The sequence below is a fragment of the Coregonus clupeaformis genome, unplaced genomic scaffold (assembly GCF_020615455.1).
Source record: "Coregonus clupeaformis isolate EN_2021a unplaced genomic scaffold, ASM2061545v1 scaf0119, whole genome shotgun sequence".
NCBI classification, from domain to species: domain Eukaryota; kingdom Metazoa; phylum Chordata; class Actinopteri; order Salmoniformes; family Salmonidae; genus Coregonus; species Coregonus clupeaformis.
In genome coordinates, this window is record NW_025533574.1 from 165,098 (window position 1) to 230,953 (window position 65,856).

General features: G+C 45.5%; 1 protein-coding gene across 2 annotated transcripts; it reads right to left on the reverse strand.

Moving 5' to 3' along the window:
• Window positions 1-13,450: 13,450 nt before the first annotated feature.
• LOC121570370 (interferon-induced protein 44-like) lies at window positions 13,451-55,775 on the reverse strand. Of its 2 annotated transcripts, XM_041881829.1 has the most exons (9): window positions 55,058-55,126; window positions 49,766-49,796; window positions 36,511-36,628; window positions 35,629-35,662; window positions 33,912-34,113; window positions 15,329-15,481; window positions 15,001-15,172; window positions 14,565-14,665; window positions 13,451-14,103 (listed from the first exon to the last, which is right to left on the reverse strand). In XM_041881829.1, exons 3-9 carry the CDS (start codon window positions 36,596-36,598, stop codon window positions 13,933-13,935), a joined length of 921 nt encoding a protein of 306 aa, XP_041737763.1. In that variant the 5' UTR covers window positions 36,599-36,628; window positions 49,766-49,796; window positions 55,058-55,126; the 3' UTR covers window positions 13,451-13,932. The 2 variants fall into 2 exon arrangements, with proteins under 2 accessions (XP_041737763.1, XP_041737764.1); XM_041881830.2 differs by lacking the exons at window positions 49,766-49,796; window positions 55,058-55,126 and adding an exon at window positions 55,682-55,775 and having other exon boundaries at window positions 36,511-36,631.
• Window positions 55,776-65,856: the final 10,081 nt, after the last annotated feature.

The window sequence follows — 65,856 nt, forward strand, 5'->3', positions numbered from 1 at the left end:
ATGAACACTGACTGTTCTATCAATCTAAGCAACCCATAACCATAATTGGACTATAATTAGAAAATCTAGATTTTACTGAGTAATGCAAAATCTATGCTTAATTGGAATGACAAGTAAATCCTCCGTTATTCCAATTCTAAATGGTCTGTATTTCAAGTATCTTGCACATACCACATTTATCACAAAATAGCTTTGAAGGACACATATCTCACACGCTCAACGTAAACAACTTAGCAGTCAACGAGTCAAACCCACATTCATTGATTTGGAAACAGATCTAACGACTTATATTTTCCCCCTAATATACTAAAATTCCTTGACTATATCACCTCTGCTTCTGGAATGATAGATAGCTATTATAATGGTTAACCTTTTCTACCACACGCTCTATGTACTGTCTCCCACCCCCCACGTACAGTGGGGAGAATAAGTATTTGATACACTGCCGATTTTGCAGGTTTTCCTACTTACAAAGCATGTAGAGGTCTGTAATTTTTATCATAGGTACACTTCAACTGTGAGAGACGGAATCTAAAACAAAAATCCAGAAAATCACATTGTATGATTTTTAAGTAATTAATTTGCATTTTATTGGATGACATAAGTATTTGTTACATCAGAAAAGCAGAACGTAATATTTGGTACAGAAACCTTTGTTTGCAATTACAGAGATCATACGTTTCCTCTAGGTCTTGACCAGGTTTGCACACACTGCAGCAGGGATTTTGGCCCACTCCTCCATACAGACCTTCTCCAGATCCTTCAGGTTTCGGGGTTGTCGCTGGGCAATACGGACTTTCAGCTCCCTCCATTTTCTATTGGGTTCAGGTCTGGAGACTGGCTAGGCCACTCCAGTACCTTGAGATGCTTCTTACGGACCCACTCCTTAGTTGCCCTGGCTGTGTGTTTCGGGTCGTTGTCATGCTGGAAGACCCAGCCACGACCCATCTTCAATGCTCTTACTGAGGGAAGGAGGTTGTTGGCCAAGATCTCGCGATACAATGCCCCATCCATCCTCCCCTCAATACGGTGCAGTCGTCCTGTCTCCTTTGCAGAAAAGCATCCCCAAAGAATGATGTTTCTACCTCCTTGCTTCACGGTTGGGATGGTGTTCTTGGGGTTGTACTCATCCTTCTTCTTCCTCCAAACACGGCGAGTGGAGTTTAGACCAAAAAGCTCAATTTTTGTCTCATCAGACCACATGACCTTCTCCCATTCCTCCTCTGGATCATCCAGATGGTCATTGGCAAACTTCAGATGGGCCTGGACATGCGCTGGCTTGAGCAGGGGGACCTTGCGTGCGCTGCAGGATTTTAATCCATGACGGCGTAGTGTGTTACTAATGGTTTTCTTTGAGACTGTGGTCCCAGCTCTCTTCAGGTCATTGACCAGGTCCTGCCGTGTAGTTCTGGGCTGATCCCTCACCTTCCTCATGATCATTGATGCCCCACGAGGTGAGATCTTGCTTGGAGCCCCAGACCGAGGGTGATTGACCGTCATCTTGAACTTCTTCCATTTTTGAATAATTGCGCCAACAGTTGTTGCCTTCTCACCAAGCTGCTTGCCTATTGTCCTGTAGCCCATCCCAGCCTTGTGCAGGTCTACAATTTTATCCCTGATGTCCTTACACAGCTCTCTGGTCTTGGCCATTGTGGAGAGGTTGGAGTCTGTTTGATTGAGTGTGTTCCTCCAACAGGATTTGTCATACCCCTCAGAGAAATGACACACACACACACACACACACACACACCTTCTGATTTCCTCTTAAATCAGGGCACACACACTCCTTCTGATTTCCTTTTAATCAAGGCACACACACTCCTTCTGATTTCCTTTTAATCAGGGCACACACACTCCTTCTGATTTCCTTTTAAACCAGGACACACACCTTGTCTACTAGCCTGCTTGTCTTATTTACACTTATCTATTGTCACGCCCTGGCTCTGGCGACACTTGTATGTTGAGCCAGGGTGTGAGTTTCCTTGTTTCTAGTTGGTGTATTTCTATGTTGACCAGAGTGGTTCTCAATCAGAGGCAACTAGTGTCAGCTGTTGCTGGTTGTCTCTGATTGGGAACCATATTTATTCAGTCTGTTTGCCACAGTGGTTTGTGGGATCTTGTTCCAGTGTGGTTTGTGTTAGACCGTGGACGTCACGTTATCGTTTTGTTTGTGTAATCACTAATAAAAGAGTATGCTCGCCTTCAACGCTGCGCCTTGGTCCTCCTCTGTTCCCGACGATCGTGACATCTATAATCACATTACATGCATGCTTATTTCTCATTCCAACCCAAAACTCTGTACTTATGCTAAATTTGGTCCTTATTCTGGAGAGAACCCTTCCGTACCACATCCTCAGATTCAGCTTGATCGAAACACACAGCTCAAGTAAGAACATCGCTTACCTTTGTTTGAACAGTGGCCACTGATTGTGTGATTCGTCAAAACCTCCTCCGATGGCAAAGCACTCAAAGATCTCTATAACCAATCACGTCGGGGTCACCAATTATGTTGTGGAAAATAACCACTATACTTTATTACAAATAAGGTCTTACAGAGTTTTTGTTGCATCAAGAAATGACTATTAAAGTTTTCAACAAAGCCGATACCAGTCATCTTATATAGTCCTCTTCAGTTTTCCCGCTCTTTTATTGCTCCGCCCACTTCCTTTGTCTCTGAGAGCAGCTAAACTCAACTTTCATTAAGTTCAGAGTACTACAATCAATCAATCCTTATCTTGCAAAAACACTCATGTTTAGTTTAAACTCTGTTCAACCCTGGCTCTTTTCACTGTGTTTGAAGACAAAAACAAACAGCCCAATTCAGTTAGCCACAAAGAATGTTAACTATATGTTCATGATTAACTCAATTTTATCTGATAATCCATTAAAAATACACATCAGCGGCCAAAGGAGGTGTTGGCTTTGGGGATGACCAGTGAGATATACCTGCTGGAGCGCATACTACGGGTGGGTGTTGCTATGGTGACCAATGAGCTAAAATAAGGCAGGGATTTGCCTAGCAGTGATTTATAGATGACCTGGAGCCAGTGGGTTTGGCGACGAATATGTAGTGAGGGCCAGCCAACGAGAGCGTACAGGTTACAATGGTGGGTAGTATATGGGGCTATGGTGACAAAACGGATGGCACTGTGATAGACTGCATCCTTGTATGGCATTGAAGCTCGTTTGGAGGTTTGTTAACACAGTGTCCAATGAAGGGCCAGATGAATACAAAATGGTATCGTCTGCGTAGAGGTGGATCTGGGGGGGGGGGGGGCAGCCATAGCAAAATGCTTATTGACATTCTCGATTATCGTAGATTTATCGGTGGTGACAGTGTTTCCTAGCCTCAGTGCATTGGGCAGCTGGGAGGAGGTGCTCTTATTCTCCATGGACTTTACAATGTCCCAAAACTTTTTGGAGTTAGTGCTACAGAATGCAAATTTCTGTTTGAAAAAGCTAGCCTTTGCTTTCCTAACTGATTGTGTATATTGGTTCCTGACTTCCCTGAAAAGCTGCATATCGCGGGGGCTGTTTGATGCTAATGCAGTACGCCACAGGATGGAATTTTTGATTGGGGCATGCTTATTTAAGATGGAGAGGAAAGCACTTTTAAAGAACAACCAGGCATCCTCTACTGACGGAATGAGGTCAATATCCATCCAGGATACCCGGGCCAGGTCAATTAGAAAGGTCTGCTCCCTGAAGTGTTTTAGGGAGCGTTTGACAGTGATGAGGGGTGGTCGTTTGACCGCGGACCCATTACGGACGCAGTCAATGAAGCAGTGATCGCTGAGATCCTGGTTGAAGACAGCGGAGGTGTATTTAGAGGGTAAATTAGTCAGGATGATATCTATGAGGGTGCCCTTGTTTACAGATTTAGGGTTGTACCTGGTAGGTTCCTTGATAATTTGTGTGAGATTGAGGGCATCTAGTTTAGATTGTAGGATGGCCGGGGTGTTAAGCATATTCCAGTTTAGGTCACCAAGCAGTACGAACTTTGAGGACAGATGGGGGGCAATAAATTCACATATGGTGTCCAGGGCACAGCTGGGGGCTGAGGGGGGTCTGTAGCAAGCAGCAACAGTGATATACTTATTTCTTGAAAGGTGGCTTTATAGAAGTAGAAGCTCAAACTGTTTGGGCACAGACCAGGATAGTATGATAGAGCTCTGCAGGCTATCTCTACAGTAGATTGCAACTCCGCCCCCTTTGGCAGTTCTATCTAGACGGAAAATTTTGTAGTTGACTAAAAGACCCTCTGAATCTCTGAATCTGAATAGACCACACAGATGGGAATGTCAACATTTAATTCCTAGGAATAACCAATCAAATTCAGATCAAACGGACATCAATTGAGCACAGCACACAGACCTTGTTTGCACTCAACATTAAATCTGAACAGAGGTGCATTTTGGTATGTTGATCTTCCCTTTTGTCGTTTTCACCAGGTACTCATATGACTGGTAGGCATTCACTAGGTCTATGAAAGCCTGGACAATGTTTTCTTTAGGCTAGGAAAGGCCATTCTCACTGTCTTATTTAACTGCTCTATGCATGTGCCTCCTGACAGTTCACTGTTGTTGACTATTTTCTCAATTGCATTAAAGCCAATAATGGGATGAGATAGATGTCTGCCCTTCATCATGAGCACTGGGGTGATTAGTTATTTAATGTCAGTTGCCTCTTGAGGTCAGCTTGAAAGTCACTTCTATCCAACCTATATACAGTGGGGAAAAAGTATTTAGTCAGCCACCAATTGTGCAAGTTCTCCCACTTAAAAAGATGAGAGAGTCCTGTAATTTTCATCATAGGTACACGTCAACTATGACAGACAAAATGAGGAAAACATTTCCAGAAAATCACATTGCGCCCCTGGTCTGGTCTGGACCTCGGCACGCTGCTTCCCCTCTAATTCCTCCCACTATACTCCAAGCCCTGTCTGGACCCTGGTGTGGGAGACCCCGAACCTGGAGAGGGGCTGACGTCTGGGTCTGGACTGGAGCCGCTGACCGGAGCTGGACCGGGCACCGGTGGAGCGGACTGCTCAGGCTCCGGACTGGAGCCGCTGACCGGATCTGGACTGGACCCCGGTGGAGTGGACTAATCTGGCTCCGGAGTGGAGCCGCTGACCGGAGCTGGATCAGGCACCGGTGGAGCGGACATCTCTGGCTCCGGAGTGGAGCCGCTGACCGGAGCTGGACTGGACCCCGGTGGAGTGGACTGCTCTGGCTCCGGAGTGGAGCAGCTGACCGGAGCTGGATCAGGCACCGGTGGAGCGGACTCCTCTGGCTCCGGACTGGAGCAGCTTACCGGAGCTGGATCAGGCACTGGTGGAGCGGACTACTCTGGCTCCGGACTGGAGCTGCTGACTGGTGCCGGACCAGGCACCGGTGGAACGGGCACGGGTCGTGCCGGACTGGACACACTCACCACTGGTCTGGTGCGAGGGACAGGAACAGGCCGGACCGGGCTGGCGACGCGCACCACTGGCTTGGTGCGAGGGATAGGAACAGGCCGGACCGGGCTGGCAACGCGCACCACTGGCTTGGTGCGAGGAGCAGGAACGGGCCGGACCGGACTGCGAAGGCGGACTGGAGGTCTGGAGCGGAGAGCTGGCACAACCCGTCCTGGCTGGCTACCCACTTTCGCACTACACGTGCGGGGCGCTGGCACAGGACGCACTGGGCTGTGCACGCGTACTGGCGATACAGTACGTAGAACCGGCGCAGGATATGCGGGACCGAGGAGGCGTACTGGAGACCAGGGGCGTTGAGCCGGCACACCCCGTCCTGGCTGGATGCCCATCTTCGCACGGCACGTGCGTTGGGCTAGCACAGGACGTACAGGGCTGTGCCGGCACACTGGCGACACAGTACGTAGCTCCGCAAAACACGGAGCCTGCCCAGTCACACGCCTCCTCGCGTGAGTACGGGGAGTTGGCTCTGCTCTAACACTAGGCTCCGCCAACCACCCTTTTAGCCCCCCCCAAAAAAAAAAATTGGAGCTGTCTCTCGGGCTTCTTCCTCGGCCGGCGCCTTCTGCGTTGCCGCTGCTCCTCTCTATACCGCACCTCCACTGTCTCCTCCCAAGGACGGCGATCCATCCCGGCCTGAATCTCCTCCCATGTCCAGGAACCCTTTCCTTCCAGGATCTCCTCCCATGTCCAGGCTGTCTGCTCCTGGACACGCTGCTTGGTCCTCGTTTGGTGGGATCTTCTGTCACGATCGTTGATGAACGGGTCAGACCAAGGCGCAGTGTAATATGCATACATGTTTATTTGAACCGAATAACCAACGACAAAACAACAAACGAAACGTGAAGTCCAAGGTACACAAACAACATACCTAACACGGAACAAGATCCCACAACTCAATAGTGCCCATAGGCTGCCTAAGTATGGTCCCCAATCAGAGACAACGAGCGACAGCTGCCTCTGATTGGGAACCACACCGGCCAACATAGAAATACACACACTAGAATATAAAAATAGAACTACACAACATAGAATATACACACCCTGACTCCATAAATAGGAGTCCCCAGAGTCAGGGCGTGACAAATTTGTATTTTAAGAACAATGTCTAAAGGATTTCACCCCAAATACAGTATAAATGTGTGAACGGTGTTAGAGTTATAATGTAGTGTCAACCCACTAACAGAGGGGGGGAAGTTAGAAACTGTTGAGAAAGCATTCCAGGGTGAAGGGGACTAAGAAACGGTTTAAAGGTGGGCGGAGCAAAGTGCCTTTGTGTGTCAAGGGATATAAAAGCTGTATGTATGTTTTTTGGCGCCAGAGCTCTCCATGATTAAAACATACAGATCATTCTTGTTGGTTGCGACACCTTCGTTTAATTAATGATTAAACCAGAGCCTTACACCCTCTGGGAATTATTCAAAGCATTACGTTTGATTAATTAGAGATAGAAATTCTCGTGACAAATGGTCCTTCGAGCCGGATCTCAAAATACGTCTTTATCGTTCTGAGGACACCGAAAAACGTGCACGGGCGGATGATAGCATCCGTATAGAATAGACCTGGCCTTCGACGTTAAGGTTATAAACAGGCCGGTAATGAATCTTATGAATGATAAAGACGTTAACAAGATTTGAAAAAGCATTTAAATCCGAACTGCAAGGAGGAGGTCAGTAATTTTTATTCATGGATTTTGGTGAAATTATTTGAACTTGTATGAGAATATGAATTATTGTAAAGGGCAGAGAATAGTTACCAAAATCTCATAAGAGAATTATAAAGGAAGGAAGGAGGGTCCGAAAATGACTCTAGGTAAATGGCCATTACCAAAATAAACTAGTTAATATTGAGATTGTACGAGATACAGTCTTTACAATATAAACAGGAAGGGAGATAATTATCAGCGTGTGAGATAGATACATTTAACAAGTCAAGAGTCATAAACAACTGGGGATTTGCTCTAACTCTGTCTATTTCATGAAACTGGAGCAGTTACGACCTCTAGGTTACAGATAGTGTCAGCAAAAAATCTTATAAGGTTGTATACGTGTGAGACCTAATGATCCATCGAAATACGTGATAATTGTTTCAAGGAAGGGACTAAAATAGGTAGTGTGAGGAAAAAAATGGTTGTCCCATCCCTTTCATGAAACTGGGGTTTTAAAAAACTCTGGGTTACGGGTTGGATAATTTAAATGGTTAATTACAAAACAGATCATAAACATTGGCTCAAGAGTCGCACCAGATAATAAGTCCCAAGGAAAATAATTCTGGATTGAATTATTACTAAACGGGGGGATTTCTTATTTTTCTACCATGGGAAATAAATATTCTAAAGAGGTTCGAGAATTAACGGGGGATGAAAGATATATGTTAGGAAGGGATCGAATAAATATGTTTTATGGATCCATTTTGGAGAAGAGGTATGGATTTATTGGGCATCTCGATGTGGAGAAATTAGAGGCTAAACTGTGGAACGGATTTGAAGAAACAGCGAGGGGAGGGGCTAGACACAGCGAGAGTATGGCTTTTGGAGAGTCAGGAAAGACTAGAGAATTTTGCTAGAGAGTGTAAGGCCCCGTGTAAATACTGTAACAAAACAGGTCATAACCATCGCGACTGCAGAAATAAAGGAAAGGGCAGTGTCCGGGAAATGACAGTCTATTTTTTGGTTCTAGGGTAACATTTTTGAAGAAGTGATTTGTGTCGATTAAGAATTGGCTAAAAACACCACAAAGCGATTATTTGAGAGGTACCTATACATTTCTAACAATATATAGGTATGAACTTTCTCACCCAAACGTAGACATACGTCATGGGTGAGAAAGTAGAGAATATTTACATTTGGTTTGTTGATGTTGAATGGAAGATTTGTAGCGTGGTTGGGGTTAAATAGAAATACTCACTTATTCAATAGGGAATGGGTGTAGGGAGAGAGAGTTTTTGTGTTGCTGAATGAGGTGAGAGCTAGTGCGGTTTTCATTTGGTGACGTCACTTGCTCTATGAACTGGAAGTAGTTGCTTTGAAATAATCGTTGTGACTGGCGATGTATGTAGAGGGTCCCGGGTTCGAACCCAGGTAGGGACAGTGGCTAAAGCTTTCGCATTGGGGCTATGGACCTAGATTACTACGTGTATTAAAAGTTGAATTAGATAGCTTTACAAGTACGAATTACATTATTTCCTAAGAAGGAAGATGATTAGGGCAGGTCCCCACGCCTCCCCCGTTGTGTAGGAAGGAGCAAGGGGAGGGGGGGAAGGGGTGAGAGACAGTACATAGTTTAAATGATAGGAATATAATTAAATGTATGCTTATCAACGATAGCAAGTATTTGTTTTATTAATTAGGGCCTAATTAGAGAGAACAGTTAAAGAAATTGAATAGCGAACTGAAATGGCGATAGAGCTGTGAAAATTATTTAAGTTGAGGACAAAGGAAAATAATTTATGGTTCTAGTTCCCGGGTAAAAGGGTTGTACTTGCTTGACTAGATCGAGCAGAAGTTTTAATAGTTGAATGAAAAGCATTTATTTGACGAAGTCTAATGATTATTACTTTATTGTATAGGTTGGGTAACACCAGTGGTGTATGAAAATAAGTGGTGAATTCTAAAACGATAATTTGGTTTCGTTACGTGAACAATGGGATATCGTTTTTACTATTAGGATGATGGATTGAATAAACATTGGTTATAAGTATGAAGTTATTAAACAATAGGTTTATATTTTAAAAACATAAATGCAACAGGTTGCGATGATTAAATTAATAGAAAGGTGTTATAGGTTTATATTAGAAGGTGTAGTGAACTTAATGAAACGTGGTATTATATAGTGTCTTCCAGGATTGATGGAAGTCTCCTATAGCATTATGTTAAGGGGATGCCTGGGATAAAATATAATGTCTTACACGGAGTATGTGATTGTATTGGCTAATGAATGAAAAATGACATTTACAGGGGCGAAAGGAACAATAGAAGGGGAGACAGATTTTCCTAGGGGGTTGATAAAATAATTGATAATGGATCATTTGAGATGAGATCACATGGAGCAGATTTAGGGGTTCAATAATCATTGTGAGATTAGTTATGAGAATTAGATTGATACAAACGATTATTGATGAGTTAGGACTGGGGATATCTGTATCATGTTTTGTGTGTACTTACCATCTTTAGATTACTGATGGTAATTGAAGGTTGACAAAATGTATAACCAGGAGAAAGAGATTAGCTTATCTCATTGGAATGTTATCTTTGATTGTTGTTTTTCAATTGGGTTTTCAAATAAAAAACATCACACCTAGTATGATGTTTATAAAGGGTTGTTATGTTGAATTTAGGGGATTTTCAACAGTTCATAGGTGGTGTTTACTATGCTGTGGGATGGAACGGTTTGTTGGGTGATTTCAATGGCCTCTGGGCTCTGTTTTGACTTTCTGGTGTTGATTGGTCATCCACACTGGTGGTTCTGGGGGCATGAGATGAGGACTTTGGGATGGTTTATTTAATCAAATTGGGGGTAATTTATAGTGCTGTGAAAAGTGTGAAGAAGATTATAATTAGGTAATAATAGGATTTGAAACATTAAATTAACAGAAGAGGGAGAGAGCTTTCCCTGAATGAGGGATACCTGTTGCTAGTCAATTGTACTAATCTTGGATTACTTTTACGGGATAGAAGTAAGTTGAGATATTATCAAATATTGTCATTTACATTTCATTTTTATTATGCTTTAATAAACAACAAGTTGGTATTTGAAACTAAATTAATGCAATGAGCTGCAGTAATCAGAGGAAGGCACAATCTAATGCGAAACAGCTATTGCCTAGATCATTGATTTAGTAATAAGATCAGGAAGATAGTAATAATAGGAAGCTGGATAGGATAATTTAAGATAGGGACTAGCTGTCCAGAAATAGAGGAAGAATGATGAGCTTTTTGGGAATGATAGACTACTGTAAAGCTTGGGTACTCCATTATGTACTGCATACTGGTAAATTAAGTGATCTTATCTATGGGAAGGCAATGGCAGCCCATGGTAAAATCATTTGGAACTCTGAGGAGGAAGAACAATTTATGAAGAGAAAAAAGTTGCTCACTTCCCAAACAGTCTTAGCTTTTCCTACACATAACAGGGATTTTACCCAAATGGTAGAGAGTAAAGAGGGATATATGACATTGGTTGTGATTTAAAGATGGTGATGAGGGAGTTTTTTTTAGTGGGCTATTAGATATAACTGGGTTAATCACGAACATAGAGTTTTTTAAATTCTTTGTTGCTAGGCAGAAGACGTAGGTGACCTAGGGTCGAAGTGCTTGCTCTTACTTCAATCCATGGCTGTCTTTTGTCTCTCTTCAAACATTGTGAAGGGAGCGGCACCAGGGTTGAGCAGAGTTCAGGCTAAAACCTGTCTCTCCTTTGCTATCTTCTTGATTGATTACAGCATGAAGGGGGGTTTGTGTTAGGTTTGAAAGATTTAAGTATGGACCTGTCATGTCCAACCATCAGTCTTCAGGTCAAGCCCGGGAGAGCCGGGGTAGAACAGAGTTTGAACTAAACATGAGTGTTTTTACAAGATAAGGGATTGATTGATTAGATTACTATTGATTCTGAACTGAATGAAAGTCGAATTTAGCCGCCATAAAAGACAAAGGAAGTGGGAGGAGCAATAAAGAAGCAAGGGACAGTCTCAAAAATAAATAAGGGATGGCAATTGGATGATAAATTACCAATATTACCTAAGTGATTGTTTAGGTAGGTGGTAATATTGACACATGAGCGGAACCATGTGTCAAGAGGGGGGAAGAGGCTAGTGGTAGGATTAAATAATATACGAAGGAGAGGACAAAAAACTTTTAAAAAAAATTATGTGAGCGGTATGTCAGAGGTTTTGTGCCCCACAGGTGAACTAAAGGAGAAGGTGACCCACTCTATCTAACCAGGTGACTGGTGAGCATCCAGTCCCTAAAGAAGAAAGACTGGAAGCAGGCCTGTTGGGAAGGGCCCTATCAGGTTATATTGGTCACTGCCTTTGCCATTAGAATAGCAGAAAGAGCAACCTGGGTCCACGTTATCCACTGCAAAAAGGTAAGAACACATACAAGCACCGCTGAACACACGCAGAGTTAGAGAGAAGAACTTGACCAATAGGGTCTGGGGATCACCTCTGTTAACGAAGATCTCCTACCCCGACCTATCATCACTGTAGTGTGTTCTCAGGGTGTGAGTATGGGGTGATACCAAGCAGAAAGACTGAGGACAGGAGAGGGTTGGCGGTTTTTGGGAAGAGGAATAACTTGAGCTGCATCATAGTCTCGGCGATGGTCTTGATATGTCAAGATCCACCACCAATTACGCTATGCCCTTACCATTGTTAAGAAGTAAAAGAGAAGAGAAGCGACCCGACATACTGACCGTCAAGGACGAGTGGCCTACAAAATGGGAGTCAGAGAAGGGCAGACTGTAGGATTCAAAATAAAGGTTAGGGACGTAGCCAACGGGTGGGGTACAGGTCAATAAGCAACTTGGGATTAAGGAATCCCATTATATTCGTGTTCGGCCCCCACGGCGGATTGTTCCTAGACTCAAGTGTTTAAACACACTTGGGGATGGGGATATGAGACTGAGGGGGACTGAACATCCAGATGGGGGGTAAAGAGAAACAAAGACATCACCAATTATCAATTGGAGATAGTAGTAATGTGACTGACTTAAGTTCGGAAGCACAGGAGAGAATTCTAAACCTTACAGCCCCTGTAACCGATGTGTGGTGGGCGTGTGCCAGTAAAGGCAGTATAAGGCAGAGAATACCAAAAGGGTGGCTAGATACGTGCGCCCTGGTTCTACTGATTCAGCTAGTTAGAATTAGTCACCAGGAACCAAGGAAAGGGTTAAACAGACGTAGGAGGAGTTTTAACAAGGAGAATAGCCCTATTTAGATGGATGCGATTGGGATACCAAGGGGGGTATCGGATGGATAACAAGCTATGAAAGAATTAGGGGAAGGGTTTACTACCACGTTCTTTTGGTGGGTGACAATAAACAAAATTGTGGATTGGATTAATTATATCTATTACGACCAACAACGATTTATTGGCTAGACTAGGGATGCAGTAAAAGGGATCTCTGAACAATTATCCACCATCCCACTCATGATTTAGTAAAAGAGGTTGGCTCTAGATCAGGCAGAAAGGGCCGGTGTCTATAGAATGATAAGCCATTGTTGCACATTTATCCCTAACAACACCACACTGGATGGGACAGTCACCAGATCTCTTGCAGAATTAACTGCACTAAGTGAAGAATGAACTGAGAACTCAGAAGTTAGTACATCGTGGATTGGGTGGTTTGATGAAATGTTTGGTAAATGGAAAACCATAGCAGCCACCATCTTAGGGGCGGTCAGTGTTTGTATGGGTATTCTTGCATTATGTGGTTGTTGTCTTGTTCCCTGTGTCCGAGGATTGGTGAGTAAGGCGTTGGTGAAATGCAGTATCTCAACAATGATGAGAGATGGACCGACTCCGGACTCTGACCAGGGGAATGTGAAAAACGATCCTCCAGGCTTGGTGGATGACGAGGATTTTGACCCTGAAAGACCGCAATTGGATGAAATGTTTATTAGTTCTGACGTAATCTCTGAGATTAATCATGCTTGTAAATACATTTATCCTGAATGTGAAAACATTTAGTCAAAGGGGTGGATTGATAGATTAATTTGTATTTTAAGAATAATGACTAAAAGATTTCACCCCAAATACAGTATAAATGTGTGAATGGTGTTAGAGTTATAATGTAGTGTCAACCCACTAACAGAGGGGGGAAGTTAGAAACTGTTGAGAAAGCATTCCAGGGTGAAGGGGACTAAGAAATGGTTTAAAGGTGGGCGGAGCAAAGTGCCTTTGTGTGTCAAGGGATATAAAACCTGTATGTATGTTTTTTGGCGCCAGAGCTCTCCATGATTAAAACATACAGATCATTCTTGTTGGTTGCGACACCTTCGTTTAATTAATGATTAAACCAGAGCCTTACACCCTCTGGGAGTTATTCAAAGCATTAAGTTTGATTAATTAGAGATAGAAATTCTCGTGACAAATGGTCCTTGATTCAAATGATTCGGCTTCAAGTCACCTGTAATAAGTATTTTCACAAAACAAACATGGCATGCGCCTTTAGGAATTTCTAGGTATAACCAATCAAACTCAGATCAAACAGACATCAATAGAGAACACAGATCGTATTATCAACATTTAGATAAATTAATAGCATATTGCTTACTGGTACACATGATGATGCTGTATTATTATTTTGTTATTATTAAGGCGCATTTCATTCTATCACACTATATCAATGGGCAGCTGTTTCTGCCATTTTCAACTATGGCTGAGACCACAATACATGTTATACTATGTCGGGCATGCTGCACACAGATGGTGTCGATAGCTTAGGCACAAGTTTTGTTTAAGATTGTTCCATCTCCTTTAGGAAATCGTCTCCAAAGTTGACCATCTGCTTCAGTGCTCTCAATAGCATCACATCCATCTCGTTGTCCAAGTCGATTTCCTCATGGTAGTTCCTCACAGGAAGGATGCAGTTCACTGGGACACCCAGCCTTATACTGCATTTCTCCATCTTCAACAAAAACATAAAATTAGTTTAATATACACATACACACGTGCCTTCCAAAAGTATTGGGACTGTGTTGTCAATGTTTGGATAGTGATGTAATTGTTTTTGTTGTTGCTAGAATCTATTGTCACTTGAATTTGAGATCAAATAATGAATATGAGTCATGTACATTTCAGCTCACCATACAATGTGAGTTAAAGGGGAAGTTCAGTATTTTACAACATAAGGTAGATGGTTCCTCAACCTTAGTAGTTTATGGGCAAGGAGAAACTGTAATCCATTGGTTTTCTTTAAACAGCCACTACAAGCTTCAGTTAACTCATACCACCGCTAGCTAAAAATCAATTGGAGTGGTAGGGGCATGCAGGTGCCTGTTACAAAAGTTGTAAAAGTTGTAAAATACAGAACTTTCCCTTTAACTTTGGGAGTATTATGACCCTATTAAGTTCAAGAAAGTGTCTCACCTTCTCCTTGATATACTTGCTTAGATACATATTTCTCAAGTTGTCTTTCACCAATGGACAAGCCATATCAGCCCTGGTGAGGATGACCATTTGGGGAATTCCTGAAAAAGAGTCTCTAATAAGTATTTGCCTATGTGTACTGTGACTGACCCATTGCTTCTAGACCATTGGGGTGTGTGTGAGTGTGTGTGTCTCAGGGGGTTGGGTTGTGAGCACAAAGGACAATAAAGTATTGTAATGAAACAGGCAAGGAGTGCGGCTGAAACCTTAAACCTTCTGGCCCGAAGCCCAGCGTGCCATCGACTCTGCCACAAAAGCGTGCTCAAGTAGCAGAGTCGATATCTGTGTTTATAATCCAGGGTCGCTACAGTATATATTTTATCTTAAATATCGGTGACTACAGTAATAGTGCTCAATAATGTATTTCTCCACTTACCCAATTCACTGGCCTTTACTCTAATGGCCCTCATCTTCTTGATGACATCATCATCCATGAGCGCAATCTTATCTGCTGGAATCAGACTGACCAGGCAGTGGGCTCTGTCACTTGGACTGGGAGATTTATTGTAGCCCAAATCGCCTTCGGTCAGTGGATGAATCGGATTGAACTAGACAGAATTAGACAAAGTACAAGAACAAGACATCATTGTGAGTTCATATTGAGTTCCAGCATGTAAACAATGGCAGGAATTTAATAATTCCCTCACAAAATCTCTTTCACATACTAATGAGCATGCAGTGCTGTTGTGTTGGAGATATTTTACCTTGTGACCCTCTTTTACATGTCCTGTCAGTGCTTTGATGAGGTCATCTTCATTCACTCCTTTGCCACTCTGTTTCTCAAAACCCATGACATCATTGAAGACAAACGGGTAATAGATTCCAGTTTTTCGATTCTCAATTTTGTGTGTTTTGTACTGAAATGCGAGAGAAAAGTGCATGAATATTTTTGTCAGTGCTTTTCAATGAGGAAATTAATTAATTGGAATTGGAATTCGGTTTACTTTCTGAATTGACTGGAATTTAAATGGAATTGACCCCAACCCTGCAACCAATATCATAATCTCTCTTCAAGAAAAACAAAATATTCATTTTAAAGTGGAACTGACAGCATTTTAGCAACATGAAATCATAGTAACATCTGTTCATATAAACCAACAGGGAGAATATGACGCCTATTTTAACATTTTATGACATAGATGCACATAGATGTGGTCCTTTTCACGTTTTCATAAATTCTTACAATGTTTGGGAATGACGTATAGTAAGGCATTTGTGAAAATTCTTTAGCAATATAGAGTGGGAAAGCGGCCGTGTGTTTGGACAATTAATAGTCACTGAAGTAAATAAAACCTAATAAAAACATCTGTCTTGTCCAGGACCGAACTCTACACAGACCGGTGCACCATAGCCAGTCAGAGCTACAGTAGGTCTACTGTATATGCACATAAGCCATTTGCCATCATGTGTAAGTGTGACTATAAATCATTTGAAAACATTCACCAAAAGCCACAAAATACACCTGAATAGATTTCTGCAAATATGTAAATACCAAATCAAATCAAAATTACATTTTATTGGTCACATACACATATTTAGCAGATTTTATTGTGGGTGTAGCGAAATGCTTGTGTTTCTAGCTCCAACAGTGCAGTAATATCTAACAATACACAACAATACACACAAAACAACAAATCTAAAAGTAAAATAATGGAATTAAGAAATACATAAATATTAGGACAAGCAATGTCGGAGTGGCATTGACTAAAATACAGTAGAATAGAATACATATGAGATGAGTAAAGCAAAAATATGTAAACATTATTAAAGTGACTAGTGTTCCATTATTGAAGTGGCCAGTGATTCCAAGTCTATGTATATAGGCCAGCAGCCTCTAAGGTGCAGGGTTGCGTAACCGGGTGGAAGCCACCTAGTGATGGCTATTTAACAGTCTGATGGCCTTGAGATAAAAGCTGTTTTCAGCTTTGATGCACCTGCATTGACCTCGCCTTCTGGATGATAGCGGGGTGAACAGGCCGTGGCTCGGGTGGTTGTTGTCCTTGATGATCTTTTTGGCCTTCCTGTAACATCGGGTGCTGTAGGTGTCCTGGAGGGCAGATAGTTTGGCAGACCGCACCACCCTCTGGAGTGCCCTGCGGTTGCGGGCGGTGCAGTTGCTGTACCAGGCGGTAATACAGCCAGACAGGATGCTCTCAATTGTGCATCTGTAAAAGTTTGTGGGTTTTAGGTGCCAGGCCAAATTTCTTCAGCTTTCTGAGGTTGAAAAGGCGCTGTTGCGCCTTCTTCACCACACTGTCTGTGTTGGTGGACCATTTCAGATTGTCAGTTACGTGTACGCCGAGGAACTTGAAGCTTTCCATCTTCTCCACTGCTGTCCCGTCGATGTGGATAGGGGTGTTCTCCCTCTGCTGTTTCCTGAAGTCCACGATCAGCTCCTTTGTCTTGTTGACGTTGAGTGAGAGGTTATTTTCCTGGCACCACTCTCCCAGGGTCCTCACCTCCTCCCTGTAGGCTATCTCGTCATTGTTGGTATTCAGGCCTCCTACTGTTGTGTTGTCTGCGAACTTGATGACTGAGTTGGAGGTGTGCTTGGCCACGCAGTCATGGGTGAACAGGGATTATAGGAGGGGGCTGAGCATGCATCTTTGTGGGGCTCCTGTGTTGAGGATCAGCGACGTGGAGGTGTTGTTTCCTACATTTACCACCTGGGGCCCGTCAGGAAGTCCAGGACCCAGTTGCACAGGTTTGGGTTCAGACCCAGGGCCCCGAGCTTAATGATGAGCTTGGAGGGTACTATGGTGTTGAATGCTGAGCTATAGTCAATGAACATTATCCTGACATAGGTATTCCTCTTGTCCAGATGGGATAGGGCAGTGTGCAGTGTGATGGCGATGTCGATTGCATCGTCTGTGGATCTATTGGGGCGGTAAGCAAATTGAAGTGGGTCTAGTGTGTCAGGTAAGGTAGAAGTGATATGATCCTTAACTAGCCTCTCAAAGCACTTCATGATGACAGAAGTGAGTGCTACGGGGTGATAGTCATTTAGTTCAGTTACCTTTGCTTTCTTGGGTACAGGAACAATGGTGTACATCTTGAAGCAAATGGGGACAGCAGACTGGGATAGGGAGAGATTGTATATGTCCATAAACACTCTGCGCATGCTCTGAGGACACGGGTAGGGATGCCGTCTAGGCCGGCAGCCTTGCGAGGATTAACACACTTACATTTCTTACTCACGTCAGCCACGGAGAAGGAGAGCCCACAGTCCTTGGTAGCGGGCTGCGTCGGTGGCTCTGTGTTATCCTCAAAGCGGGCGAAGAAGGTGTTTAGCTTGTCCGGAAACAAAACGTCGGTGTCCGCGATGTGGCTGGTTTTCCTTTTGTAATCCGTGATTGTCTGTAGACCCTGCCACATACGTCTCGTGTCTGAGCCGTTGAATTGCGACTCTACTTTGTCTCTGTACTAACGTTTTGCCTGTTTGATTGCCTTACGGAGGGAATAACTACATTGTTTGTATTCAGCCATATTCCCAGTCACCTTGCTATGGTTAAATGCGGTGGTTCGCACTTTCAGTTTTGAGCGAATGCTGCCATCTATCCACGGTTTCTGGTTTGGGTAGGTTTTAATAGTCACAGTGGATACAACATCTCCTATACACTTCCTGATGAACTCAGTCACCGTATCCGTGTATTCGTCTATGTTATTCTCAGAGGCTACCCGGAACATATCCCAGTCTGCGTGATGAAAACAATCTTGAAGCATGGATTCCGATTGGTCAGACCAGCATTGAATAGACCTTAGCACGGGTACTTCCTGTTTGAGTTTCTGCCTATAAGAAGGGAGGAGCAAAATGGTGTCGTGATCAGATTTGCTGAAGGGAGGGCGGGGGAGGCTCTTGTAGGCATTTCGAAAAGTTGAGTAGCAGTGGTCCAATGTTTTCTCAGAGCGAGTACTACAGTCAATGTGTTGGTAGAACTTCGGTAGCGTTTTCCATAAATGTATGTTATCACAATCACACCATGAGTAGTTTATTTATTTATTTTTTGTCATTTAGCAGACGCTCTTATCCAGAGCGACTACAGTTAGTGAGTGCATACATTTGTTTTCTTTTTTGAATAAAAAAAAAAACGTTTCATACTTTCTTCTTACCGGAGAGTTCTTTATTCCTGTCTGCGCGATGTACTGAGAACCCAGCTGGCTGTATGGAATGTGACAGTATATCCCGAGAGAGCCATGTTTCCGTGAGATGTCTCTCTGGAAGGAGATCCTCGCCCTGAGCTTGTCTACTTTATTATCCAGAGGCTAAACATTAGCGAGTAATATACTCGGAAGCAGTGGATGGTGTGCGCGCCTCCTGAGTCGGACTAGAAGTCCACTCCGAATACCTCTTCTCCGCCGGCTGTGTTTTGGATCAGCTTCTGGAATCAGTTCAATTGCCCTGGGGGCTACGAACAAAGGATCCAATTCGGGAAAGTCGTATTCCTGGTAGTAATGCTGGTGAGTTACCGCCGCTCTGATATCCCAAAGTTATTTCCGGCTGTATGTAATAACGCAAAACAATTTCTAGGCTAATAATGTAAGAAATAACACACAAAAAAACAAAATGCTGCAAAGTTGCTTAGGAGCTAGAAGCAGAGCTACCATATCTGTCGGCACCATCTTACGTCTTACATCTTACCACAGGAATCCTCTTACATTTGGGAGTAGATAAACCCTCTCAAACTTTTTCAGCTTGTAGTACGCCGTCAAAATGGTACTGATAAACAATGGGGAATAGTAGCCTGCTCACCCCTCTGCAGCTTGCCTGCCAATGCATGCTTGTCCCAACCCAAATTTTGATACCTGAATGGAAACTTTCTTGCCTGCCCTCCCAATTGATCGATGCCAAATACATTTGATTGACAACTAAGTGATATGCTAACTGTGGATAACAGTTTTTCAAGTCTGTCACGGATTCCGCCGAGGCTGCTCCTCCTCGTTGCTCGGGCAGGCTTCGGCGTTCGTCGTCCCCGGAGTACTAGCTACTGCCGATCGATGTTTTCGGTGTTTGTCTTGTGTTGTCTAGTTTGTACACCTGTTGCTTATTTTGTGTTGATTGTGTAACATATAAGTTCCCTTGTTTTACGTTTGGCCTTTGTGTGTTATTGTCATTTTGTATTGTTGATGTTCGGCATATCTAGTTCGCCTTTTACGCAAAGAGTGTGTTACTCCTCCAGTATTGTGGATACCTTTTGTTTGTGCGTGTTAACTTTAAGTAAAGTAGTCATCCTGTTTCTCTGTGTCCTGCGCCTGACTTCACTGCCACGTACACATCACCCCTTCTGACAGAATCACACACCACCATGGAGTCAGCAGGACCAGCGGTTGTAACAGAGTCTCTGGAGGATCGTGTCAGCAGCCAGGACGCCATGATCCGTAGACTTGGCACCGCCATGCAGGATGTGATGGACACTCTGAGCCAATGGGAAAGAGGAGGCTTGCCCACACCTCCTCCTACAATACCACCACCATCGGCCAGACCCATCGTTCCATCTCCGGAGTCCAGTGGGATTATGCTCTCGCTCCTGAGGGCATATGATGGCACCGCAGCCGGGTGTCAGGGTTTCCTACTGCAAGTAGAACTCTACCTGGCAACCATTCACCCGGCGCCCTCGGGATACGAGAGCGTTTCCGCCCTCATCTCCTGTCTATCCGGCAAGGCATTGGAGTGGGCCAATGCCGAATGGAGGGGAATAGACGCCGCCACCATCAGCTATGCGGAGTTCTCCCGCCGCTTCAGGGCGGTTTTCGATCATCCCCCAGAGGGTAAAGCGGCGGGGGTCCTCCGACAGGGGAAGAGGAGCGCGCAAGAGTTCGCCCTGGATTTCCGGATTCTGGCGGCTAATGCGGGGTGGAATGAGAGGGCCCTCATCGACCACTATCGGTGCAGCCTACGAGAGGACGTTCGCCGAGAGTTGGCCTGCAGGGACACCAACCTAAGCTTCGATCAGTTGGTGGACATGTCGATCCGTCTGGATACCCTGCTGGCTACCCGCGGACGTCCGGAGTTGGGGCCGTCCATTCCATCCCCCAGCACCGCCGAGCCGAGCCCTATGGAGCTCGGGGGGTGCTGGTGCTAGAGAGAGGAGGAGAGAGACCCGGAGAGAGGCCGTCCCTGCACCAACTGTGGCCGTAGAGGACACACTGCGGCTCAGTGCTGGGGAGGGTCTCCTGGGGATCGAGGCAACAGGTCACGCACTGATGAGTCATTTCAGGTGAGTAGGCGCCCAACTCACCCAGAGCTCTCTGTTGTCCACTTGTGTATTCAAGTTGAATTTCCCCAGGTTTCATCTCATTCCCAGCATAAGGCGCTAGTCGATTCAGGCGCAGCTGGGAATTTTATTGATCGTAATTTCTTTGTTAAGTTAGGGATTCCCCTCCTACCAGTAGAAGTGCCTTTTCCTATCCATGCCCTAGATAGCCGTCCTTTGGGATCAGGTTTAATTAGGGAGGTCACAGCGACACTAAAGAAGAAGACACATGGGGGTCATGAGGAAATCATACAGTTGTATCTGATCGACTCTCCTGCGTTTCCCGTGGTGCTGGGGCTTCCTTGGTTAATCTCTCATGACCCCACCATTTCGTGGCAACAGAGGGCTCTCAGGGAGTGGTCTGATCAGTGTGTCGGGCGGTGTATAGGTGTTTCCGTAGGGGCGACCACGGTGGAAAGTCCGAACCAAATGCCGCACTGCACATTCCTCCTGTGTATGATGATTTGGCACTCGTGTTCAGTAAGAAGAGGGCGACACAATTGCCACCTCATAGACAGGGGGATTGTGCGATAGACCTCCAGGCAGGTGCTGCACTTCCGCGTAGTCATGTGTATCCTCTGTCTCAAGAGTAGACGGCGGCTATGGAGACATACATCGCCGAGTCTCTGGGACAGGGATACATACGGCCCTCCACTTCTCCTGCGTCCTCGAGTTTCTTTTTTGTGAAGAAGAAGGATGGAGGTTTGCGCCCGTGTATTGATTACCGTAGTCTCAATCAGATCACTGTTAAATACAGTTGTCCTCTCCCTCTGATTGCGAGTATGACGGAGTCATTACACGGAGCGCGCTTCTTCACAAAATTGGATCTCAGGAGCGCCTACAACCTGGTGCGCATTAGGGAGGGAGATGAATGGAAAACAGCATTTAGTACCACCTCGGATCACTATGAGTATCTCGTCATGCCATACGGGTTAATGAATGCTCCTTCAGTCTTCCAATCATTTGTGGACGAGATTTTCCGGGATTTGCATGGGCAGGGTGTAGTGGTGTATATTGATGACATTCTAGTATACTCTGCTACACGAGCTGAGCATGTGGCCCTGGTGCGTCGAGTGTTGGGTAGGCTGTTGGAGCATGACTTGTATGTGAAGGCGGAGAAATGCCTGTTTTTCCAGGAGTCCATCTCCTTCCTGGGCCATCGGTTGTCCGCATCAGGGGTGGAGATGGAGATTGACCACGTTTCAGCCGTGCGTAATTGGCAGACTCCTACCACGGTTAAGGAGGTGCAGCGGTTTTTGGGTTTTGCCAATTACTACCTGAGGTTTATCCGGGGTTTTGGACAGGTAGCGGCTCCCATCACCTCCCTGCTAAAGGGGGGCCCGGTGCGTTTGCGGTGGTCGGCTGAGGCGGACAGGGCGTTTAGACATCTGAAGGACCTGTTCACCTCGGTTCCGGTGCTGGCACATCCGGACCCCTCTTTGGCGTTCCAAGTGAACGTGGACGCGTCAGAGGCGGGTATTGGGGCTGTACTGTCTCAACGCTCGGGCACGCCTCCTAAACTCCGGCCCTGTGCTTTTTACTCTAAGAAGCTCAGCCCGGCGGAACATAATTACGACGTGGGGGACAGGGAGCTGCTAGCTGTGGTCCAAGCCCTAAAGGTGTGGAGGCATTGGCTTGAGGGGGCTCAACACCCTTTTCTCATTCTGACTGACCATCGTAACCTGGAGTACATCCGGGCAGCTAGGAGACTGAACCCTCGTCAGGCTAGATGGGCCATGTTTCTGGCCCGGTTTGTCTTTAAGCTCACCTATATACCAGGGTCACAGAACGTTAAGACAGACGCCCTGTCCCGGCGATATGACACAGAGGAGAGGTCCATTGAGCCCACTCCCATACTGCCAGAGTCTTGTCTGGTGGCACCGGTGGTGTGGGAGGTTGATGCGGAGATCGAGCGGGCGTTACGTACCGACCCTACTCCTCCAGAGTGTCCGGAGGGGCGGAAGTACGTGCCGCTCGAGATTCGTGATCGACTAATTTATTGGGCTCATACGTCACCCTCCTCTGGACATCCTGGTTTTGGCCGGACAGTGCACTGCCTTAGTGAAAAGTACTGGTGGCCAACATTGGCAAAGGACGTGAGGGTTTATGTCTCCTCCTGCTCGGTGTGCGCTCAGTGTAAGGCGCCTAGACACCTGCCCAGGGGGAAGTTACAACCCCTACCCGTTCCACAAGGGCCGTGGTCTCACCTATCGGTAGACTTTGTCACGGACCTTCCCCCCTCCCAGGGGAATACCACTATTTTGGTCGTTGTGGATCGGTTTTCTAAGGCCTGTCGTCTCATCCCAATGCCGGGTCTCCCTACTGCCCTACAAACTGCTGAGGCCCTGTTTACTCACGTCTTCCGGCACTACGGGGTACCTGAGGATATAGTGTCTGATCGGGGTCCCCAGTTCACCTCTAGTGTCTGGAGGGCGTTTATGGAACGCTTGGGGGTCTCGGTTAGCCTTACCTCGGGTTTCCACCCTGAGAGTAATGGGCAGGTGGAGAGAGTAAACCAGGATGTGGGTAGGTTTCTGAGGTCTTATTGCCAGGACCGGCAGGAGGAGTGGTCGGGGTATATCCCCTGGGCAGAGATTGCCCAGAACTCCCTTCGCCACTCCTCTACGAATCTGACCCCTTTTCAGTGTGTGTTGGGGTATCAGCCGGTTCTGGTACCCTGGCATCAGAGCCAGATCGAGGCTCCTGCGGTGGATGAATGGTTTCGGCGCTCGGAGGAGACATGGAACACTGCGCATGTCCATCTGCAGCGGGCTATCCGTAGGCATAAGGCGAGCGCCGATCGCCACCGCAGTGAGGGTCCAGTGTATGCACCTGGAGATCGAGTATGGCTCTCGACTCGAAACCTGCCCCTTCACCTGCCCTGACGGAAGCTGGGTCGGCGGTTTGTGGGGCCATTTAAAGTCCTGAGGAGATTGAACGAGGTATGTTACAGGTTACAACTGCCAAATGATTATCGCATTAACCCCTCGTTCCATGTGTCTCTCCTCAGGCCGGTGGTAGCTGGTCCACTCCAGGACAATGAGATACGGGAGGCTCCTCCGCCCGCACTGGACTTCGAGGGGGCTCCGGCGTACTCAGTCCGGTCCATCGTGGATTCGAGACGTCGGATGGGGGGTCTGCAGTATCTCGTGGAGTGGGAGGGGTACGGTCCGGAGGAACGGTGCTGGGTGCCTAGGAGGGACATCTTAGATCCCTCCCTCCTGACGGAGTTCCACCGGAGTCATCCCACTCGCCCTGCTCCGCGTCCTCCTGGCCGTCCCCGAGGCCGGGGTCGGCGCACGGCTGAAGCCGCGCGTCAAGGGGGGGGGGTACTGTCACGGATTCCGCCGAGGCTGCTCCTCCTCCTTGCTCGGGCAGGCTTCGGCGTTCGTCGTCCCCGGAGTACTAGCTACTGCCGATCGATGTTTTCGGTGTTTGTCTTGTGTTGTCTAGTTTGTACACCTGTTGCTTATTTTGTGTTGATTGTGTAACATATAAGTTCCCTTGTTTTACGTTTGGCCTTTGTGTGTTATTGTCATTTTGTATTGTTGATGTTCGGCATATCTAGTTCGCCTTTTACGCACAGAGTGTGTTACTCCTCCAGTATTGTGGAGACCTTTTGTTTGTGCGTGTTAACTTTAAGTAAAGTAGTCATCCTGCTTCTCTGTGTCCTGCGCCTGACTTCACTGCCGCGTACACATCACCCCTTCTGACAAAGTCCAGCATAGCTAGCTAGCAAAGTGATTCAAATGTCTTGCTAGCTAACCAAATGACACCTGCATCTCTAGCTGTAGCCACAGAAAAACTATATGGGGGGGAAGTCGGCCACTCACCCACTCCTCCAATGACATGCACGGTGGCCAGGTCTAGCAAAAATGTATAGCACAATGACCCCTCAAAACCTACACACAAGGCTTAAAAACCAGCCCACATTTTTGGGGTCGAAGCAAGAGAGGAGCTGCCACATACTGTATATCCAATAGAATTGGTCTAAACCCTTTTTCCATAATATCGTCAAGCAAATTTTTAAATTAGGTTTTCTATCAAAATAATAATTATTTTGTGCTATCATGTCGTAATAAAGGACTTAGGAATTTGAATATGTCACAAGATAAAACGTCTTAAACTCGCAAGATAATTTTCCAGAGAGACGAAAGTATTCACCCCCCTTGCATTTTTCCTATTTTGTTGCCTTACAACCTGGAATTAGAGTGGATTTTTTGGGGGGTTTGTATACTTTGATTTACACAACATGCCTACCACTTTGAAGATGCAACATATGTTTTATTGTGAACAAACAAGAAATAGGACAAAAAAACGGAAAACTTGAGCGTGCATAACTATTCATAACATTCAATTCTGACCAGTTTCCCAGTCCCTGCCGATGAAAAACATCACCTCAGCATGATGCTGCCACCACCATGCTTCACTGTGGGGATGGTGTTCTCGGGGTGATGAGAGGTGTTGGGTTTGCGCCAGACATAGCGTTTTCCTTGATGGCCAAAAAGCTCAATCTTTGTCTCATCTGACCAGAGTACCTTCTTCCATATGTTTGGGGAGTCTCCCATATGCCTTTTGGCGAACACCAAACGTGTTTGCTTATTTTCTTCTTTAAGCAATGGCTATTTTCTGGCCACTCTTCTGTAAAGGAGTGTACGGCTTAAAGTGGTCCCATGGACAGATACTCCAATCTCTGCTTTGGAGCTTTGCAGCTCCTTCAGGGTTATCTTTGGTCTCTTTGTTGCCTCTCTGATTAATGCCCTCCTTGTCTGGTCCGTGAGTTTTGGTGGGCGGCCCTCTCTTGGCAGGTTTGTTGTGGTGCCATATTCTTTCAATTTTTAAATAATGGATTTAATGGTGCTCCGTGGGATGTTCAAAGTTTCTGATATTTTTTTATAACCCAACCCTGATCTGTACTTCTCCACAACTTTGTCCCTGACCTGTTTGGAGAGCTCCTTGGTCTTTATGGTGCCGCTTGCTTGGTGGTGCCCCTTGCTTAGTGGTGTTGCAGACTCTGGGGCCTTTCAGAACAGGTGTATATATACTGAGATCATGTGACAGATCATGTGACACTTAGATTAAACACAGGTGGACTTTATTTAACTAATTATGTGATGAATACTTTTGCAAGGCACTGTAACTCGTTTGACTGCTATGATTGTAAATAAATCCCTTTTGTGGATGTGCAGAACTATAGAGAAATCCGACAGGAGAGTTTGAGTGGTGAAAAGTTGGACAGAGGATATTGAAATCTCTTGGACGAACTTTAAAAAATGAATGTTAGGCTATTTTCTGGCAATTGTGCTGTTATTATGTGCCAGATGTCAAGACTACAAACTATTATAAATGGCCTATTTGTAAGATTGACTTGTCATTTCAATAGGCATAGGCTACTGACAAAAATCTGGGTTTATGATTGTAGTTCAACTTTGCTATGGTTTGCTTAGCTTGGTGAAGGTAGCAAATAGCCCCTGATAGGCCTACATCTAATTTCAGATTGCCTGCAGTAGCCTAGGCAAGATGTAGGCAAGATGTAAAGCTCAATGATTTAGCAGCTTTCTTAGTTCAAATTGACAGACTAAGAATAGCGAGGCGATATCAAGGTAAGAAGTGCTTGTGTTTCCCAATAGCCTGTTAGAATAGGCTACTAAGCATGGGGTCGTAATTTCAATCATTGAAACAAATATGAATAACATGGATATGAACTGAATATGCTTGTCAACAACACTCATTGTTTTCTTTTCTTTGACCTGTAGCCTAATCTGACTGACTGTTACCGTCAATCTTATGCATTCTAACAACAGCTGATCTGCAATTGCTATAGAGCTGTGACCATGATCACGATTGATAACTTCCAATTTAATTAACTAATCATGGCCATTAATAATTTCATAATAACACAAGGCTACAACAACAATAAACTGTAGTTATAGGCTACTTATTAAATATATTTGCCAGTTCCAGGTAGGCTACACAAGTGGCAGAAATTGATTAGCAATTGTTAATTATTATTATTATTATTATTATTATTTACAATGACGGCCTACCAAGAGGCAAAAGGCCTCCTGCGGGGACGGGGGCTGGGATAAAAAAAAAGTAGGACTAAACACACATCACGACAAGAGAGACACCACAACACTACATAAAGAGAGACCTAAGGCAACAACACAGCATGGCAGCAACACATGACAACAACACGGTAGCAACACAACATGACAACAACAAGGTAGAAACACAACATGGCAGCAGCACAACATGGTAGCAGCACAAACATGGTACAAACATTGTTAGGCACAGGCAACAGCACAAAGGTCAAAAAGGAAACGACAACAATACATCACACGAAGCAGCCACAAGTGTCAGTAAAAGGCACTGCATGGTCAATTCAATGTCTGCATTGGCCGTGCAGAAGTTACGGTGATATGGCCTCTGCAGAAGTCAGGACCTTTATACTTCTTGCGCTTCGCGGAGCAGCGCTGAGCTGTTGTGAAGAAAGTTGTCATGGAAGTGAGTTTGTGTTTTTACAGGACCTCCTGCCCTCATCTACTGTCAACCAATCATGTCAATGCGGAGCTATACGAAGCCTTCCACATTGTTACAAAATTTGAGAGGCGCACAGCGATGCGGTACAGATCTTATTTTGGCCTCTGGCTACATAAATTAGATGTAAAATTGTCCATGATTGAGTCTTTGAATGTAGAGATGGAGATAAAACTGTCCACTTTGAGTGTTTTTTTGCAGCTCGTTCCAGTCGCTATCTGCAATGAACTGACAAGAGGAGCGACCCAGGGATGTGTGTGCTTTGGGGACCTTTAACAGAATGTGACTTATAGAACGGGTGTTGTATGTGGAGGATGAGGGTTGCAGTAGGTATCTCAGATAGGGGGGAGTGAGGCCTAAGAGGGTTTTATAAATAAGCATCAACCAGTGGGTCTTGCGTCGGATATACAGAGATGGCCAGTTTACAGAGGAGTGTAGGGTGCAGTGATGTGTCCTATAAGGAGCATTGGTGGCAAATCTGATGGCCGAATGGTAAATAACATCTAGCCTCTCGAGAGCACCCTTACCTGCTGATCTATAAATTAGTTCGCCGTAATCTAGCATGGGAAGGATGGTCATCTGAATCAGGGTTAGTTTGGCAGCTGGGGTGAAAGAGGACTGATTACGATATAGAAAACCAAGTCTAGATTTAACCTTAACCTACAGCTTGGTTATGTGCTGAGCGAAGGACAGTGTACTATCTTCCCATACTCCATACTTGTATGAAGTGACTATCTCAAGCATTCTTCATACTGAACCACATGATTGTCATGTCTCCTCCTGTTGCTCCCCTTCCGGCGCTCTGATTCGCCGGTCTACTGAGCCACCGGTCTGAGCGCACCACCTCGGCAACACCGGAATGGAAACCCAACACACCCTAATCACCTCCAGCGCACCTGCACCTCATCATCTCATCACCACCCCTATTTAGCTCTGGACTGTTCTGTATTGTGTTGTGTGTGATTGTTAAGCGTTGTGTCGTTTACTCTCTCTTTCTTATTCTCTTTCTCATTATTAAGTAAACCTTGACCTTGTTAATTCCTGCATCTGCGCCCTGCCTCTTCGTATATCAGTACTCGTCACAATTATCTTTGTTTTGGAGGTGTTCAGGACAAGGTTATGGGCAGAGAAAGCTTGTTGGACATTTAGAAAGCTTTGATGGCGTTTAACACAAAATCCGGGGAGGGGCCAGCTGAGTATAAAACTGTATAATCTGCATATCAATGGAGGAGAGAGCTTCCTACTGCCTAAGCTATGTTGTTGATGTAAATTGAGAAGAGTGTGGAGCCTAGGATCGAGCCTTGGTGCACTCCCTTGGTGACAGGCAGTGGCTGAGACAGCATATGTTCTGACTTTACACACTGCACTCTTTGAGACAGGTAGTTAGCAAACCAGGCCAAAGACCCCTCAATGACACCAATACTCCTTAGCCGACCCACAAGAATGGAATATTCTACCGTATCAAAAGCTTTGGCTAAGTCAATAAAAATAGCAGCACAACATTGCTTAGAATCAAGGGAAATGGTGACATCATTTAGGACCTTGAAGGTTGCAGTGACACATCCATAACCTGAGCGGAAACCAGATTGCATACCAGAGAAAATATATGACAAGTTTTTCCAACACTTTTGATAAACAGGGCAAGATAGAAATTGGCCTATAACAGTTAGGATCAGCTTGATCTCTCCCTTTAAATAAAGGATGCACCGTGGCTGCCTTCCAAGCACCGGGAACCTCCCCAGAGAGGAGAGACAGGTTAAAAAGGTGAACGATAGGCTCGCCGATGATAGGGGCTGCAACCTTAAAGACGAAAGGATCTAACCCAGGATCTAACCCATCTGACCCAGACGTTTTTGGGGGGTCAAGTTTAAGGAGCTGCTTTAGCACCTCAGACTTAATGACCACAATGACGCCAGTGATATCATCTTTTTAACATATTTATGTAGCCTACAATATAACATAAATTAATAGGCTACTTGATGACTAACAGATGCAAATGTTTCATTCTCCACATTTAATGTCAATTTCATTATGGACTTTTACCCATAACAGAAGCACGCAAAAGAGTTCCATAACTTATTTCAAAGTTCCACTGGGGCAGCTCTCGAGACCCAGGAACTGAGCATCCATAAAATCCTTATCTTGATACAGGGTTTTCCATAAGCAAAGTGGACATTAGAATGCAGTTTAAACCACCTCTGAGTGAATTTATCTAATGCACTCCAGTGCGCCTAAAATCATTTCCCTGTGCTCTGTAGATGTTATTTCTTGATCAGTTCTAGTGTGTTAATATTTTTTATGGGAAAGGGTTGGTAATAGGTGTCTCCATAATGACAATCTAAATAGCCTACATAGCCAACTTGTAAAAAGTTGTCATGAAGTGCACAGGTGCTGCTCTGTCTCCTCTCACTCAAGTGACTCAACTGCCTGCTGCAGCGCTCTCTCAACACACACACACACCCCTCCGGCCCTCCCCCTCCCCACCACTCACTCACTCACTCACGCAGCAATAGACTGCCTCACTGACTGATAGTCAGCAGCAGCAGGTCACAGTGAAATATATATTCTTAAAGCGGCAATCAGCAGTAGAAACAATAACAAAGCAGACGCTCCGCCCCTGGTTTGGTAAAAAGCTCAGGGATGGGGCTGGAGAAATGTAACCACTCTCAAATTCATAGACCGCGCAATGGATGCTAGCACTAACCATCCATGATATCAAAATTATAGTGTTAACCATGTTTTGAGGCTATATAGGGTTTGTTTACACTTTCTTTGTTTGCAAACATTGGTGTAAAACAAGCTTGTATTTGGGTTCTGATGGGGTATGACCGTTGAACTAAGCTCATGAGGCATTTATAAGATATATTAGACATTTTCAAAATAGGCCAATTTCGAGAAAACTGCAGACTAAATAGTTACATAAATAGACAAGCTAAGGCCTCCCGAGTGGCGCAGTGGTCTAAGGCACTTAATCACAGTGCTAGCTGTGCCACTAGAGTCCGGGAGACCCATGGGGCGGCGCACAATTGGCCCAGCATCGTCCAGGTTAGGGGAGGGTTCGGCCGGCAGGGATGTTCTTGTCCCATCGTGCATTAGCGACTCCTGCGGCGGGCCGGGTGCAGTGCACGCTGACACGGTCGCCAGGTGTACGGTGTTTTCTCCGACACATTGGTGCGGCTGGCTTCCAGGTTAAGCGGGCATTGTGTCAAGAAGCAGTGCGGCTAGGTTGGGTTGTGTTTCGGAGGACGCACAGCTCTCGACCTTCGCCTCTCCCGTGTCCGCACGGGAGTTGCAGCGATGGGACAGGACTGTAACTACCAATTGGATATCACGAAATTGGGGAGAACAATGGACAACAAAGAAGAAAAAAAGGTAAACTAGCCAATCAGCCACGGTATGACTGATCATTGCCCTTGCTAGTTTAATTGTATTGACATTCCCAGCCTTAGTTACATTTAGATTTTTTTTTCTTCTCAAATATAACCTATTTTTAAAACCGCTTATAAAGTTGGTTTTGTAGCGTAAACTGGGAATTTGATATTTTTTACTGGTATGATTGTCCGTTTGTATCATATCTGCAAAGTAGTTAAAACGCTGTCAGTTCCACGTTAAGTTATTTATTCCAAAGGAATATAATATGAAACTACAACACCTCAAGTAAATTGAAAATAAATCTAAATTTGGGGAATTAGTCTGAAAATGTTGTTATTGTTGGCAGTGGCTAGTTCAACGAAACCAAAGTGTGGACTGCAATCACTCCTTGTCCATAGACTGCTTTCAAAGTAAGGAAACAAATATCTAAATATTTTGTTTAACTATCCCTTACGATAATCCAATGTGAAAAATGTCCATGGTTGTGTCCGAATACCCATACCTGCGTTCTAAATAGTAGGCTTTTTTGTTATTTGACAATAGAACGTTTTATAATATGTGACATTTAAAAAATGAAGTACGCTTTAAATGCCAGGAAGTCATTCTCATTTCAGCTATTATTCTAGTAGAATTCGCTGCATGCTATTGAGGAAGACAATTGTTGTGTGTGTTTGACAACAGCTGATAATCAGATCAGGGGACGGATGGCGGGAAACAATGCAATTGCTAACTAATACCCTGGTTACCATCATGTACTGTATGTCTATGTTTGCTACCCTGAACTTCTATAATATGTGCAAAATGACTTAGGCCGTGACTAAATACTTGTCATAGCTTACTCAATTTAGGCTTTTGGGATATGCGATAATAATTGAACATTTTGTAGTATGTGAAATTACGAAATTGAGTATACTTTAAATGCCAGGATGTCATACTCATTTCTGCTTTTCATCTACTAGAATGAATTTGCTTCACAGTAATAAGGAAGCAAATCAGTGTGTTTGACAACAGCTGATAATCAGATAAAGACGACGGGCTGTACTGAAATTAACAAATGTCTTGAAACAACAGATGACGCGTTATATACAGTGGGGGAAAAAAGTATTTAGTCAGCCACCAATTGTGCAAGTTCTCCCACTTAAAAAGATGAGAGAGGCCTGTAATTTTCATCATAGGTACACGTCAACTATGACAGACAAATTGAGAGAAAAAAATCCAGAAATTCACATTGTAGGATCTGTAATTAATTAATTTGCAAATTATGGTGGAAAATAAGTATTTGGTCACCTACAAACAAGCAAGATTTCTGGCTCTCACAGACCTGTAACTTCTTCTTTAAGAGGCTCCTCTGTCCTCCACTCGTTATCTGTATTAATGGCACCTGTTTGAACTTGTTATCAGTATAAAAGACAGCTGTCCACAACCTCAAACAGTCACACTCCAAACTCCACTATGGCCAAGACCAAAGAGCTGTCAAAGGACACCAGAAACAAAATTGTAGACCTGCACCAGGCTGGGAAGACTGAATCTGCAATAGGTAAGCAGCTTGGTTTGAAGAAATCAACTGTGGGAGCAATTATTAGGAAATGGAAGACATACAAGACCACTGCTAATCTCCCTCGATCTGGGGCTCCACGCAAGATCTCACCCCGTGGGGTCAAAATGATCACAAGAACGGTGAGCAAAAATCCCAGAACCACACGGGGGGACCTAGTGAATGACCTGCAGAGAGCTGGGACCAAAGTAACAAAGCCTACCATCAGTAACACACTACGCCGCCAGGGACTCAAATCCTGCAGTGCCAGACGTGTCCCCCTGCTTAAGCCAGTACATGTCCAGGCCCGTCTGAAGTTTGCTAGAGTGCATTTGGATGATCCAGAAGAGGATTGGGAGAATGTCATATGGTCAGATGAAACCAAAATATAACTTTTTGGTAAAAACTCAACTCGTCATGTTTGGAGGACAAAGAATGCTGAGTTGCATCCAAAGAACACCATACCTACTGTGAAGCATGGGGGTGGAAACTTTGGGGCTGTTTTTCTGCAAAGGGACCAGGACGACTGATCTGTGTAAAGGAAAGAATGAATGGGGCCATGTATCGTGAGATTTTGAGTGAAAACCTCCTTCCATCAGCAAGGGCATTGAAGATGAAACGTGGCTGGGTCTTTCAGCATGACAATGATCCCAAACACATCGCCCGGGCAACGAAGCATTTCAAGGTCCTGGAGTGGCCTAGCCAGTCTCCAGATCTCAACCCCATAGAAAATCTTTGGAGGGAGTTGTACTCCTTGTACTCCTGAGTGGCGCAGTGGTCTAAGGCACTGCATCGCAGTGCTAACTGTGCCACTAGAGATCCTGGTTCGAATCCAGGCTCTGTCGCAGCCGGCCGCGACCGGGAGACTCATGGGCGGCGCACAATTGGCCCAGTGTCGTCCAGGGTAGGGGAGGGAATGGCCGGCAGGGATGTAGCTCAGTTGATAGAGCATGGCGTTTGCAACGCCAGGGTTGTGGGTTCGATTCCCACGGGGGGCCAGTATAAAAAAATATGTATTCACTAACTGTAAGTCGCTCTGGATAAGAGCGTCTGCTAAATGACTAAAATGTAAATGAGTTGAAAGTCTGTGTTGCCAAGCGACAGCCCCAAAACATCACTGCTCTAGAGGAGATCTGCATGGAGGAATGGGCCAAAATACCAGCAACAGTGTGTGAAAACCTTGTGAAGACTTACAGAAAACGTTTGACCTGTGTCATTGCCAACAAAGGTTATATAACAAAGTATTGAGTAACTTTTGTTATTGACCAAATACTTATTTTCCACCATAATTTGCAAATAAATTCATTAAAAATCCTACAATGTGATTTTCTGGAGAAAAAAAATCAAATTTTTTCTGTCATAGTTGACGTGTACCTATGATGAAAATTACAGGCCTCTCTCATCTTTAAGTGGGAGAACTTGCACAATTGGTGGCTGACTAAATACTTTTTTCCCCCACTGTATACTGTAAACTGCATACATTTTTACTAAATAGTATGTTCTAAGTAGTATGTAGTATGGTTAATACATAGTATATACTTTTAGTAAGCAGTAGGTCTAGGCAAAAAAATTATCTGGACACAGTCTTACTATTGTGGTGAAGCTTTTATCAGCCATTGCAGAATCAACCTGGGCTTTCATTGTAATTTTATTCTGAAAGACATTGTTGATGGAGTTGATGAAGCTGGATTTGCCCGCTCCGATCGGTCCATCTAGCAGAATCCTAACATGTTCTATGTCAGGGTTACATGGAACATATGCCCTCAGGTCCTCCAACAACTTATCTCTTCCACTGTTGGAGAAAAACAAGTTCAGTGTCCTGATTGCAATGTAATGTTACAGTGTATGGGAAATACCTTTAAACTTTTACAAATTGCTTTTTTCACTTTAAAAAATGTATATACTGGGTTACAAAATTGATGATGGCCGGTATTCTATTGTGACAAAAATTTCACATAAGTCTCCCATTGACATCAATGACTGATTAACATTGAAGTCTGAGTAAATTGCACATGAGTATCTCAAGTCAGAATACCTCAACAGCTTAGATTACTCACTGCATAACGCCAATGTCCACTAGGGGGCGATGATTGGCTGTTGATACCTAGCACTACCTAGCACAGTGGAGGCTGCTGAGGGGAGTACAGCTCATAATAATGGCTGGAACTGAGAAAATTGAATGGAATCAAACACATGGAAACCATGTTTGATGTATTTGATACCATTCGACTATGCCGTTCCAGCCATTACCACAAGCCCGTTCTCCCCAATTAAGGCGGCACCAACCTCCTGTGACCTAGCATGCTATTGGCTTGCTAGCACTCAAATGGCAAGCCACTCTGGACAAAGTTAGCGTGGCTAGGCAAAGCATCGCTCCCTAGTCGACATTGGCCATAAGGGTTTATCACTACAGAACTAACTTATTTATTTACCCTTATTTTACCAGGTAAGATGACTGAGAACATTCTCTTTTACAGCAATGACCTGGGGAAGAGTTACACTGGGGAGGAGATGGAATGAATGAGCCAATTGGAACCTGGGGATGATTAGGTGACCATGATGGTATGAGGGCCAGATTGGGAATTTATCTAGGACACCAGCGTTAACACCCCTACTCTTACGAAGTGCCATGGGATCTTTAGTGACCACAGAGATTCAGGAGACCTGTTTTAAAGTCCCATCTGAAAGACAGCACACTACGCAGGGCAATGTCCCCTTCACTGCCCTGGGGCATTGGGATCTCCTTAGACCAGAGGTAAGAGTGCCCCCTACTGGACCTCCAACACCACTTCCAGCAGCATCTGGTCTCCCATCCAGGACCGACCCTGCTTAGCTTCAGAAGCAAGCCAGCAGAGGGATACAGAGATACTGCTGGCGACTTAAAGGGCAATTCCACCACTTTTCAACCTCATATTTGTTATCTCCAGCACCATACCAATATCTATGTGAAAACGGCTCATTTCTATGTTCTGTAGTTAAAAAGATAAGAAGAAATGTCCTAAAAAGTGCACTGTGTTCATATTGTACTTTTTGTAAAAAAAACTAGGGGAGAGCATTTTCCTGCTCCCCGCATCACTGCGAATCTCATAGTATTCGAATATCTCAGCTTTCTTTCTTATATTTTTAACTACAGAACAGAAATGCGCTGTTTTCACATGTAGACTGGTATGGTGCTGGAGATAATAAACATGAGGTTGAAAAGTGGTGGAATTCCCCTTTAAGAATTTAAACCACTAACTTCCTCTTTATATAAGCTCTAAAAGCTCAGAAACGCAATCACAAAGGGGGTTGATTATTCAGAACTTACTCCCAGGGTGTGTTCCTCCATGGTTCGTCAAAAACTGCAAAATACATTGAGTGCATACTTTGATATACAGTAGGTGCAACATACATCTTACACCACCCATCACCCACAAATTAAATTTCATAGCAATGTAAAAACCCCAGGAGGGACAATCATAGAATGGGAGGTTTTCTTTGTTCCAAGGCCCCAATATGCATCCAATATACACAATATAGTCACATTATTTATATATATTTATATTCTTTGTATTGTTGTTATTGTTTCCATTTCATCAACTTGAAATATCATATTATACCATGGCATAGTTGAATACTCCTTTCTGATTGGCTTGAAGGGCATTCTAGAGAATGCATTATTACACACAGTAGAGTTTGCACAGTAGAATTCAAAGGCTATAGTTAATTTTTACATTTTGTTTGAGCTGCTTTAGAAAGCAAAAATCCAATTGAAAACAGTATTGGTATTGTTGAATAATATTTTCAGCAAGCTAGGACTGATAGTTTGGTTAGCTAAACTAGCAAGTCTGCTTGTTTGGTTACCACGGCAACTACTTTAGCTATCTAGAAAACTTGAACATTTCATTAGCTAGAAATGTGTTCAACATTCACTCAAGTAGCTAGTACGTTTTCTAGATAGCTACAGTAGTTTCCATGGTAACCAAACAAACAGACTTGCTAGTTTCTACCGGCAAATGAACACATTTCTAGTTGCAAATGTGTTCTAAAAGGGATAATCAACTCGGGGATCTATGCGTTCTCTGGAAAAAATAATGGAACTCCGTGGAAGGTCAGTTCCACTATTCTAGTGCATTGTGGAAAACACCTTCCACGTCGCTCATTATTTTCACAATTTAACCCCATGCATTTGAACACATGCACATCTTACCTTTAGGTGGAGCTGGGGCTGGGGCTGGGGCTGGGGCTGGGGCTGGGGCTGGGGCTGGGGCTGCTGGTTTTGATTCACCAAATCCCATATCTTTGTCCAGTGATTCAGGTCTGTTCAACTACTAAATAGAATGTAAATAGTGTGCAAAATGTATGCAAAATTCTAGAACAAATGATATTAACAACATTTTCATTTTGATAATTTACCAGATGCTTTTATCCAGAGTAACTTAAACTTCAAGAGCGAGGATTGTCATTACACTATTTTAGCAACTAAGTTATATTTAAGCAATACAGCATGAGAACCCAAGAATTATAGTGTGAATAACTCCCGACGAAGAGCGGTTCTTAGGCCCGACGTGAAGGGAAGGGCAGGGAAAACAGCCCTTACAGGGGATTTCCACTATCCACATTAATTTGGATAGCCACTCTAGCTTCGCCCTCATGTGGGTGTTAACAAGCTAGCAAGCATGCTAGATAGTGCTATGAATCAACAGCCAATCCAGACGGGTCTGGAAGCTATAGTGAGCTTTGATTGGTCAATCACGCCGCAATGTCGCAAATATTCGCATAAAGTTCAGGTATCCCCAAATTAGTTCCCGCCCTGTTCACGCTCCTTCGCCCACTTCACTTCCCTCCACTGAAAATTAATGGCTTCCAATGTTTCATCGTCCCCCCCTCATCTTCAGTGGAAATTGGGTGTTAGGAGGGTGTTATTCACTATAATTCCCAGGTTCGATGGCCTTATTGCTTTTATAAAACGATTACCAACATATACTTTTTTTTCCCCATTTAAAACGTTATTTTGCAGAGAAAATTTGTTTTATTTTATCCTTCCAAAAGCCAGTCGTTAGCTCGAGGCTGTAATTGCTGCCAAAGGTGAATGTCATGGCGCCCCCAAAAAAAATGTCAAGGGAAGCCGGTTTCGATATGGCTTCACACCAATCACATCACATCAAAAGCTAAACGTAATTGACAGAAAAAACATGAATTGTTGCATCCTGTTGTGTCGTTGTCCTCCGGGGCTAGGGAAGGGATAAGGATTTGGACTTCTAGTTTTGCTTAATTCTCTGTACCGGCCAATATTTAAAATGGCGATTCTGATCCAACCATACATGTATACCTTGTGCCCCTGGCCTGAGAGGATGGAAGTTCAATGTGTAGCTAGCTAGATGTAGTAGCCTAGGCTAACATTAACTAGCTGGCTAATCGTTGCCCATGAAAGGAAGTAAGGCCAGCAAGTATTTTTGCCAGGTATGCTAATCTAGGTCAACAAAAACTAAAAGTGTGTACACCAGTGGTCTCAGACTTGTCGATCATGATCGACTGGTCAATCTCCAAGGCATTTGTAGTCGATCACCAAACATTTCTGTAGCAAACAGCAACGATAAAGCCTTGCATTCCTTTTTTTTATGCACTGTTGGCGGAAGGTCCACTTGAATCAGCAGCTCTAGCCCCGGGAAGACGAAGTGTTCCCATTTGCACCATTTCATGTGTCTGAAGGTAGAACTTTGCATATCCAGCAGGCCCAGAGAGCAAATCAAGTTCACCTATAGGCCTACTGTTGGCCAATCAGATAGCTCAGATCACCTGTCTACACAGTTTCATCGTGCCATAGGCTGTAAAAAGAAGCCTCAAGCGCACAGCAAAGTTGATACTGTTGTGAGATTTCAAAACTTTAAAACCATGACTAAAGAGAGACTCAATTAATGCAGCAAAGAGCTGCTGCTTTTATAATTAAGTTCATATTTAAGTAGTTATTCAGCACTGTCAACACTTTGCTCAACACTTTTATAAGCCATAAAATGTCCGTTCTCCCAACTTCCACTCGTGCTACAACCAGCAAAGCAGACGCAATGAATGAGTATAGCAAAGTGTTTCCATAAGCTTGTGTTATTATTAGCAGCTTGTGTCTTTTTTAATATTGAGGAATATTTCACTTTCTCGAGTCATAGGAGTAACAACATGAATTGGTGCATGAGGCAGCAATAATGCAGTGCGACTTGAGTTTCGCCATCAGCTGGAAGACTGTGTCCCCTTTCAAAAAATATATAATTTAAAAATGGTCTGAGAAGAACAACATTGGCAGGGAAATTCAAGCATAGCCAATATGCAGTGATAATGTATTGCGCCTATAGCCTTCTGCACAAACCTCATTGCTACAGAACTGGTTTTAATAGGTTATGCAGGCTTATGTTTATTAATTCATGTTTTTTTTTAAATCTGAGCGGTAGATCTCGACTTGCTTTTGGACTCAGAAAGTGATCTTGACTCAAAAGGTTGGTGAACACTGTCTGAAAGAGTCATAGACCGTTTTGGCAACATGAAAGAGAGGAGGATGGCATGACGTTCCTCTACGGTTAGTGCTATCAAGAATCCTTGGGACGTCCCCCTTCTAAGCTGACATATGGAATTGTTTTAAGATGATCATACTATGGATCATTTAGCTATTTGATTTGGAATTTTAGGACCCCATTATGTATAAAAAATATATGCAACAATTATTTGATAAAATATTGAATTTGGCCGTTACTACTATAGCCCATAGAAACGCATTGAATAACACATTCATGAATGGCAAAAAATACAGTCAAAGTATTTATAGTTATTATTTTCTAATAGTGAAGACATCAAAACTATGATATAACACATATGGAATTATGTAGTAACCAAAGAAAAGTGTTAAGCAAATCAAAATATATTTTATATTTGAGATTCTTCAAAGTAGCCACCCTTTGCCTTGGTGACAGCTTTGCACACTCTTGGCATTCTCTCAACCAGCTTCATGAGGTAGTCACCTGGAATTACTTACAATTAACAGGTGTGCCTTGTTAAAAGTTAATTTGTGGAATTTAATTCCTTCTTAATGCGTTTGATCCAATCAGTTGTGTTGTGACAAGGTAGGGGTGGTATACAGAAGATAGTCCTATTTGGTAAAAGACCAAGTCCATATTATGGCAATAACATCTCAAATAAGCAAGAAGCAAGAAGAAACGACAGTCCATCATTACTTTAAGACATGAAGGTTAGTCAATCCGAAAAATGTCAAGAATATTTTACGATTTTTCAAGTGCAGTCGCAAAAACCATCATGCGCTATGATGAAACTGGCTCTCATGAGGACCGCCACAGGAAAGGAAGACCCAGAGTTACCTCTGTTGCAGAGGATAAGTTAATTAAAGTTACCAGCCTCAGAAATTGCAGCCCAAATAAAAGCTTCACAGAGTTCAAGTCGCAGACACATCTCAACATCAACTGTTCAGAGGGGACTGTGTGAATCAGGCCTTCATGGTCAAATTGCTGCAGAGAAACCACTACTAAAGGACACCAATAAGAAGAAGAGACCTGCTTGGGCCAGGAAACACGAGCAATGGACATTAGACCGGTAAAAATGTGTCCTTTGGTCTGATGAGTCCAAATTGGAGATTTTTGGTTCCAACCACCGTGTCTTTATGAGACGCGGTGTGGGTGAACGGATGATCTCCGCATGTGTAGTTCCCACTGTAAAGCATGGAGGAGGAGGTGCTTTGCTGATGACACTGTTTGTGATTTTATCTAGAATTCAAGGCACACTTAACCAGCATGGCTACCACAGCATTCTGCAGCGATACGGCATCCCATTTTTTTTCAACAGGACAATAACCCAACAGACCTCCAGGCCGCGTAAGGGCTATTTTACCAAGAAGGAGAGTGATGGAGTGCTGCATCAGACCTGGCCTCCACAATCCCCCGACCTCAGCCCAATTAAGATGGTTTGGGATGAGTCGGATGGCAGAGTGAAGGAAAAGCACCCAACAAGTGCTCAGCATATGTGGGAACTCCTTCAAGACTGTTGGAAAAGCATTCCAGGTGAAGTTGTTTGAGAGAATAACAAGAGTGTGCAAAGCTGTCATAAAGGCAAACTTTTTTGGTTACTACATGATTCCATATGTGTTATTTCATAGTTTTGATGTCTTCACTATTATTTCTTCAATGTAGAAAATAGTAAAAATAAAGAAAAAAACATATATATTTTTTTTACACATATTTAACTCATTTTTTGGGGTAGGCACTAAACTACCTTTATATTTCCATTTATTTTATTTTATCGGTATCGCTTACCTTCAGAAGAGTCCTGTGACACTTGTGGGGGAATATCTCATGGTCTGACAAACACCTTTCACCACAGATGGAGAAGTACGGTGGATTAAGAACCATACAATGCAAAACAACATATCTCTAGCTTAAACTGACAGATTTTTATGGGGATTTTTTTATTATGTTACTTAGATTGACACACCGGTGCATCAATCGACTCTAGGGTGTTGGTTTATTACATAATTTTTTTCACATGGTTGGGGTCGCAAGATTTTTCAGATATCAAAATTGGCTCGTGTACAAAACAAGTTTGGGAACCCCTGCCTAACCCTAACCTTAACCCTTACCCTAAACATAACCCTTAGCTAACCCTGACCTTAACCCTTACCTTAACCATTTGAAATGTTTAACTTCAATTGGGGAGGGACATCCCAAGGATCCAGGCAAGCAAGGACCGTTCCTCTACAAGTAGGGTGTGTCAACGTGTTTTTTCTACTTGCATGCACACACACATAGAAATGAGTACCAGGAACACCCACATGATATTTAGCTTATGTTGATTAGACTAAATTGTTTTTGGTATCTTTATTAACATGCTGACCATACAGGCTGCGTTGCGTGCACGAGCGTTGCAAAATAAATGTACATGTACATGTTATTCAATAATTTCATCCAAACTGGCCGTGCAGGTCAACGGGCCCCTACGTAGCCAGACGCTAAAATAGAACTTGGATGTTCTATTTTATATGTTTGACTAGCTGCAAAGTCCCGCCTCTCCCATCTACTTATTGGTTTTTATGAGCATACTATCCCACGTGGGTGATTGAAAGATGAGCGAGTTCCACACTCCAGTCCAGTTGGTGGCGGTAATGCACCTTAAAGTTGGTTGCAAGCCGCCATATAAAATCCACAGAAGAGTAAGAAGAAGAAGCATGAAGAAGGAGATATTAATAAAAGAAAACAAACTAAAAACTAACTAGGTTTCCCCTTTCATCTGTGGATTAATTGTCGGAGTAGAGAACACAAGATTTTGTGTGACTCAAAATCAGTGCATGATGACGTAGTGCACACAAAATGTGATTTTTCACATAAGTTTTCACGTACTAAATAAAAATGTTAAGTTCAATGAGTTTCCGTCGCATTTTCAACTCTACCTATATTTTTGTCACAAAAACTGTTGCGTTAAATAGAAAATGTGGCACGTGCGTTCTAGTCAACAGCTCACTGGTACAGTGCGGGTAGGCTGTGCGGGTAGGGTAGTCTACATGATAAGATTAGTATGGATAAGAGCAAGAATATTTTTATTTCTCAATAGGCAGTCGCGCATCGATCATCATGTCACCAGAATAAGACCCTCGATATTTATTGTAAATGAGCATCAACATCAATGTGCCCTTCCACCACCCTGTGAAGTTCATCATACCGTATTTAATGTGTAGCCTAATAAACTGCATGCTTTCCCGAGTCTTAGTGGGAGGACCACACAACATATCATCGCGTGACTCCCATGTTTACCTCGATATTATGGTTATTATAACAATATTTGCGCATAAAGGCGTTTCTACCGCCATTTCTCGGATAATTCATAATTATTTTTACTGACACAAAAATACCCCACCATGTCGAACGAAGAAATGATCTAGCTGATTTATAAAATTGTACCGAAACTTCCTGTTCTATATCGTGGAGCTCCGCCCCATAGGTGAGCTATGCTCCTAGTGGTTTACCCTCTGCCCTACGGCAGAAACAGCCTGAAGCAAAAATTATGCACACACCTGCAGCCAATGGGAGCACAGGTGCCCCTATATAAAGGGACCCGTTCCCTCAATCTGCCTCCCATTATCTTCAGCGACTGGACTAGACTGAAGAAGCCAAGAAGAGAAGACTCAGGACGAAGAAAACGCCGTCGATTTTCCAGATCATCGACGTCGTCCTACAATGAGCACACCAAGCTTATCCATAGGGTAAGCATTTAACAAAAGCTATTTTCAGAGCTCAATGTCGCTGTTCCCCTTGGCGGCTGTCGACCCCCCCCCGACATTGTTTTGTGGGTTGAGGGATACAGCACGCCAGGGACAGCTTCATTAATCCCCCACTATGCGCCAGCTGCGCCCTCCTTTTTTGAAGGAGTGGAAGCAGCATTGGGCATTTTTAGGGAGGATATTCCTCTTGAGGATGTGCTATCAGTGTTAGTCTCAGCTGAGGCATCATCTGAAGGCACTGACTCAGGAGATGACAGGGCTATTGGGGAAGAAATGAATATTCTATTGGAACAATTCATTACACTGACCCAGATGTTTAACACCCCTTTTCCTTCGGGAAATTGTGAGGTCATTACATCCCTGGATGATGACGCCACAGCCTCTCTGTGCCTGAATTCTCAGGTCTCATTGAGTGGGCTGCTAAACAGCGGGAGATTAAGCTGCCCCCCATTCCCTCCAACCCGGAAGTGGATATGAGGAAGGGCGGCCGTTACTCTCGCTACAGCTTGGCGTCAGACGGCGGCCTCCAGCAGCAAGGGAGCGGGCCTCGCCCCCCCCTGCAGCGCCAGAGGTGCCGGCGAGAGAGGTCATTAAAGCGTCATCCTGGCATCACCCGAAGGGCGGCCAGAAGAGACGCGCCGTTTATGACAGGCGAGGGGGAGAGAACGGAAGACGGCACAGCGCCTGCTGTGACCGAGCCCACTGTCCCCCCCCCACTCTACCGTTGAGTGTATGGAGGATAATGTTTTTTGTTGATGTGTGTAATAAAGAGTTGGCTCTACTTGACACTGTCAAAAAAGAGCCCCTTTTCCATAATACATCCGAGAGCGTTCGACCTTCCTCACTCTCGCTCTCTCTCTTACCACTATGAGTGCAGCTCAGCCCACCATGGTGCGTTGCTGAATGCACACATAAGGCAGGTATATAAAAGGTATTAAGTGTACCTTATAAAGACCTCACTTTACAGACTCCTAGGAGTGCCGTAGTGAGTGTCTCACATAGCAGGCTGCAGTCTCAGCCAGATAATGGCATGATGACGCGACCGCTATTCGGGACGGCGCTCTGTCTCAGGCTAACGCCTCAGTCAGTGCAGTTCAGACCCGTGCTGCGTTCACGGAGGGCCTGATTACTACGGTTTCGGGCGTAACCAACGTATCGGCGCCCCCGTTTCTCTCAGAACGCGCTGATAATAACCACATTGGGGATGGCGCACTATCACAGACTAAGGGCTCTGTTAGTACGACCCAGACCCATGCTGCGTTCAAGAAGAGCCCGATTACCACGGTCACGAAGGTGCCCAGTGTATCGGCGCCCCCACCTTTTTCTGAACGCGCCCAGGCTCACCACACTGAGTGTAGTTCAGCCCACCAGAGGTGCAGAGCTGAACGCACACAGGAGGTGAAAGGAGGAATAATACCTAGACGCCGTCTTGGTTTATCTCAAAGAGACCTCACATTACAGACTCCAAGGAGTACTGTAGTGAGTGCCTCTCATAGCAGGCTGCAGTCTCAGTCAGGAGACATGATGACGCAGCCGCTAGTTGGGGATGGCGCACTATCGCAGACTAAGGTCTCGGTTAGTGCGATTCAGACCCATGCTGCGTTCACGGAGGGCCCGATTACCACGGTGACGAAGTTTCCCAGTGTATCGGCGCCCCCACTTCTTTCTGAACGCGCTAATACTCACCACAACAGCAGGCAGCTGTCTCTGTCCCAATGTGACATGAAGACGCAGCCGATAGCCGGGAATGACGCCTTGCTGCAGGCTAATGCCTCAGCCAGCGCAGATCAGACCCGTGCGATGTTCACGGAGAGCGGGAATACCAGAGTTACAAGTATAACCAAGGTATGGACGCCTCCGGTCTATTCAGAACGTAACAATGCCCATGGCTCTGAGCGCAGCTCACCACACATTGAGTGTGCTGTTGAGCAGCCACATGAGACCAGTGAGGAGGTATTGTGGCACCACCGTGTGGTACCAGTCAGTGATCACATCTTTCAGACTCTGTTGAGTACTGTAATGGATGGGTCTCATGGCAAGCAGCAGTCTCAGTCAGACAATGACATGATGACGCAATTGCTATCCGGGGAGAGCGCTCTGTCTCAGGCCAATGCCTCAGCCAGTGCAGTTCAGAACCGTGCTGCGTTCACGGAGGGCCGGATTACTGGAGTTACGGTCGTAACTAACGTATCAAGGCCCCCGATTCACCCAGAACGAGCTGATGTTTCCTCTCCCTTTCGAGGGGGGCCCGCCTTGGGCTATTCCACCAACTCAGTGCTGGGGAATAGCGGCGGCGAGGGCCATAGAGGAATACAGGTCCTTCCTACTGGATGCACCACAGCTTCGTGCGCGCCCGCTTTCTCTGCATCGCTGGCAGTGGCAACGAAGCTGTACCCTCTCACGCTGGCTAGATCAGACGTTGCAGAAGGGTTATGCCCTCCAATTCCATCGGACCCCACCCCGTTCAGGGAGTGGTGGAGACGGTGATGAAAACGCCAGACAAAGTAGCCGCTCTGATGTCAGAGATTACGGAACTTTTGGCGAAGGAGGCGGTCACAGTAGTTCCCCGAGAGCAAAGGAACAAAGGGCTGTATTCGCCCTATTTCCTAGTGCCCAAAAAGACGGGGGAGTGAGGCCGATTTTGGACTTACGCATTCTCAACGAGAGCATAACCAAACGGCCCTTCCGAATGCTGACGACAAAACGTCTACTGGAATGTGTCCAGAAGGGAGACTTTTGTACAAGCATAGACCTAAAGGACGCGTACTTTCATGTGCCGATACAATCACGCCACAGAAAGTTTCTGCGGTTCGCCTTTCAAGGGGTGGCGTACGAGTTCACGAGGATGCCGTTTGGGTACGCCCTGGCACCTCGAACATTTTCCAAATGTGTGGAGGCGGCATTGGAGCCGCTGCGTCGTCAGGGGATAAGGATATTAGCCTACCTAGACGACCTGCTGGTTCTCGCCCCGTCAGCAGAGCTGGCGTTCACTCACACGACACAGACAGTGATTCATCTCACGCGTCTGGGGTTCGCTGTGAATTGGAAAAAGAGCGCACCCTGGCCCAGTCATCAGATTGTCTACCTGGGACTACAGCTAGACACTAATGATGAGGGCTCGAATTTCGGACCCTCGAAGGGCAGCATTGTTACTAGCCCTGAGGAAGTGTCGTCCGAATCACACAGTAACGGCGCTATCGATCATGTCACTTTTGGGTCTCATGTCGGCAGCCCACTCTGTGGTCCCGCTGGGGCTTCTGCACATGCGCAGAACACAGCGGTGGTTCGCCCAACTAAGACTAGACCCAGTGCGTCAACGTCATCGGTTGGTGGTGGTTCCTCTCTCGCTAAGAGCAGACCTGGACTATTGGAGGAACCCGAGCGTTCTCACGCACGGAGTCCCGATGGGCAAGGTGTCATCCTACATTCCAGTGTTTACAGATGCCTCTCTGACTGGATGGGGAGGGACATGTCAGTCTCAAGCGATAGGAGGTGCATGGCCTCAATCAGGTCGTCACATCAACCTCCTAGAGTTGGAAACGGTTCGACTGGTCTTGACCCACTTCGCGTCTACCCTTCGGGGTCGCGATGTGCTGGTCTGGTCAGACAACCGAACCACAGTGGCTCACATAAACCGCCAGGGAGGGGTCAGGTCTCCTGCCCTCCATCGGGCGGCAGTGGAATTGTGGCTGTGGGCTCACAAGCACCTTCGCTCGTTGAGAGCAGCGCACATTCCGGGTTACTTGAACGTAGGGGCAGACCTCATGTCAAGAGGGGGTCCTCGAGACGACGAGTGGTGTCTGCACCCGGACATTGTTCTACGAATTTGGGAACAATTCGGGAGAGCCGAGGTGGACCTGTTCGCGTCACGTGTGAACGCGCAGTGTCTCCTATGGTTCTCCCTGAGGGAACAGGACGAACCACCACTGGGAAGAGACGCATTCGCGCACTACCCGTGGCCGAAAGTTCTCCTGTATGCATTCCCTCCGCTGTCTTGCATTCTCCCACTGCTAGCCAGGGTGAGGTCAGAGGAGCTGTCAGTGATACTGATAGCGCCCGATCGCCCGGGGGCTCCGTGGTTTGCGGAGATGAGTCAGATGTTGATTGCGCCACCTTGGCCAATTCCACATCGACGAGACGCGTTGACTCAGGCGGGAGGCTCGATAGTCCAATGGCCCATAATCGGCCAACCACTGAAGGCTTGGTTCCTGAATGGGACAGATTGAGGCGCCGTGGGTTGTCTGATGCAGTGATCAGAACCATACAGGGCGCAAGAGCCAGTTCCACTTCTAGGGTGTATACCAGCAGATGGAATGTTTTCTCACGATGGTGTGATACACAGGACGTGGACCCCATGAGCTGTCAGGTAGAGAGTGTGCTCTCATTCCTGCAGTCTATGTTTGATAAGCAGAAATCGCCCTCCACCATTCGAGTGTTTGCAGCGGCAATTTCAGCTGGTCATGAAGGGTTTAACGGGAAAAACGTGTTCAGTCACCCATTAGTGAAACGTTTCTTATTGGGAACGCGACGGCTTAGGCCGATGCCTAGAGCTACGCTGCCCAAGTGGGATTTGGCCCTGGTTCTCGAAGCGCTATGTAAGTCGCCGTTCGAGCCATTGAATCAAATACCCCTCAAGATGCTGTCTATCAAGACGGCGCTGTTGCTCGCCTTGACTACCGCTAAGCGGGTCAGTGATTTGTGTGCACTGTCGACGAGACCCGACTGCCTTGCCATTAATGGCGATCTGAGCAAAGCGGTATTATGTCCTAACCCGGCATTTGTGCCGAAGGTTATTAACAGTGCATATAGATCACAGATCGTGGAATTGTGGGCTTTTTCATCCCCCCTCCCCATGGGGGAGAGGAGTGAGGAAAAGCTTCATTGTCTGTGCCCAGTACGCGCTTTGGCGTGTTACGTTGAGCGCACAGCAGCGGTTAGGTCATCGCCTCAGCTGTTTGTGTGTCACGGGTGCGGCTGCATTAGGTAGACCACTTTCAAAACAGCGATTGTCTCATTGGCTTTGTGAAGGTATTGAGACGGCGTACGAGGCGGCGGGGCAACAACCGCCTCAGGGTATTAGAGCGCACTCCACTCGTGGAGTAGCAGCTTCTACTGCCCTCTTCAGAGGAACAGAGGTAGAGGATATTTGTAGAGCAGCGTCATGGTCGACACCGTCTCCTTTTATCCGTTTCTATCTGTTGGATATGTCTTCTAACTCTTTGGCTCGGTCTGTACTCAGCGTGGCTGAAGGGAGATCTTGAGCAAAACAGAGAAAGAAAGCAGGATTGTGACCATGTTCATAAGTCCGCTTTTATTAGAAGTAACATATTATGGATGGACATGTTTTCTAACTCTTTAGCTCGGTCGGCATTCAGCAGAGCTGAAAGGCGATTTTGAGCTAGAAGGAGAGGACAAAGCAGGACCTTGGACAGGTTCCAATCAGGTCCGCTTTGGTTAGGAAAACTTGTTATGTCAAGGATAAGCTTTTTAACTCTCAAGCTCGATTGCACTCAGCACAGCTGAAGGAGAATCTTGAGATGGAGGAGAGAAAAGCAGGACGATAGACAGGTCTCTATCAGGTCCGCTTTGGATGAAAAGCATATTTGGTGGCATGTCTCCTGACTGACAGTGTCAGTATGGTAGAGACATGTATTGAGTGGACAGAATGTGAGGTCATCTATCTGGTGGTTCAGTTTAGTATGACTGGTATATTTTGTCCCTGCCTACTAATCTCTGGGTTCCATTGAGTGAGTAAGGCGGTCTATTGGACACATAATGTAGAATGACATTTTATGTTATTCCATTAGTGGACGATAGTGTTGTCACAGAATATTGAGGCACGGCTACCTGCTAGTACAGATTAGCATGGCTTCTATTCTGATGATCTGCCCACTAGCCATTGGCATTGCCATTGAGCTAGATGGGGCGGGTCTATAACCGATGACGCGGTATATTGTGACGCCCGGATGGGTTTTTTAGTCGCAGTACTGCGGGAATTGGTTGCAGCCATTGCTGGGCTTGACCTTTTTTCATTTTTTAATGGGAAGTGTTAGGCTCGGCAGGGAGTACATTTTGGAGCGTTTCGCTCCGCCTTAAACCACTAGGGGAGCATAGCTCCCCTGGGGGCGGAGCTCCACGATATAGAACGACTAGTTACCGGAGTGTAACTCCAGTTCTATGAGTGGAGCGGAGCCCCATAGGACTTAAGGCCCTGCCGACCCTCTCTAGTCTCGCTGAAGATAATATCTCGGGAGGCAGATTGAGGGAACGGGTCCCTTTATATAGGGGCACCTGTGCTCCCATTGGCTGCAGGTGTGTGCATAATTTTTGCTTCAGGCTGTTTCTGCCGTAGGGCAGAGGGTAAACCACTAGGAGCATAGCTCCCCTATGGGGCTCCGCTCCACTCATAGAACTGGAGTTACACTCCGGTAACTAGTCGTTTCCATCACAGCTCTCTGTGATAGGCTACAGCGGAGTTCAGCACCTCAAAAGTGAAACCAATCTTCCGAGGTTGGACAGGCAGACAGCTAGGCATGTTAACCCCCGCTGTACCAAACCAAATGCTAGAAGCAAGGGGAAATAATGTGTTCGACTTGAGATAAATACAAGAGATGATCACAGACAGCAACATGATGATTTTGTTATGGAGGCGCAATGATAATTCAGATTGAAGTGTTAGCAGGCATAGTGTGCCTGTGATGGCCAATACAGCACGGCTTGGAACATTTTACATTTGAGTCATTTAGCAGAAGCTCTTATCCAGAGCAACTTACAGTTAGTGAATGCATATATTTTCATACTGGCCCCCCGTGGGAAACGAACCCACAACCCTGGCGTTGCAAGTCCCATGCTCTACCAACTGAGCTACAGGGGACTGAACGTGTCCAATCAGCATCCAGGATCCAAACAACCAGCTTTATAAATAAATTTTTACAAAGCCATATATATTTGACTCTGCATTTATCACTGCATCATTTATTTTTCATTTCATTTTCACTAGCACCAAAAATGGCTATATCAGGATATACATACATAGCTTATATATACACCTATATTTATATTATCTGTTCTCTGTACATTTACAACATCTGGTCCACCAGCCCATTACAAAACAATTGAAAGCCCAATTTTATTACCGTTGGTCTATTAATATTTTATAATTCATACTTTTATCAATTGAAATTGCTCAAAAATGTACCTTGCCAAGTTCTGCCACATACCTTGTCAACCTGTTATGATTTACCAGTATTAGAACCCAAATGCAGACAAGTACACCAAGCCAGAGAAGGTTTAACAGGTTTATTTAAAATGTTCAATAGTCCAGGTTTCCAATAATAGGGGAAGAGCAAGTCCAGGTTACAGGGAGGGTAACAGATCCAGGTCAGGGCAGGTGTGGTACCGTAATGTCCTAGTGTCCGTGGTGAGTCCAAAAGAGAGGTCCGGTAGTGGAGAGCAGGATGGTGGTGGCAGGAGTGAAGCGGAGGCAGGAGTCAGGTTCCAAATATATGGTCGTCTTGACTATGATCTGACGATGAGTGGTAAGTTTGACCGGGTCTTAAAGGCTGAGGTGATTATGGTGAATGAGCTGCAGCTGGAACCCTGACTCCCGCACACCAGACTTCACTCCTGCAATCAAGGACAGACAGAGGGGAGGGAGAGAGCAGAGAGAGAGCTACCTAGCAGCAGTAGGCCTAACAGTACCCCCCTCTACGGACGCCACCTGGCGGCCGACGGGGTTTATCGGGATGTAACCTATGAAACTCTCGGACCAGAGCAGGATCCACAATGAAGCTCCTGGGCACCCAGGAACGTTCCTCAGGACCATAACCCTCCCAATCCACCAGGTACTGGAAACCACGACCCCGGCGGCGAACATCCAGAAGTCGCCGGACAGTGTAGACCGGACCCCCACCCACGATCCTGGGCGGAGGAGGGGGACGAGAGGGCGGGCACAGAGGGCTAACCGACACAGGCTTAATCTGGGAAACATGAAAGGTGGAATGAACCCGTAGGGAGGCAGGAAGCTGTAGCTTAACCGCGCAGGGGGTTAACAATAGACAGTATCTTGAACGGTCCTATAAAACGAGGCGCCATCTTCTTAGACTCCACCTTCAATGGAAGGTCCCGTGACTTCAGCCATACCTCTTGACCAGGAGAGTAACCGGGAGCCTGGGACCGGTGACGGTTGGCTTGCCTCTGCATGTACGCCGAAGCTCGGGACAGAGCTACCCTGGCCTTCCTCCAGACCTTGAAGCAGCGGCGCATGTGGGACTGCACCGAGGGTACCGCCAGTTCCCTCTCTTGAGAAGGGAACAGGGGAGGTTGATAACCCAGAGCACACAGAAAAGGAGACAAACCAGAGGAAGCGTTAGTCAAGGTGTTATGAGCATATTCCACCCAGGGGAGCATGGAGCTCCATGACCCAGGGTTAGACCCTGTGACACAGCGAAGAGCGGTCTCCATCTCCTGGTTCGCTCTCTCGGCTTGCCCGTTGGTCTGGGGGTGATATCCAGAGGACAGGCTGGATGTAATGCCCAAAGCTTTACAGAAAGCTTTCCACACCTGGGAGACAAACTGGGGACCCCTGTCAGAGACAATATCCGTGGGTAGACCATGAGAGCGGAACACATGTTCAACCAAAATATCAGCCGTCTCTCTGGCAGTGGGCAGTTTAGGTAGGGCCAAAAATGAGCGAACTTAGAAAAACGATCAATCACCGTAAGAATTACAGTCTTTCCAGACGAGGGGGGAAGTCCAGTGACAAAATCCATAGCGATATGCGACCAGGGCCGGCTGGGTATAGGTAGAGGTCGTAGATGACCAGCGCTGGCCTGGGTGGAGTTCTTACTGCGTGCACATACCGTACAAGCAGCAATGAAGGCTCGAGTGTCCGCCTCCATCGTGGCCCACCAGAACTTCCGTCGCACAAAGTCAAGGGTCCGCGAAACTCCAGGGTGACAGGTAAGGGGAGACGAGTGAGCCCACTGGAAGTACCTGGGAGCGAGCAGACTCAGGGACAAACATCCGGTTAGGGAGGACCCCTCCCAGGGTCAGCTTGATGATGTTGAGCCTGTCTAACAATCCCCTCGATGTCACATGTGACGACCGCAATACTGCAGGTAGGAGGCAAAATGGGTTCAGGGTTACTACCAGTATCAACAGCCGAATGAACACGAGACAGGGCGTCAGGCTTGACGTTGCGTGACCCAGGACGGTAAGACAGAGAAAAAATTGAATCTCCCAAAAAATAGTGCCCACCTGGCTTGACGGGGTTGAGCTGCTTCGCTGACTGGAGGTAAGCCAGATTCTTATGATCCGTCCAAACGATGAAGGGTTGTTCCGCCCCCTCCAACCAATGTCGCCACTCCTCGAGAGCCAGCTTAACGGCGAGCAGTTCACGATTGCCAACATCATAATTCCTCTCTGCCTGAGAAAGTTTCCTTGAGAGAAAAGCACAGGGATGCAGTTTGTTATCTTCAGGAGAACGCTGTGACAACACCGCACCTACCCCAGTGTCGGATGCATCCACCTCCACGACAAACTGGCGGTCGGGGTCCGGCTGCATCAGAATGGGAGCCGAGGCGAAGCGATGTTTCAGTTCTTCGAACGCTGATTCGGCCCCTTCATTCCAAGCGAACGGTCGTGAGATGGAGGTGAGAGCGGTGAGTGGCGCCGCAATGCGGCTGTAGTCTTGATGAACCTCCTATAGAAGTTCGCCAAACCCCAGAAATCGTTGAAGTTGTTTGCGGGTAGAGGGGGCTGGCCAGTCCGTGACAGCAGAGATCTTAGCTGGGTCCATCCGCAACTCCCCCTGAGCGATGATGTAACCCAAAAAAGAGGTCTCAGACACATGAAATTCACATTTCTCCATCTTCACAAACAGTTTGTTCTCCAACAACCTTTGCAACACCTGGCGCACATGCAGTTCATGTTCCTGGGAGGACTCTGAGAAAATCAAGATATCATCCAGATAGACAAAAACAAACCGATTCAACATGTCCCGAAGGACATCATTGACTAGTGCCTGAAAAACAGCAGGGGCATTAGACAACCCAAAAGGCATAACCAGATACTCAAAATGTCCCAAGGGTGTGTTGAAGGCAGTCTTCCATTCATCACCTTTACGAATGCGCACCAGGTGATACGCATTTCGTAGATCCAGTTTCGTAAAGATGGTAGCACCATGAAGGAGGGGAAAAGCAGAATTAATCAAAGGCAGAGAATACTTGTTCTTAATGGTGATGTTGTTAAGTCCACGGTAATCAATACAGGGTCTGAGGGTCTTATCCTTCTTAGCAACAAAAAGAATCCCGCTCCTACAGGTGACGAGGAAGGACGCATAATACCTGCCGCCAAGGAGTCCCGAATGTAGTTCTCCATAGCCTCCGTCTCCGGCCGGGAGAGATTGTACAGGCGACTGCTGGGGGAGCGGGGCTCCTGGCTGGAGGTCAATGGCACAGTCGTAAGGCCGGTGGAGGAGGAAGAGAAGTAGCTCTGTGTTTGCAGAAAACGGATGCCAGGTCATGATACACGTCAGGAACATTAGAAAGATCCATGGACTCCAGTGGAGGTCGAGGCACAGTACTGGCAGGAGTCAGAGCAGAACACAAACAATTCACATGACAAAATGTGCTCCATGAAACAATTCTACCTGTCACCCAATCAATGTGTGGATTGTGTCTTATGAGCCAGGGGGATACCAAGGACCAGAGGGGTCTGTGGGCAGTCGATAATATGGAATTGAATGTTCTCCTGATGATTTCCCGACACTCTAAGACAAACAGGAACAGTCTGATGGGTAATATGGGTCAACAATTGTCCATTCAGACCCTTAGCCTGCAGCGGACAGTCCATAGGAACAGTCTCCAAATCCATTTGTTGAGCCCACTCTCTATCCAAAAGCTTTCGTCTGCACCAGAGTCAATCAGCGCACTAACAGAGAGATTCTGGAACTGCCACTGGAGGGATGCCTGGAGCAGAATGCGGGGAGAAGAGGAAGAATCCGCTGCTCGGCTCACCAAAACTTCTCCCATTAATGATGAGCCGGCCCTTTTCCCGGACGAACTGGGCAGGAAGGAACGAAATGACCAGCTTCTCCACAATACAGGCAGACCCGAGCCTGAATGCGACGTGCACGCTCCTCTGAGGACAACCGTGCACGACCCACCTCCATGGCTTCGGGTTCAGTGCTCCTCGTATCGACTCGGGAAGACACGGCTTTCTCCGTAGGGGAAGATGCGGGGAGGAGTTTGTTGATGACAGACAGGTTGCTTGGAACTAACACTCCTCTCCCGGCGGCGCTCCCGAATCCGATTATCCAACCTGATGGTGAGTGAAATAAGATTATCCAGCGTAGGCGATTCATCATATGACACCAATTCATCTTTTAAAGTCTCAGACAAAGCATTGATGAACACTCCTTGTAATGCCTCGTCATTCCAACCACTCACTGCTGCTAAAGTCCGAAACTCCACTGCCATCTCCGCCCACACTGCGAGCCCCCTGCCGAAGAGAAAACAACCGTTTCGCAGCCTCCTTGCCTCGTACAGGGTGGTCAAAAACCTTCCTCATCTCAGTGGTGAAGGCAACGAAGCGTTGCAAATGTCCGACTGACTCTCCCAGACCGCGGATCCCCAGGCACGAGCGGAACCGCTAGTAGAGTTGATAAGGTAGGCAATACGGGCTCTTTCTGAGGCGTAGGTGAGGGGCTGTTGTTCAAACACTAACGAGCATTGAGTCAAAAAATCGCCACAGGTTCCCATGTTCCCGTCATAGCGCTCTGGAGCAGGAACAAAAGGCTCTCTGATCTGGGCTGAAGGGGTAGTAAGGGCAGACACTTGATTGGTGAGTAATTGAACCTGATTAAGCAGCACCTGACTGTCCTCAGCAATCGTCTTAAACAGGGTATCATGTTGGCCAAGTAAAATGCCCTGATTGGCTATGGCAGTCCAAATTTGAGTGCACTCTGGGGTGGTATCCAAGCTACTGTCTGCTGGGTTCATGATGGTCAGATCATACTGTTATGATTTACCAGTATTAGAACCCAAATGCAGACAAGTACACCAAGCCAGAGAAGGTTTAACAGGTTTATTTAAAATGTTCAATAGTCCAGGTTTCCAATAATAGGGGAAGAGCAAGTCCAGGTTACAGGGAGGGTAACAGATCCAGGTCAGGGGCAGGTGTGGTACCGTAATGTCCTAGTGTCCGTGGTGAGTCCAAAAGAGAGGTCCGGTAGTGGAGAGCAGGATGGTGGTGGCAGGAGTGAAGCGGAGGCAGGAGTCAGGTTCCAAATATATGGTCGTCTTGACTATGATCTGACGATGAGTGGTAAGTTTGACCGGGTCTTAAAGGCTGAGGTGATTATGGTGAATGAGCTGCAGCTGGAACCCTGACTCCCGCACACCAGACTTCACTCCTGCAATCAAGGACAGACAGAGGGGAGGGAGAGAGCAGAGAGAGAGCTACCTAGCAGCAGTAGGCCTAACACAACCGGATTCTCAAATGTGCAAAGTTATACCTGCGTTCTCTATCTTTGTTCAACTGCCTATGCTCTACATAATTCTAGATTTCACTTTCATTTACTGTGTCCAGGGGCAGACTGGGACAAGAATTCGGCCCTGACATTTTATCCACACCAGCCAACATCACTGCGAGCGCAGCACCATATCTCAAACCCGTAACAGATATCTTGGTTGTAAAATAGTTGCTATTGAACAAAGGGACAAGGGGACGAAGCTTCCAAAGCTCTACCAACTGAGCTACAGGGGACTGAACGTGTCCAATCAGCATCCAGGATCCAAACAACCAGCTTTATAAATACATTTTTACAAAGCCATATATATTTGACTCTGCATTTATCACTGCATCATTTATTTTTCATTTCATTTTCACTAGCACCAAAAATGGCTATATCAGGATATACATACATAGCTTATATATACACCTATATTTATATTATCTGTTCTCTGTACATTTACAACATCTGGTCCACCAGCCCATTACAAAACAATTGAAAGCCCAATTTTATTACCGTTGGTCTATTAATATTTTATAATTCATACTTTTATCAATTGAAATTGCTCAAAAATGTACCTTGCCAAGTTCTGCCACATACCTTGTCAACCGGATTCTCAAATGTGCAAAGTTATACCTGCGTTCTCTATCTTTGTTCAACTGCCTATGCTCTACATAATTCTAGATTTCACTTTCATTTACTGTGTCCAGGGGCAGACTGGGACAAGAATTCGGCCCTGACATTTTATCCACACCAGCCAACATCACTGCGAGCGCAGCACCATATCTCAAACCCGTAACAGATATCTTGGTTGTAAAATAGTTGCTATTGAACAAAGGGACAAGGGGACGAAGCTTCCAAAGCTCTACCAACTGAGCTACAGGGGACTGAACGTGTCCAATCAGCATCCAGGATCCAAACAACCAGCTTTATAAATACATTTTACAAAGCCATATATATTTGACTCTGCATTTATCACTGCATCATTTATTTTTCATTTCATTTTCACTAGCACCAAAAATGGCTATATCAGGATATACATACATAGCTTATATATACACCTATATTTATATTATCTGTTCTCTGTACATTTACAACATCTGGTCCACCAGCCCATTACAAAACAATTGAAAGCCCAATTTTATTACCGTTGGTCTATTAATATTTTATAATTCAACTTTTATCAATTGAAATTGCTCAAAATGTACCTTGCCAAGTTCTGCCACATACCTTGTCAACCGGATTCTCAAATGTGCAAAGTTATACCTGCGTTTCTCTATCTTTGTTCAACTGCCTATGCTCTACATAATTCTAGATTTCACTTTCATTTACTGTGTCCAGGGGCAGACTGGGACAAGAATTCGGCCCTGACATTTTATCCACACCAGCCAACATCACTGCGAGCGCAGCACCATATCTCAAACCCGTAACAGATATCTTGGTTGTAAAATAGTTGCTATTGAACAAAGGGACAAGGGGACGAAGCTTCCAAAGCTCTACCAACTGAGCTACAGGGGACTGAACGTGTCCAATCAGCATCCAGGATCCAAACAACCAGCTTTATAAATACATTTTTACAAAGCCATATATATTTGACTCTGCATTTATCACTGCATCATTTATTTTTCATTTCATTTTCACTAGCACCAAAATGGCTATATCAGGATATACATACATAGCTTATATATACACCTATATTTATATTATCTGTTCTCTGTACATTTACAACATCTGGTCCACCAGCCCATTACAAAACAATTGAAAGCCCAATTTTATTACCGTTGGTCTATTAATATTTTATAATTCATACTTTTATCAATTGAAATTGCTCAAAAAATGTACCTTGCCAAGTTCTGCCACATACCTTGTCAATTGGATTCTCAAATGTGCAAAAGTTATACCTGCGTTCTCTATCTTTGTTCAACTGCCTATGCTCTACATAATTCTAGATTTCACTTTCATTTACTGTGTCCAGGGGCAGACTGGGACAAGAATTCGGCCCTGACATTTTATCCACACCAGCCCACATCACTGCGAGCGCCGCTCCATATCTCAAACCCGTAACAGATATCTTGGTTGTAAAATAGTTGCTATTGAACAAAGGAACAAGGGGACGAAGCTTCCAAAGCTGTGTTTTGGTAAAGCTTTGGAAGCTTGGTACAGCCCATCAGGCATTTGCCAGAATTGCCAGATGGCCAATCTCCCCCTGACTGTGTCACATGATTTCCCAGAAACAGGTCCTGTTCATATCAAAAGTTGTAGGTGTCCCAAGAGGTTTGGCTCTTGAATGCCAAGAGTACAAACCTGTCATCAAGGCAAAGGGTGGCTATTTGAAGGATTTGAAACCTGAAATATATTTTGATTTGTTTAACACTTTTATGGTTACTACATAATTCCATATGTGTTATTTAATAGTTTTGATGTCTTCACTATTATTCTACAATGTAGAAAATAGTAAAAATATTGAAAAACCATTGAATGAGTAGGTGTGTCCAAACTTTTGACTGGTAGTGTATATATATATATATATATATATATATATATATATATTTAAAATAAGAAAACTAAAGGGTGTGCTAAATGCTTCTCTATATAAGGAATAATTGGCAGTTGAAATGAGGTTGCTAAATCACTTGGTTGAAGAGCTATTGAGATTTGAATATTGTGATCATGCACTTTGTGTCACGCCCTGATCTGTTTCACCTGTCTTGTGCTTGTCTCCACCCCCTCCAGGTGTCTCCCATTTTCTCCATTATCCCCTGTGCATTTATACCTGCTGTTGCCAGTTCGTCTTGTCTCGTCAAGCCTACCAGTGTGTTTTTCCGTACTCCTGTTTCTCTAGTTCCTGTTTTCTAGTCCTCCCGGTTCCGACCTTTTCTTTCTTTCTGCCCTGACCCTGAGCCCGCCTGCCGCCCTGTACCTATCGGACTCGGACCTGGTTACAAACCTCTGCCCGTTCTCGACCTGCCCTTTGCCTGCCCCCTGTGGTTTAATAAACTACTCTGTGTATTGAACCTTCCGTCTCCTGTGTCTGCATCTGGGTCATATCCTGAGTCGTGTTAGTACGAACTGGCCATGACTGACCCAGCAGACTCGAACCAGCTCCGTAACGCCATCTCCTCCCAAGGAGCCACCATTGAAAGACACGAGGAGTTACCCTAAGGTCTTATGGAAGGTTTCCAGACCTTGGCGGAACGCCATGACCGTGCCTTCAATACATTGGTGGAGCAATTCCGTGAATTGTCTGTTAGGCAGCCAGCCACTACAGTAACCTCCCAGCCCCTCAGTATCCCCACTGTCAGCAACGCATCTCTCCAGCCCACCACGGCTTCCCGAGAACCCCGCTTACCTCCTCCGAAACTCTTCGCTGGAGATTCAAGAACCTGTCAAGTGTTTCTCTCCCAGTGCTCCCTCATCTTCGAGCTGCAGCCCTCGTCCTTTCTCTCGGACCGCTCGACGATAGCGTACCTTATAACGCTGATGTCCAGGAGGGCTCTCGCCTGGGCTACAGCTGTGTGAGAACAACCATCTGGTGTGTGCTTCAGTCTGGAGGAGTTCGTGGCGGAGGTGAAAAAGGTTTTCGATTCTCCGTTGTTCGGGAGAGAGGCTGCTCGGAAGCTACTCCTGCTTTGTCAACACTCCCGTAGTGTGGCAGACTATGCGGTTGATTTCCACACGTTGGCCGCCGAGAGTGGCTGGAACCCGGAATCCCTGTTCGACACATTCCTTCACAGATTATAGGAGGAGGTTAATGACGATCTCGCATCCCGGGAGCTGCCCACGGATCTCGACTTGCTCATCGACTTGACCATTCGGATCAATAGGCGGCTACGGGAACATAGGAGGGAGAGGAGGTCTGATTCCGGTCACACTCGCTCACCCAAGGATCCTAGGAATCCCGGAAGTCCCCAGCGTCTATGTAACCGAGAGAATCCGAGGATACCCTAGTTCCCCCGGGAATCTCCAAGGTCTTTCCACTCACCTCTTCCGGAGCCTATGCAACTCGGCAGAGCTAGATTGTCTCCTGCCGAACGTTTACGCAGACTTAACACCAAGAGTTGTCTGTATTGTGGGACTACAGGTCATTACATGTCTACCTGTCCATTAAAAGACCAGGCTCATCAGTAGGTACGAATACGCTGGTGGGCCATACGGAGAATTTCCAATCTCCCCTTACTCGTACCCCTCTCTATGCCATCCTGCTGTGGGGAGACTGATCGAAATCTCTCTGGGTACTCATTAACTCTGGGACCAACGAGTGTTTTATGAACACCTCTCTGGTGTCATAGCTGGATATCTCCACTCAACCCCTCTCCATTCCCATGGACGTCAGCGCACTGGATGGGCGCTCTATAGGCAGTCACCAACAATATGGTTCCTATCAACCTGCGAGGGTCAGGGAACCACAGTGAGTCTATGCAGGTTATGCTCATCAAGTCTCTGCAGGTATCTGTGGTGTTGGGATTTTCATGGCTCCAGCGACACAATCCCCTTATCGACTGGATTGCTGGTGCTATCATGGGCTGGAGCCCGTTCTGCCACGCTCATTGCCTGAAGTCGGTGCAGCCTGCCCCGGGACGTCTTCCGGTGGGCTTGGAAGAAGCCTCAGCCCTCTCCGCCGTTCCCGCCCAGTACCAGGACCTCCGGGAGGTTTTCAGCAAGGCCCATGCCACTTCGCTTCCTCCACATTGACCCTACGACTGCGTGATCAACCTTCTCCCAGGCACAACACCACCCCGGGGGCGGCTGTATCCTCTGTCGGGTCCGGAGACCAAGGCGATGGAAACGTGCATCGAGGATTCCCTGGCTAGAGTGTGGATCCGTCCTTCTGCCTCCCCTGCCGGCGTGGTTTTCTTCTTTGTGGAGAAGAAGTACAAAACCCTGCGCCAGTGTATCGAATACTGGGGCCTTAATGACATCACGGTTAAAAACCGTTACCCGTTACTACTCATCGCCTCTGCTTTTGAGCCGCTCCAGGGGGCTACTTTTTCTCAAAGTTGGACCTTCGTTACACCTACCATCTGGTGCGGATACGGGAAGGAGACGAGTGGAAGAGAGCCTTCAACACGGCTAGTGGGCACTACAAATAGCTGCCATTCGGATTGACCAACGCTCCTGCTGTGTCCAGGCCCTGGTTAACTATGTTCTCCGCGACATATTGAACCGGTTCATGTTCATCTACCTTGACGACATCCTCGTCTTTGCCGCTCAGCTCAAGAACATGTTCTCCACGTCCGACAAGTCCTCCAGCATCTCCTGGAGAACCAGCTTTTTGTTAAAGCAGAAAAATGTGAATTCCATCGCTCCACCATCTCCTTCTTAGGATACGTCATTGCTGCAGGTAATGTGCAGATGGATCCTGGAAAGGTGAGAGCGGTGGTGGATTGGCCTCAACCCACATCCAAAGTGCAGCTGCAACGCTTCCTGGGGTTTGCCTATTTTTATCGCCGTTTTATCCAGGGTTGCAGCACCCTGGCTTCCCCCCCTTTCTGCACTCACCTCTCCCAAGGTCCCGTTTGCATGGTCTCCAGCTGCTGACCGGGTGTTCCTGGACTTAAAGCAGCAATTCACTACAGCTCCCATATTAATCCATCTGGATCCGTCCAGTCAGTTCGTGATGGAGGTTGACGCCTCGGACGTCGGAGTGGGGGCTGTCCTGTCCCAGCATTCTGCCCAGGACAAGAAGTTGCATCCCTGTACCTTCTTTTTCCATCGTCTTAACGCCACTGAGAGGAATTATGATGTGGGAAATCAAGAACTACTCGGGGTGAAGACGGCGTTGGAGGAGTTGAGGCACTGGTTAGAGGGTACGGAACATCCATTGATTGTGTGGACTGATCACAAGAACCTGGAATATCTCTGCACCGCCAAGCGTCTCAAATCCAGGAAAGCTTGATGGGCCCTGCTATTCACTCGGTTCAACTTTACCATCTCCTACCGCCCGGGGTCCAAGAATGTTAAGCCGGATGCGCTTTCACGCCGCTATAGCCCCGCTGCTACACCCTCGGACCACAAGACCATCCTCCCTACCTCATGTCTTGCGGCTGCACTCATCTGGGGTATAAAGAACCAGGCCCATGAGGCGCAGAGTTCCCGGGGGGATGGGCTCATTCCTTCAGACTTGCCTGCCACCCTGGCTCCCGTCGCACCCTGGCCTTTGTGCAACAACGTTTTTGGTGGCCATTCCTCCAGACTTGCCTGCCACCCTGCCTCCCGTCGCACCCTGGCCTTTGTGCAACAACGTTTTTGGTGGCCAACCATGATTCCTGACGTCTCCGCGTTTGTCACCGCCTGCACTGTTTGTGCTCAGAATAAGACTCTGCGGCAAGCTCTGGCTGGCCTCCTTCAACCACTTCCTGTCCCTCACCGCCCCTTGTCTCATATATTCCTGGACTTCGTCACTGGTCTCCCTCCATCAGCTGGCAACACCACTATCCTTTAGGTGGTGGATAGGTTTTCCAAAGCCGTCCATTTCATTCCCCTCCCCAAGAGAGCCAGCAACTCGTGTGGGTGGAATACGCCCACAACACCCTTTCCTGCTCGGCCACTGGTCTCTCGCCTTTTTGATGGAATATCAGCCCCCGCTCTTCCCTGAGCAAGAGGTCAGCATACCCTCGGCCCAGATGTTCGTCCGCCGCTGTCACCGTACCTGGAAGAGAGCACATTCCGCTCTTCTCAAGACCACCTCTAGGTATCAACGACAGGCGGACTGCCAACGGACTCCGGCTCCTCGATACCGCCAGGTGTCTCACATTTTCCCCATTATCCCCTGTGCATTTATACCTGCGTTTTCTGTTTGTCTGTTGCCAGTTCGTCTTGTCTCGTCAAGCCTACCAGCATGTTTTTCCGTACTCCTGTTTCTCTAGTTCCTGTTTTCTAGTCCTCCCGGTTCCAACCTTTTCTGCCTGGCCTGACACTGAGCCCACCTGCCGTAGCATTCTGCCTGTCCTGACTCCGAGTCTGCCTGCCTGCCTGCTGTCCTGTACCTATCTGACTCTGACCAGGTTTACGAACTTCTGCCTGCTCTGACCCTGAGCCTGCCTGCCGCCCTGTACCTATCAGACTCAGACCTGGTTATGAACCTCTGCCCGTCCTCGACCTACGCTTTGCCTGCCCCCTGTGGTTTAATAAACTACTCTGTGTATTGAACCTTCCGTCTCCTGTGTCTGCATCTGGGTCATATCCTGAGTCGTGTTACATTGCTGATGGTCCCTAACTAGTTGCATTGTGGTGCTCCAGGCTGCCTACACTGTTGCCTTGTGATTATGAAACTCGGGTCGGAATCGGGAAAATAAGACCTGTGCAATGTTGTAAATGTTTTTCCTTCATAAAGAACCTGAGGTGTGTAGCTCAAATTGTTCGCGAGCTATTGAAGTTCTGAATGTCTGGCGAATATCAAATCTCAAACCAACTTTACCATGGTGTAGAAACATGTGGTAGCACTGGGCTTGAATAAAAAAACATGCATAACCTTGTGGATCTTCAATATAAATGTAGGTAACTCCTGAAACAAACACTTCTGAGAAACACCTGTCAAATTACAAAGTCATTAGACAAGTAACAAACAATGATATACAGTACCAGTCAAAAGTTTGGACACATCTACTAATTCCAGGATTTTTCTTTATTTTTACTATTTTCTACATTGTAGAATAATAGGGAAAACATCAAAACTATGAAATAACACATATGGAATCATGTAGTAACCAAAAATGTGTTAAACAAATTAAATATATTATATATTTGAGATTCTTCAAAGTATCCACCCTTGTCGTAGAAATATTTGACTCAAAAGTAGTCAACTAAAAAATAATATTTTATAATCCCCCCTTTGGGACATTCCAACAATGTCCCAATAATACAAATATTTACTTTTAAATGAATGTAAGCCTGTGCATTTACTTATTCTTAGCCTTGCCATATGTGGTTACTTTTTATATGCATATATTTAAACCAATATATATTCCTCATTGTTTGACCCATCCTGATGAGGACCCAGAGCCCAGTCAGGTATTGGTTACAAATCTGGAAGGTTTTCCTCTAAATTAACCTCCAAATTGTTCTATTGGGCTTTGTAACCATGGCAAGCCCATCCACCCCCAGGAACAACTTCATACAAACATTCAGGATTCCCAAATGGACAGTCCATTGGTCCTCCCTTAACATTTACAAAATGTCCCATATTCATTTACATACTGTCCTGGAGCTCCCTGAACTGGATATATTTCTTTGTAAACATTGCTCCCCACTTTTGTTTAGTTGTAGCATTTCCCATATATGTGTTAGTATTCTAACACATCAAAATATGCAACTTTGTCTTACCAATAATATCTAGGACATGTTAAGAATGGTGTCAATATCTTTAGCTTACATAACCTTTTTTACCCATATCACAAGTATTATAACAAAATAATCAATATCAATATATAATCCATTAATTGCAATGTCAACATCACTAGGCATTAATATTAATAACTTATTCAGATCAATCAGTCCACTTATAATTTATAATCATAATCAAATTAATTACCCAAAACAACTTTAGAATGACAATTCTTAGTTAGTCACCTTGGTTCCATCATTCAAAATTAAAACTCTCACCCTGGCACATATTGACACTGGCGGAATGTATATTTATATTATAATAATTCTAGCATGAACTTCCTCATAACGAGAATTACAACAGATCAGTATCTTAATGCATTCCTAGTCTAAATTACTATAAATTTAGCAGTGTATAATACCTCCTTAATCAACATACTACCTCAACTAACACTCCCTTCCTCTACCGGCACTCAATCTTCTGGCGTCTTCATTATGTTCTTCAGATAGCTTCATAGTTCATCTTGGATTGCCCATGGCAATGTCCCAATTCCAATGTCACACCTGAACCACCTGACCTTTACCCCCATTCTATTTTGTCCATTTGCCAACCAGTATACCAGCACCATCAGAAATGTTATATTTGAATAGATCTCTATTCATGCCAACTCCAAATGGACTCCTGTCACACTCTTGAGAGAAAAGGCACAAAAGAGAAGGCAATTGATTGCTTTGATTTGATGCTGGATTCAGGTCTCCTGGCAGAGGTGGTGTCTGACAGGAATGTCTTCAACGCCTTTGTTGTTCCTCTTCAGCCAGGTAGAGGGTTTTTGGTTTTTATTGAGGTTTACACCGTTCTGGACCTAATTATCTCTGCTATGCATTACGACACCATCCGTAGTAACCGCTGTTGGTGTAACCTGGACGGCGATGTATGGTCACTTTAGCTGTTAACCTTCTTCCATCACTAGGGTCTCCGGATCAGCCAGAGTCCCTCTCAATCTATCGACATCAGTCTGCGAAGGGTGTCCTTCTATCAGCCTACCCATATGGAAGCTCGGAGTTACTGCTGCAAAGACACAACCACAGAAAAACACAAAATACAACAATGCTACCCAATGGCGGGCCGTCTTCCTCTCCTGGGGTTGGAACACTCCTATAGTAGGAAACATGGATCGGTCTCTCCCACTTTTACCATCATTGAGGTAGCCAACAACACCTGGTACAGGCCCCTCCACATAGGGTCTTTCCAGCTCTTTCTTCTGTAGTCTTTTGCCATCACATAGTCTCCAGGGCGCAGAAAATACTCAGATTCTCCTACTCAGTTGGGCAGAGTTATCTTCACCCATGAAAATAAAATCTTAAGAACATTGTTAGGTTAGGTGAGGCAGAGTATGCTACTTATGCCCTCTCATCCGTCAAGAGAAGCCTTGAGATTATGAAGCGCCTCTGCTTCCAGCTTGTTGTAGTCCACTCATTTCAAAAAAGATTTAACCTGACCCATAACACATTATTACTACTGCTCATATCCTTAATACACCTTGCATATTTCCACACAAACCATTATAAAACATTAAAACCTCTGTAAGCCCAACTTCCCCCCATGCATCACATCGTGATTAATGTGTTCAAAAAACAAAACAACAACAATATTGCCTATCAAACCAAAAATAATAACTAAACTTAAAATGACAACCCTTGAGCATATCTTTACTTAACTGTATCCCATAACAGTATTCAAGGAATACCTCTCCTTCAGGACTAACTCTCTCACTTCATCCTTGTCCTGTTTGAACTAATATATAGGATTTTTTCCAAATTATAAACTTCTTCACAATTATCCTTATTATATCTAACCCCCTAATTCAGCATGCCTCTAGAATTTACAGTGCGGGTGATCAGGTCACACTATAAAGCCAGGACAGATTTCAGAGGTCATTGAAATCATTCAATGAATTGTTTCATCCAATAGTATACTACTCATTAACAACCATCAAGACATTTCATAAATGTTGTATATTCCGAGTGTACAGTAAGTCCTTAGTACAGCTCTTATCAAAATAAATCACACGTATTTAATTATCCCTCAGTAAATAAAAACCCGAATTACATGTGTATGCCCCTTTAAGATATTTCACTTCCATCCTGTCAAAAAACCCAAAATATAAATAAAAATCCTATACAGCTAACATTTCATACTAAGTGGTTTGTTTGTGGTTATTCGAACAACATATAGTAAAACAATAAACAAACAAAAAATGGCCAGGCCTTATTTATAGTCTCAGAAAATATTTCAAAGAAAAGAGAATCACTCCCCCCCTTGTTCCTGGAAGAAAAAGTACACATTTAGTTAGTTTCCATTTTGATACCTCTTAATCAGTCGACACAATCTAAATTCAAAATTCTCACTCTCTTGCCACATCTCCTGATCCCTCCTTTCAGACAACCCTCAA

Excerpts from the sequence above, each read along its gene's own strand:
- LOC121570370 (XM_041881830.2), bottom strand. The coding sequence starts at position 36,598 with ATGGGATTTGGTGAATCAAAACCAGCAGCCCCAGCCCCAGCCCCAGCC. Across the intron at positions 35,663-36,510 it reads AGCCCCAGCTCCACCTAAAG|TTTTTGACGAACCATGGAGG; the intron begins GTAAGATGTGCA and ends TGTATTTTGCAG. Across the intron at positions 15,173-15,328 it reads ATGTAAAAGAGGGTCACAAG|TTCAATCCGATTCATCCACT; the intron begins GTAAAATATCTC and ends AATTCTGTCTAG.